Source organism: Mus musculus, chromosome Y, assembly GCF_000001635.26.
Source record: "Mus musculus strain C57BL/6J chromosome Y, GRCm38.p6 C57BL/6J".
NCBI classification, from domain to species: domain Eukaryota; kingdom Metazoa; phylum Chordata; class Mammalia; order Rodentia; family Muridae; genus Mus; species Mus musculus.
Genome location: NC_000087.7, coordinates 29,627,700 through 29,699,788, shown reverse-complemented (window position 1 = coordinate 29,699,788; position 72,089 = coordinate 29,627,700). Strand labels below are relative to the sequence as shown.

Sequence of the window (72,089 nt, the reverse complement as noted above, 5' to 3'; positions counted from 1 at the left end):
TTCCCCAGATTATAATCGGATCTGGACCCTTCCATTCCTTAGTTAGTGGGTCTTTTCATTTTATCAATGCATATGAATTAGTAGTAACTGGATGCCAGTGGTGATCTACTGCAGACTGACCTTTAATATCAGTTTGCAAAAAAAATTAGTTCAAATAAAGTAAAGGCAAGATGTGCCTTTGGTGACCTTGGGCGATATAACTGCCACTGTTTTGTCATAAAAGGCCAATTCTTTAAGGTGTGATGAGCACATTGAACTATTTCGTTTGCCATGGGCTTATAAGGAATTCAAGTTTTATATTTGATTCCAAATTCCTTACAGAATGAAATAAAATTTTTACTAGAATAGGATGGCCCATTATCTGTTTTGATATGTTTAGGCAATCCTATTGCATTAAATGCTTGTGGGCAATGATCAATTACATTTTTAGAAACCTCTCCTTTATGCAGAGAAGCAGAAAAAAGCAAAAAGAAATCCTGAACAAGTATCGATACAAACATGTTCATATTTTAGTTTTCCAAATTCTGCATAATGGGTTATATCCATTTGCCAAATATGTTTAGACATAAGGCCTCTAGAATTGACTTATAAATTTGGCACTGGAGATAATGAAATACATTTAGGACATTGCTTTACAATCATTTCGCTTGTTCCTTAGTGATCTTATGTCTTGTGTGTGTGTGTGTGTGTGTGTGTGTGTGTGTGTGTGTGTGTGTTTGTGGGTATGTTATTAAAATAAAAGTTTAAAAAAGCTTTGAAATTTTGTAAGAAGAAAAGCTGAGAAAACTGTGCTGAGAAAGCAATCCAATAAGCAGCCTTTCTCCATGTACCCTGCCTATACTCCTACATGTGTCCTGTCTTGATTTCACTCAGTGATGGAGTGCAATGTAGAAATATAAGACAAACTAAGCCTTTTTTTAAAGGGAAGGGAGGAGATGGTTGGTGGGATAGGGATTTGTTGAATGGAAAATGGGAAGGGAACTATCATTTAAAATGTAAATAAATCCCAAAATTAATGAAAGAAAATATAAGTCCTGTGCAGAAATCCAAAGTGACAACATGAAACTGCTCACCTACAATCTCCTAAGCTCAAATGTGTAGGGCTTGGGCATGCATGACTTCCATCTGTGCCTGCAGGCCACTGAAATCTGCATCAACTATGTGGAGATCTACCCTGACTTCCTGGCACAGATGCTCCCCAAAATGAAGTGGGAAGTGATTGTGCTGGGAGCAGACTCCTCAATATTGGCTGAGGTACTTAAAGATCCAACTGAAAGCTATTAACAGGATGAAACGTTTTTGAGGAAGATGTACCCACATGTGGCTTGAGAATTGGATGGTACCCTGCAATGCTCAGAATCTGGACATCTCTTCCCTATAAGCTGCAGGATACCCATTATGGTGTTGAATGATGAGGATACAGAGATATAAACTTGTTAGCCACCACACTGTGAGGTGGGAGTGGGTGCACAGGTGAAGGAACACCCTGGTGAAAGAAGGGGGACAGGGGATGTGATAGGGGGTTTCTGGAGGAGTGGGAAACTGGGAAAGAATACAACATTTGAAATGTAAGTTAAAATATATGTAATTAAAAAAAAAGACCAACCATATAATTCAAAGTGAGGGGCTCATCGCTGCCACCGAATATGGAGCAAATGATGGCCTAGTTGGACACAGTGAGAAGAGGGGATCCTGGTTCTGAGAGACTCTATACCCCAGTGTAAGGGAATGGCAGAACAGGGAAGCAGGAGTGCTTAGGTTGGTCAGTAGGGGGAGGAGGGGCATGTTAATGGGTTTTTAGAGGGGAAAACATGAAATGGGATAACATTTAAAATGTAAATATAGAAAATATCTAATAAAATAAAATAATAAAATAAACAACCTTGGGAACAATAAGTTAATAGCAGAATAAAAAAAATCAAAGAAGCTGGGTGTGGTGTTGCAAGCCTTTATTCCCTTGACTTGGTAGGCAGAGGCAGGCAAATTTATGAGTTCAAGGCCAACCAGGTCTTCAGAATGAGTTCTATAACAGCCAGGCCTACACAGAGAAAACCTGCCTCGAAAAAATAAAAAAATTAAAGAGAAAGAAAGAAAGAAAGAAAGAAAGAAAGAAAGAAAGAAAGAAAGAAAGAAAGAAAGAAAGAAAGAAAGAAAGAAAGAAAGAAACTAAGAAAGAAAGAAAGAAAGAAAGAAAGAAAGAAACTAAGAAAGAAAGAAAGAAAGAAAGAAAGAAAGAAAGAGCAAAGCACCAAAGCACTCATGTGCATGCAGAATAGCACTGGTTCCAAAGACAGCCCTGTCCAAATGATACAACAGCACATGTTTTCACAAAATGGATTCTGAACATGTCCTCAGATTGGTCCTTTGACTATACTATCTAGGTTATTCCCCTCATGGTCACAAGAAACAAAAGGAAGTAACATAATAGTCTGAAGCAGATATCAGACTGATGCCAAGACGAGCCTATGACTCCATCATGTTTTCTGTTTTCAAGCATCCAGAGAGTGGTTCTCAACCTTTCTAATGCTACAGTTCCTTCATATATATTCTTCCTCATGCTTGGTGAGCCCCTACATAAAATTATTTTTTCCTACTTCATAACTGTAATTTCCTAGTGTTATAAATCCTAACATACATACCTGACATAAAGATAATCTTAGACAACTCCCATGAAAGTGTCACAAGGACTTACAACTTGTAGGTTGCCATTCACAGTGCCAGGCAATACTAGTAAGACTAGCCAGCTCCTTGATATTTACATTTTCTGCCTTCCAGAACTGTACTAAGATAGATGTGGTCTATTTAAGTTGTTTAATCATGTGAACATCTGTAAAACTACTTGGAAACACATACCCAAATGGATGATGGAGTCTATTTTTCCTGTCTTGGAATCTTGGCAGGGATGAGTCAGCTCTAATGAAATAGATGAGAAAGGTTACTGGATGAATTCCTACTCAAACTCATTGGAAACTACAGCAAATCTGTTTTGTCTGCATGAAGAATGGATGAGGATTTGTGCTCCATTATAAAGGTCAATAAATTGACTAATTTGATTCCTGCCTGTATATTTGTGTGTGCTTTGTACTTTTTTCTGCTTTGTGTTGTGTTCTGTGTTCTTGATTATTAACTCTAGGGTCCTTACCATACTTGCAAAATGAAACTTTTCTCAGTTGGAAAAGCTTTCATTTTTGTCCTCTGTATACAATACGATTCTTTAAAAAAATCAGTTTTTGAACCTTTGTACTAATAGTAAGATCAAAATTTCTGGGAAGAGACTTTTCATTGAAAATACAGCTTTTCATTCAATAGATTCAGATTACTGTCCCCCCAAATCCTTCTACAATCTCTCCACTTCTTGACCCACCCAAATTCACACTTTTTCTTTCTCCCTTTATTAAAATACAAACATGCATCTAAATAATAATGATACTATTAATGATACTAATAACAATAATAATGAAGATTAAGATACAAAATAAACAAATGAACCAGAACAGAACAAAGCAAACATAATAAAAAAAGAGGCAAAGAAAAAACACAAGAAATATACATGTAGACACAGAGACATATACGTTCACAAACACTCAGAAATCTCATAAAAACAAAAAAAACTGCAAATCATAATATATAAACAAAGGACCCTTAAGGTATTCTTTAAAGAACCCTGCCAATACCTTATTATATAAAGGACCTCCAAGATTATTATCCAGTTTGATTTTCATTTGCCAGGCAATGCTGAACTAGAGACTTAGATTTAAGCATGGTTTGCATACCCAGTGATACCCTAGTGGAAATTTGAATGTTTTCCTTTCCAAGCTACAAACTAGAAATAACTTCTGAGATAAAGATAGTGGCATGCATGCCCTTCCCTCTCATTGCTTGGGCTCTTTCTATCTCAGACCTTGCAGGCGCTGTGCATGCAGATACTGCTACAGACACTTTTAGTTCAATGCAACTGATATTAGAAGGCCTTGGGTGAGAGTTTTAACCACTTCGACCTATGGGAGTGATAGGATGATAAGAAATATCAATGGCTCATTTAAACTTTGATTGCTTCATTTTCTATACTCATGCTGGTTTGCAGCATGACCACCTTCATAGTCTCTGTGAGTTTTGACATGATGAATGAACAGGCATTCTTCAGAGGATGTAAAGAATTAAAGCTCAAGAAATGTATGAGGTGGCCCACTAGCCACTCAAGTAAGGTTACTAGCCACTCAAGACCGCATGCCTGAACTTCATCTCTGAAATAATATACATGGTAGAAGAAGAGGATTGGCTCTTCCACACTGTCCTGCAATCTCTACACATGTGCAGTGGTTTGTGCAAAGTTACACACATCTGTACTTAAGCAAACAATTGTACCCATAATGTAAGTACATTAAAATGTATAAAATCATATAAAAACAAGCAGACCTCCTACTGGAAGTTTCAGAGAGACTACATTTATAGGATTTGGAGCTTGTTTGTTTCCTACAAACCTCCCATGCAGATGGGAGGTTTTACATCTACTTTCCCACGAGTAAGTCTTCGCTTGAAGCACTTGCCTGGGATTCCTGTAGAGTTGTTTTTCTCACCACATATGAAGAAACCTCTGTGTATTCTGAGTGCCCTAGATGTTGCTGAATTGAAAAATGTACATGTAACACAGACTTCCCATAATTGCTGAAGGCAGGCCCTCCTTTCTTTCTTTTACTGTAGAAGTATCTTTTCCATTTTGTAAACAACAGACAGTAGTAGTTTCCTTCCTAATACAAATGTCTCTGGTTTAGTTAAATAGATTTACTAGCTTCAAATCAGACAATACCATGAAAGTTCATTTTCAGGAGGGTTAAGTGGAATTGAATTTGTGTTGTGTATTACTAACTGAGAGGCCAATTTATAACCACAGAGCACTTTGAGGTGAGTGGGAAAAAAATTTACAATTATAAAATGCATAAAATTCCTTACCAAATTTTTATCAAACTTGCTTTATACGTAAGATCAACCAAAAATTAACAGACAACTACCAAACAGTTAAAGCATAACAATGCCAATAAATTAAAAGAAAATGCTTATTTAGAAGTGGGAAAAGATAAGCTTTTATCGAATCTGCTTAATTGTATAAGAAAGAGAAACATCACTTTTCTTCACATGCTCAGAATTTAAGAGGGGGAAACGATTCCACGCGATAATCCAGTTCTATGTACACAAAATTAAGCAAGATCCTCATAATTAATGTGTGAGTACACAATGTCTGACTCAAATTCTATCAAAGACGCTAAAGTCCTGTTAATGCAGGCTCATCAGTCTCACTGTATTTATTATTATTATTATTATTATTATTATTATTATTATTATTATTATTATTATTATTATAATTATTATTATTATTATTTATTAATTGCTGTTGTTGGTTTTTTGTTGTAATTAAATAATTTAAATTTAAAGTTTATTAAATTTCAGTAGGTGATATTCAAGAAATGTATAAAACTTTTCATATTGACCAGGGACAAATGACTCTGCACTAAAAAACTAGATCTCATTACCCATATTATTATCTGGTAACTGTGTGCACAAGCAGACCTGAGACCTAACAAAGTTGTCCTTTAGTTCCTCATTTTGCTCACATCAGCATATGTAAACCATTGCCAAGTTCAGAGGCTAAGAATCTGCATAGTATATTTCACAGACCAAGTCCTCATCGATGACAGAAACTGTGGCTATGTACTCTGTTTATACTTTATTCCTCACGATGAAGGAACAGGAGAAAGCAAGAAACTGATGCTCTAAAGGGCTTACCAAGAAACTTCCCTGGACAATATTGGTATGAATTAGTAGAATTTGACTAAAAGAACACTTTGTCCACCAGGCTTGGAAGATGTAGAAAATGTAAAACTATTAAAGAGAAAAATGTAAAGCTGTACTTGTAATATAGTTAACAAAACACCCATGGAAGGAGTTACAGAGACAAAATTTGGAGCTGTGACGAAAAGATGGAGCATCTAGTGATTGCCATATCCAGGGATACATCCCATAATCAGCTTCCAAACGCTGACACTACTGCATACACTAGCAAGATTTTGCTGAAAGGACACAGATATAGCTGTCTCTTGTGAGACTATGCCGAGGCCTAGCAAACACAGAAGTGGATGCTCACAGTTACCTATTGGAATGGGTCACACGGCCCCCAATGCAGGAGCTAGAGAAAGTACCCAAGGAGCTAAAGGGAACTGCAACCCTGTAGGTGGAACAACAATATGAACTAACCAGTACCCCGGAGCTCTTGACTCTAGCTGCATATGTATCAAAAGATGGCCTAGTCAGCCATCACTGGAAAGAGAGGCCCTTTGGACTTGCAAACTTTATATGCTCCAGTACAGGGAAACGCCAGGGCCAAAAAGGGGGAGTGGGTGGGTAGGGGATTGGGGGGATGGGTATGGGCGACTTTTGGGATAGCATTGGAAATGTAAACGAGGAAAATACCTAATTAAAAAAAAAAGAGAGATAAAAAAGAGTTTATGGTTAATGAGGGTACATTTTTGTTAAGATTGGTTCACATAGCCTGTCTTCCACTTAGCTCCATTTCCATAGCCAATGGGATGAAATTCTGCCAGGCCTGTCTATCATCAATATGAGTGGATGTGCAACTACAATAGCCAAAACTAGGAGTTATCATGGAAGATCTCTTTTCTGAAGAAAAATTGAGGAAGAGTGGATTGGGGTAGCAAGAGTGGAGGAGAAGTCAGGAAGCAGAGAAGAGAAGGAATACTGGTTTTGGGATGTTGATTGATTAAATAATTTAAAAAATCAGCTCCAGGACAGATTATTTTCTGGTGTTAGAGAAAACTCATCTCAACAATTATTATTAAGGAGAATTTTATTCTCTGTGATCCTAGAGTGAATTCGTATTGGTGTGTGTGTCTGTGTCGGTGTGTCTCGGTGTGTGAACCTACCATGTTGCTTAAAGTATCTAGCACAATATAATTTGTCTTTCATGAACTCACAAGCCAGGATTCACTTCTCTGACTACATGGCCATCTTAAGAAGAATCCTCCTGGCCAAGCAGTTGTTATTTCAACATAAACCTGGGATTCAATCTACCTTGCTTCTAATTGGGACCAAAAGTATAAGCCACATGTGTTTCTCTGCCAGACTACTAGTGGATGAGACCCTCGAGTATCCCAGATGCATACCATGTTGGAGAGGGTACATAAGCTCCCATGCACTGACCTTATCAATAAATTAAATGCTCAAACGTTTCTATAGAGAAAACTGCTATACTCATTTAAAATTAAGAAATCACAAATTGTACAACCCTTTAGGCACAGGAGTAGTATTCAATCATTTAAAAAGTCCAGTGTGTGTAATAAAAGCCAAAATAATCAAAGTCACTTTACTGCTCTCTTTTACTTCCAGAGAGATGGATAACTAGTATGGACAGTGAGATCTGTAAGTGGACTTCAAATGCTTACAAGTTTCTAAGGTTTGTGTTGGCTTTCAGGTCTTCTTGTGTTCCCCAAGCTTCCTTGAAAATAGACAATGTCAAGGGAGAAACTGAGGTGACAACTACCTTGCTTACACTGAAGGAAGACACAATCTTATCATGTTGTTCATAAATTTACCTGAATCTTTGTTTTGGTATTCTATGGCGGTGAACATTATAGCCACTGAAACTATGCCATGAATATTAATTCTTTCTGACTTCAAGAGCCCTAATAGCATTTTACATCTCTTCTGAGATAAGTGAAGATTTAAATCATAGTCCATGGTACCTGAAACCAGAGTATAGTGTCTAAGAAAACATTGCTGTGAACACAGATGTCAAACAAAAACATAGGTATGGATACAAATGTCAAAGAAATACTCATTTCTTTTATTACTAATACAAAAAAAAGTGTGTGGATAACACAGATAATGAAAGACAGTGGGAAGCAACGTAGAATTCTATTGTATCTTTTTTTATGATATGAAACATAACTCTCCCAAATTTTCTAGATTTTAAACCTTCTTTACATTCTGTCCCTGCAATATGCTAATTTTCCTTAGCTTGGCAATTCTGTCTGAGTTTTCTGACACGTTCTGGTGTCTGAGAAGCCTTGATCGTCTGTTAAACATTTTCTCACACAGGTTACATGTATAGGGATGGTCAGCAATGTGGGTCAGCTGGTGCTTAATGAGGTGAAATATTTGAAGGAATGGTCTCTCACATTCAATACAGTTAAACAGGATTCTCTCCTGTATAAAATCATTGATGTTCAACTAAATTTGTATTATGATTAAAGGTTTTCTGGCACCAGGGACACTGATGTAGTTTTATTTCTTAGTGAGTCAGATAATGTATTTTAAAATCTGAACGGTGTTTTTCTGCGTGTGAGGGTGCATGTGTGTGTGTGTGTGTGTGTGTGTGTGTGTGTGTGTGTGTGTGTGTGTGTGTGTGTGTGTCTGATATGTATTCAGGGTCCAAAGAGACCAGAAGACTTAGAGACACAAGTAGGTTTTTATTCTTGGTTTTTTTGTTCTTTTGTTTTGTTTTGTTTTGTTTTCTAGACAAAGTTTGTTTGTTTACCCCTGGCTTTCCAAAAACTCACTCTGTAGACCAAGGTGGCCTCAAACTCAGAAATTCGCCTGCCTATGCCCCCAGCCCACAAATGATGGGATTGAAGATCTTTTCCCACACTACCTGACATTAGACAGTTTTTTTGTTAAACTATATTTGGTGTTATAAACAGAACGGGAAGTTTAACATGTACTGTTTAAGAATTGAGCCATCTCTTTCTTCACAATGCAAAAAATAACAAGAATGAATAAAGTAGAAAAATATTGTGTAATAGATATGAGGGCTTATTTATAATTGTTTAAGAGTTAAATAATAACAACAAAAAGTCAAAAAGCTCAGTCTGGACATATGTATACAAATTGCCAAGTAACTTTTAACAAAACACACAAGCAATTCAATGAAGGAAGGCTATAAATGTCAATAAATGATGGGGAGCCAATTGGACAATGTGATGAGTGTTCTTGGGTTTGAACTTTACTGCATCAAAAATTAACTAAAATCCAACTGACTGGGCAAGACGTTAATGGATTTTTTCTTAATAATTTGAAATGGCAAGATCCATTTTGAATCTGAATCTTTCAAGTGGGAAAAGTCACCTTAAACCTGGCACACACTTATATAAATATTCTGCAAACTATATGAAAGACGTGGAAGAAGAGAGTTTGTTTTCTTTGCCTGTTTGCCCTCATTGGGAAGCCCATTCCTTCACTGTCAATACAGGTCATTTTCAGTATTCCATAATACACTGGAGACTACCTGAGACAATCCACCTCATTGACTGAATAACTATTAGGTTCTTAGAATATCAGTTGGTAGACAGCTATTGTTAGATCACACCCTGTAATTCACTTTAAAGTATATTTAAAGTATATTTAAAGTATATTATATAACAAAATATTATAAGTGATAAAATATATTACATATAAAATAAATTATATATAATACATACACCATAGTTTTATAAAATTATGCATATATATAATTTGTGCTGTATGTTTTGTTTCACCTGAGAGCAGTGACACATAATAGGTAAAAGAGTCAGCCTCAAACTCAATCTCAACTTCATACTGTATGTAAAATAATTCACAAGGGCATGTAAGAACAAAATAAAAGATTTAGGAAAATTGGAGTATATGTATGATTAAGAGAGTTAAGAGTTCTAGATTTCATGGAAGAAATATTCATTCTAAGAGAAATAATTGATCCTCACTAAAATTAAGAACTTTCACGCTGAGCTGGATGGTGGTGGTGCATGTTTTAAACCCAGAACTTGGGAGGCAAAGGCAGGTGAGTTTGTGGTAAAACTGTTGTACAAATTGATCTTGAGGACAGCCAGGGTTATGCAGAGAAATTGTATCTTAAAAAAACAAAGAAAACAAACAACCCCAAAACAAAAAATAACATAGAAAATATTTTTTTTCTGTAGCCATTCCTGATTCAACAGTGAAGAAGCAATCTAAATCAATTATAACCCAAAAGGTAATATCTCCCAGAGTGTATTTTTCACCGTTACAGTCCAGGTTACACAATGTATACACAAAGGAAAGGAGTTATAGTTAACCAGTTAACCTAGAGAGGTGGTTAGCTTGTAGATGACCAGCATTACAACACTGTAGAGTGTCTTCTTCAATGGGTTAGCATAGCCCATTCTTCCTCAGATAAATGCATTTGTATATCGTCAAATATTAACATTCCTGAAGAAGAGAAAGGACTTGAATTTAATACTGAGGCAGAAGCAGTTGTTGTACCTGTCTGTGAATCATGGCAGGCTGCATGATGAGGAAATTATCATTAACGAATTTAGGTGGAGAAACTGGGATAACCAGAGGTAGGCAAGTGGACCAGATAATTGGTTGTAAAATATCCAGTTTCCACTCTGATCCTGACAAGTCTAGTCGCCTGGAGATCAGTAAGGTTGAATGTACCAAAGAACACTAGTGGTCTTAGCAGCAGGAAAAATCTAAAATGAGACTGCCTGAATTCAAAAGGGAAATGTTAAAATAAAATAAAACAATAACAAAAAGCAATCTGACTTTCTCCAGCCCCTCTATGGTCCAGTAGCCTCCATGGCTATTTAACACCAACAAACCACTAGTAAACACTAGTGTTGGGCAGATTTGTGTGTTGCTATAAAGCTGCCTTGATCATTTGCTTTCTTGGGTGTTATCCTTCATGAAGTTATTTCTCTCTTTTCCTTCTCTGTAAAATATATAAGACTAAACTTAAAAGCATTTTCTGAAGTGATACATGAGTCCCACCCTCTCCATATAAGATCTGGTTACCATGAGTCAGCCAAAATAAACTCTGCCTGACATTCTTAGGTTGGATTCTGAAAGAGGTGGTTTCTGTTGTCACTGGAGTGTCACTTAGTTCCCCATTCACTAGCAGCACCTAGAACATGGCACTAGGGTACAAAGGCCAGTGGAAGTCCTCCTCTCTCAACTCATGGATGTATTTTCATAAAAAAGATATTAATCTCAGCATCTATTCCACCTCTAGAGAACATGAATGCCAGCCTAGGCTCCTATACCTAACAAAACTCTCAATCACCATAGACGGAGAAAACAATATATACAACGACAAAGCCAATTTTACACATAATATTTCCTTAAATCCAGCCCTACAAAGAATAATAGGTGGAAAACAACAACACAAGGAGTGAAACTACACCATAGAAGAAACAAGAAAGTAATCTTACAACAAATCCACAAAAACATGCTTCCACCTCTAAGAATAAAACTAATAGAAAGTAACAATCACTTTACCTTAATATCTATTAATATGAAAATTAATATTACGATCATAACCTAATTGAATGAAATTCAAAAATATGAGGAATTAGAAATTGTCCGTTTTTCATTATGTTGTTCCTAATTTGGTAAATAGGATTAATAAGTCCAATATTGTATAATCCATATAGTCTTTCTTCTTGTTTGTACATAACACTGTATTGCTGTGTGCCACATAATGGTCTTGAAAACATGCTTCCCCTATCTCAGCGTCTGTATTAGTAGGATTGTTTATTTGATATTTTTACACTATCCTATGGTTTTCAAAACAGCTTAAATTTTTCAAAACTCTTTATAAACCAAAATAAATGTAGACAATTAATTTGGGAGGTGGCTTATAAGAGAACAGCAAAGAGTGAGACTAAAGGGTTTGCTTGATATTTATTATTATTGTATAAATTCTGAAGAGGACTTTATAAGTTACTATTATTCTGAGATGAATGCTTTTGAAAAAAAAATCACATCCAATGAAACTATCATCAACTAACTTCTGTGACACTCTCCAAGCAGAACAATTCTTCATTGAAACAGTTGATCAATGACTTCATGGATAGACCATCTTAATAAACACCCATTCCTTAAGTGAATGTACCTTGTTACCTGTGGCCTGAGAATGACAACAATCACGCAAATCAAATAGCTTTGAACATAGCAGGAAATTAGTATCCAAAAATCATGCCTATAGTTCATTCCTTGCCACAGCAGATATGTCAACTCTACCCTTAGTACTATGAAGGTAAAATACTTTGGTGATGTGAGGGACATTCAAGTACAGCCTTATTACAATGAAATCCAGTGTCCATAAACTGTTCTTCTTTTTTTCTTTTTTTTTTTTTGTATCACAGTAAGCCAAGATTTTTTTTTAATTTTACAATTATTATATACTTTCTTTGTTTACATTCCAAAAGTCCCCTCCCGCCTCCCCCCTTACCTCTCCTTGATCCCCAACATACCTATTCCCACCTCCAGGCCCTAGCAGTACCCTGAGCTGAGGCATATAACCTTCACAAAACCATAGGCCTCTCCCCCCACAGATGGCCTACCAGGCCATCCCCTGCTACACATTCAACTAGAGACATGAGCTCTGGAGGTATGGGTTAGTTAATATTGTTGTTCTTATTTAGGGTTTCAAACCATCTCAGTTCTTAGGGAACTTTCTCTAGCTCCTCCATTGGGAGTCCTGTGTTCCATCCAATAGATGATTGTGAGCATCCACTTCTGTATTTGCCAGTCACTGGACTATCCTCACACAAGACAACTTCAGGGTCCTGTTAGCATAATCTGTAAGTCAAGAATTTTAAGATCTACTAAAAACAAAACAAAACAAACAAACAAACAAACAACAAACAAACCTAAAGACTATTTATGTTCACCAAAAAAACTAATAGTGATATATTATTTTAATATATCATACAGTTAATATATTTGGAGTTATTTAAAATTTATGAGAAAAAAAGTATTTTCAGTATTGCTGCAGACAAATATATAAATGAGACTATTCAATTGATTGTTGTTTTCTATCAAACAACATTTTTAATATTCATTTTTATTGTTACAATATTTTATAAATATTAAGGAACATGATAAAAAATGGAAGGTTTGATAGGTTTTGAGTGGGCATCAGCTGGAGGAGTTGGGGTACAAAATAAAAAGAAGAATGTAATGTAAGTCTGTTTACTCAAAATATGTTTTTAGATGTTAACAAATTCAGATAAATTGAAATTATGTACATTTTCTTATCATAATGCAATAAAAATTAAATCAAAACATATTTCTAGAACTGGTGGGATTGCTCAGCAGTTATGAGAACGGGCTATTATTTTACAGTTCCTGAGTTCAATTCCCAGCAACAACATGGTGGCTTACTACCATATATAAAGTGATCTGATGTCCCCTTCTTTCATGAAGGTGAACCCATAAAAAGAGGACTCATACATTTTAAAAATGATAGACTTAAACACATTAAAATGGTTCTATAATTATTATTATTAATTATTATTATTATTATTATTATTATTAAAGTGTCTAACTACTTCCTTTCATTTCTTTCCACCAAACCAGCCTTAAAAATCTAATGCATAAGTAGGAAAACACTGGAAGTAAATGGGCGGAATGCTCTTGGATACATGAAATACACACTAGACTAGTTGAAAAAATGGAAAAACTAGCTGTTAAGGGCAACTGTTGGTTGGGCATTGGTGGTTCATGCCTTCAATCACAGCACTTGGGAGGCAGAAGACAAGGATTTTTGAGTTCAAAGTCAGCCTGGTGTAAGTTACAGGACAGACAGTGCTACACTGAGAAACTCTGTCTTGAAATTTAATAATAATAATAATAATAATAATAATAATAATAATAATAATAATAATAATAATAATAATAATAAAAAGAAAAGAAAAGCACCTATTCTATGCAGAGGACCCGGCACAAAGCACCCACATTGTGGCTCATAACATATGCACAATCACAGTTTCAGAGAAACAGTGCTCTCTTGCGGCCTCTGTAGGCAACAGAGGCATAAGTGAGAGAGAGGGGCTGCTCAGCCTAGCACATAAGTGAGAGAGGGGACCTGGGCAGCCTAGCATATAAGTGAGAGAGAGGCCCTGCCCAGCCTAGCACATAAGTGAGAAAGAGGGCCTGCAAGGACTAACATCTAAGTGAGAGAGAGGTCCTGGGAAGCCTAGCACATAAGAGAGAGAGAGAGAGGACATGTGAAGCCTAGCACCTAAGAGAGAGAGAGAGAGAGAGAGAGAGAGAGAGAGAGAGAGAGAGAGAGAGAGGAGAGAGAGAGAGAGAGAGAGGGAGGGAGAAATGGAGGGAGGGAGGGAGGGAGGGAGGGAGGGAGGGAGAGAGAGAGAGAGAGAGAGAGAGAGAGAGAGAGAGAGAGAGAGAGAGAGAGAGAGAGGGAGGGAGGGAGGGAGAAACGGAGGGAGGGAGGGAGGGAGAGAGAGAGAGAGAGAGAGAGAGAGAGAGAGGGAGGGAGGGAGAAACGGAGGGAGGGAGGGAGGGAGAGAGAGAGAGAGAGAGAGAGAGAGAGGACCTGCCCAGCCTAACGCCTAAGTGAGAGAGAGGGCCTGAGCGGCCAAGCACATAGGTGAGAGTGAGAGGGCCTGCACTGCCTAGCACACTCTTCTATCAAGCTGAGATCTAGGAAAGTAGAGACAGGAGAGTACCAGGGGTTGAAGGAAATGTGTATGCTCCCTTCTAAACTCTTAGGGGCAGCATAGACTCTTCTGCTGTGCATGGGTACATGCAGAAGTCCACATTATTAAATGTTTATGCACATAAATAAATAAAAAACCAAAAATGCTTACAAGAGCCTCTACAGCTGAAATTAAGTAAAGCCATTTGCTTATTTCATATGTTACATATTTGTTCTGGATTTTCAAGTCTGTAAGCACTTGTCAACCAACAAACTGGAAATCATTTGTCTTAAAGCCAGTAGATTATTCCCACCTTCTAAAATCTCCCTTCAAAGGACTTGGTATTCCGTGAACGCATGCGCAGGGTGTATTCAGCCAATCAGCACAGTCCTTTGGTGAGACCGGTTTGCTCCAGCTGGCATCACAAAGGATCCTCTGAGGCTTCTGTCCGGGTCTGGCCTCTGACAACGTTTTTTTTTTTTTTTTTTTTTTTTTTTTTTGCCATTGAGGAGCTAAGCACAGAAGGGTGCGGTTGGGAAGGTGTTCTCCTCTTAGATGAGCTGTAAGTGATAGTCTGCCCTGATCAGGGTTGTTGGACAGTTAATCGAGGTGTGACAGGGTGGGGAATCTCAGGCCCAGGAGGCCACTATGTGAGGAAAAGCCTCCTGATCGCCATTTTCTGTGGAATCTGAGGGTGAATGGAAGGTGGAGGACCGTATTCATGGAAGAGGATCGAACAGGTCAGGGCCATAGAGAATTGGGAACCCTTGGAAGAGAAAAGCTTGGGGCCTGGGGATAGGATCAGAGAACCAGCTGCAGGACTGTGGGTCAGGGAACAGGGAGCCATTGGTGAGATGCCTTGGCGATTGTCCTGTGTGATGTTCAGGATCCCTTAGAAACACACTGAGGATTCCTCCCTCCTCATTGTCTTCTCTATGGTGTGTTCCTTTGGTATAGACTGTATGAACATTGCAGACAGTAGAATGGCATAGGAAGATGAATGAAAAGAAGAAGAGGAGATATTGTAAGAGATTCATAAGTCATTGGGGATGGATTCTGACCACAGATCTTTCTGTCTCAGTCTCCCATGTATTGGGATTAAAGACTTGCACCACCAATTTCAGCTTTTTCTCTCAGTTTAGGTTCTGTAGGATGGGATCTATCTTTGTAGTTTCAGCTGGCCCGGCTTGGCCTGGCCTTGAACTTAGAATCTTCAGATGTTTGAAATCCTCGGCTTCTCCAAATCACTAATTTCTCCAATATAAGGTCTTTCTGTGTGGGTGGTGGTGGTAGTTCATGTTTTTTTGTAGACTTAGTGGTGGATCTTTTTGATATGAATATACAGTTACCATGTTCTTTATCTTTCTGGATAGAACTGTGAGTTTACCTTAGACTGAGATAAACTGTTAAACAGAATTGCTGATGTTTTGTTTAAAAATATTCTGTGGGAGATAGGACCAAAATTCAGATGCCTCAACGGTTAAAGGATGTTGCTCATCATTTTTTTGGGAGGAGGGGAGGACTCATATGTTGAAGGTTGGCCAGTTTTTGTCTCTTTTTTAAACTGAGAAATGGCAGATTGATAACTTAGGTTCTAAAGGAGGTTTTTAAAGAAGTGAGTTAAAGAAGTTTTTAAAACAAGTTGTGAGGGAGAGGGACATGATAAATGGGATACACGGAGGAAATGGTACGGGTAAGTGTATATATATATGCATCACCATATTGAATATGTACACAGAACTCTCTCAAAGGCAATTGATTAAAAATATACATGTTAAGTAAAAAAGAAATGATCTTTCATTGAGCTAAAATAATTTTTTGATTTTTTGTTATTTTTAATTATTTAAATGATAATTTTTAATCAGGTAACTAAGTTCTTTTTTTTTCTTTTTATTTTTATTGTTTTTTTTTTTTAACTAAGAAGACTACTGAGTTCTTATGAGAAAAATGGCTCTTAAGAAATTGAAGGTGATACCAAAGGAAAGTTACTTATTACTTTTGGACTTTGATGATGAGGACGATGATATAAAAGTTTCAGAGGAGGCTCTTTCGGAAGGTATAGCATTTCCAGTATTAATTGTGTCCTGCAGTTCATTAGACTTTACCTAGTCACCTGAAATGGAAGAAGTCTTTGTTAAGAGTTTACATATACTTCATTTCTAATTTTACCTATATCTCTCTATTCCTATATACAAGGTTTTGCAGCACATAAACCTACTCTTGGAACTATATCAGCATATGTTGAGAGAGAAGAACTTTCTTGATTTTGCCTCAAGAAAAGATGTGAACATTGTTCGCATAATATGTTTGCCAAACATGAATTTATTTCATAAAACCTGCAAATAAATTATTTCCATTTTTTTCTATTATATATTTTCCTTATTTACATTTCAAATATTATCCCCGTTTCTAGTTTCCACTCCAAAAAATCTCCTGTCCTCTCCCCTCTCCCCCATCTCCCCAACACACCATCTACCAATTCCTAACCCAGGTATTCCCCCATACTGGGGCATAGGATCTTTACAGGAACAAGTGTCTCTCCTCCCATTGATGCCTGACTAGTCCATCCTCTGCTACATATGAAGCTGGAGTCATATGTCCCATTATTTGTTTTCATTGATTGGTGGTTTAATCCCATGGAATTGTGGGGTACTTGTTAGTTCATGTTGGTTTTTCTTCTAGGGGCCTGCAAACTCCTTAAGCTCCTTAGGTACTTTCTCCAGATCCATAATTGGGGACCCTGTGCTAAGTCCAAAGGATGTCTGTGAACATCCACTTTTTTATTTGTCAGGCATTAGCAGATCCTCTCAGGAGACAACTATATCATTCTCCTGCACCCAAGCCCTTGTTGGCATCTTCAGTAGTGTCTGGATTTGGTGGTTTTTTATGGGATGGATCCCCAAGTGAGGCAGTCTCTGTATTCTTTTATTCTCAGCTCCAATCTTTGTCTCTATAACTCCTTCCATGATTATTTTGTTCCCCATTCTAAGAAGGAACGGCATATCCACACTTTGGTCTTCCTTCTTCAGTTTCATGGGTTTTTCACATTTTACCTTGGTTATTCTGAGCTTCAGGGATAATATCCACTCATCAATGTGGGAATATCATGTGTGTTTTTTGTGATTGGGTTAACTCTCTTAGGAAGATATCATCCAGATCCATCCATTTCTTTAAAAATTTCATGAATTCATTGTTTTTAATAGCTGAGTAGTAATTCATTAAGTAAATGTACCATATTTTCTATATACATTCCTCTAAAGAGAGTCATCTGTGTTCATTTCAGCTTCTTGTTATTATACATAAGGCTGCTATGGACAAAGTGAAGCATGTTTCCTTATTACGTTTGAACTTCTAGGTATAACCTTATCAATTTTATGAGGTCCCATTTGTCCATTTTTAATCTTATAGCACAAGACATTGGTGGTATTTTTTTTAAGAATATTCCCCCTTTGCCCATGTATTCCAGGCTATTCCCCACTTTCTCCTCTATAAGTTTCAGTGTCTCTGGTTTTATGTGCAGTCCCTTGATCGACTTAGACTTGAGCATTGCACAGGGGATGAGAATAGATCAATTTACATTCTACTACATGCTAACTGCCAATTGAACCAACACCATTTGTTGAAAATGCTGTCTCCTTTCCACTAGATGGTTTTAGCTCCTTTGTCAAAGATCAAGTGACTATATGTGTGTGGGTTTATTTCTCTGACTTCAGTTCTATTTCATTTATCTACCTGTCTACCACTATACCTGTACCATGTAGTTTTTATCACAATTGTTTTGTAGTGCAGCTTGAGGTCAGGCATGGTGATTCCACAAGAGGTTCTTTTATTGTTGGGAATAGTTGTTCCTATACTAGGTTTTTTGTTGTTGTTGTTGTTGTTCTTGTTGTTGTTGATTTTCTTTTTTTGTTTGTTTGTTTGTTTGTTTGTTTTCAAATTTCAGGAGAATTTGTAAATTGCCCTTTCTAACTCAGAAAAGAATTGAGTTGGAATTTTGATGGGGATTGTATTGAATCTATAAACTACTTTTGGCAGAACAACCATTCTTACTATATTAATCCTTCCAATCCATGAGCATGGGAGTTCTTTCCATGTTCTGAGATCTTGTTTCATTTCTTTCTTCAGAGACATGAAGTTTTTATCATATATATCTTTCACTTTCTAAGTTAGAGTCACACCAAGCTATTTTATATTATTTGTGAGTATTGTGAAGGGTGATTTTTCCCTAATTTCTTTCTCATCCTCTTTTTCCTTTGAGTAGAGAAAGGCCACTGATATGTTTGAGTTAATTTTATATTCACCTACTGCACTGAAGTCATATATAAGGTTTATGATTTCTCTGGTGCATTTTTGGGTCACTGATACATGCTATCATATATTCTGGAAATAGTGATATTTTGACTTCTTCCTTTCCAATTTGTATTCATTTGTTTTCCTTTTGTTGTCTAATTGCTCTGGTTAGGACTTCAACTACTATATTGAATAGGTATAAAGAAAGAGGGCAGTCTTGTCTCGTCCCTGACTTTAATGGGATTGTTTCATTTAGTTTAATGTTTCCTACTGGTTTGCTATTTTTTTTTTTATATTTAGGTATGGGCCTTGAATTCCTGATTTATCCTGGACTTTTATTATGAATGGGTGTTGTAGTTTGTCAAATGCTTTCTCAGCATCTAATGAGGTGATCATGTTGTTTTCGTCTTTGAGTTTGTTTCTATAGTGGATTAAGTTGACAGATTTCCATATATTAAACCATCCCTGCATCACAGGGATGAAGCCTACTTGACCATGATGGATGATCGTTTTGATGTATTCTTTTATTTGGTTTGCAGTGATTTTATTGAGTATTTTTGCTTCGATATTCATAAGGGAAAATGGTCTGAAGTTTCCTTTCTTCATTGAGTTTTTGTATGATTTGAATATAATTGTAATCTGGCTTCATAGAACAAATTCAATAGTGTTCCTTCTCTTTTGATTTTGCATAATAGTTTGAAGAGTTTTGGTATTAGGTCTCCATGTGTAAGACCCCGAAGATGGACCTCCTCTCAAGTGCAGTAAAGTCCCGGGATGAGGTGGCCAGCACCCCAATGACTTGAGAGAAATCCACACCTGATGCAAACTGCAAGAGGTTTTATTATCAGCTAGCTAAGGACAAACTCCTTCCACTGTGCAGGGCAGGGGCGTATGACTCTGAGATGTGACAGAAGAGGGTTTTTATTAACTAGCTGAGGAATTGGGATGATTTGGGAGGAGAGTTTGGAGGAGTTTGGAAGAGTTGGGAGGAGTGTTCTTCTCTGCCCGGATGTCCTTGGCAAAACTCCAATTTTTGAATCTCTAGCTGTATGGCTCAGAAAACAAAAGGCTTTTTGGTGGCTGTAGAGAACATGGAGTCTCTTTCTGGCTGTATTTTTATAAATCAGGGAAAACGATCTTGGAGAATGTTCAGGTGCTTTACCTTCCAGGGAGAAACACTCTGAGTTGGGGTCTCAACAGTTCCCACTCCTTCTAGTACATAGTTCTGATCTTATAAGTTAGAAAATTAAACCTCTGGCCCAGCTGCCAAACAAAGCCAACATGAGGTCACAGCTTTAGGATATGTAAGATTGAGAACCTCAGAAGCCCCTTGAATGAGACAAAAGAGCCTCTTGCCAGTGGGAGGAGGGAGGGAGGGAGGTTCCTGTGCAGTGCCCACTGTGTGTGAGCAGTGCCAGGCCAGAGGGCCATGGCAGGCTGGATGCCAGAACTGGGCATATGCTGGAGGTGTGGCAGCAGGGCTTGTGAGAAGCATCAGGGAGAGTCCTTTTGATCTGAGTTCAAGTTTGCCAGAATGGTGGGTCCAGACCAGGACAGGTACTCCTGTTTGAAATTTATGTGGCACCAAGATGGTTTCTGGTTCGTATGTTTTTTGTTTTTGTATTTTTGTTTTAGTTTTTTATTGTGTTTCAACATTTCCAAGGCATCTTTTCTGACCAGTTGTAGGTCCTTCAAGTGAGCTAGTGGGAGTTCTGAAAAAGAAACATGAGGGTCAAACATTCCACCTGCTTCTGTTAAAGGGGGGGTCCCCAGTTGAGGAGTTCGAATGGTGTAAGTTTAAATTTCCCTGTGGTGTTCCATACTCAGAACAAGGTGAAGGGAAAAAGAGCTGCATAATCTTTTCTGCAGGTCTCTAAAACCAATTTAGTCAAGGTTTCTTTTAATGCTCTATTCATCCACTCTACCTGTCCTGAAGTCTGGCATATATAAGAACAATGTATCTTCCAATGGATCCCCCATTGTCTGGCTAACCCTTGTCTTACCTGGGCAATGAAGGAGGGGCCATTGGCTGACGAAAGTACCTTAGGGATGCCAAATCTTAGGAAATTTTCCTCTAATATCTTCTTTGCCATGGCAAAGGTGTTCTTGTTCTTAGTGGGGAAGGCTTCTACCAAGCCTGAAAAGGTGTTTACAAAAAACAAATAGATGTTTATTACTGTACTTGGCTGGTTTAACTTCAGTAAAATCTACTTTTCTGTATGCTCTTGGTCAGTCAACTCTTATCCACTTTCTGGGGGGTGTTCTTGTGGTGCCCAGCAATGGTGAGGGCACATGCTTGGCATTCATTAACAATCTCATGGGCAACATCTGGCAATCTTATAATATAGCAATTTGAGCTCTTAACATTTTTTTGACCTTCTGATTTTCCAAGGGCATGAGGTGTTGTAGATTGATGCTGTAGATTACCTTTCTCTTGTGGGCAGGACAGAGCAACCATCTTGGGTCTTAGCGACTCCCTGGGTAGTATGCACACATATATCAGGTATTTTGCCTGTTAATTCCTGATCTTCTGGAGTATAATCAAAGCCTGCATCTTTGAGATTATAATGGTCTTGACATTCTTTATTTTTTTCTCTTAGGGCAGCCAGGTCAGGCATCAGATTTCCCTTCACTAGGGCCTCATGGACTTTGTGGTGACTATTGCAATGTATGATGACAAGTTTTTTTGCAAAGTGTATGGCTTCTAACAGTCTCTTGGTTTCTTTTTTATTTTTAATATCTTCCCCAGTAGATGTGAGTAGCACCTTTTTTCTAAAGATAAAAAGATAAAGATAAAGATAAAGATAAAGATAAAGATAAAGATAAAGATAAAGATAAAGATAAAGATAAAGATAAAGATAAAGATAAAAGATGCATGTGAGTGGTGGCAAAGGCATACCTGCTGTCTGTTTAGATATTGATGTTCTATTCTATTGCCAGCTGCAAGGCTTGGATGAGTGTGATTAGCTCTTCTCTCTGGACAGTCATTCCTTCAGAAAAGCTGCTGGCACGGATGGTTTCTTTTCCGTTGACCACTGCTGGCACCACTTTTCTTTTACTTTCAATCAAAAAGCTGATACTATCTGTGTACCAATTGGGGCAGCCTGGCCATGGCTGGTCAGTGACTTCTTTCTTAGTTTTGATTTCTTCTGCCAGGATGTCTATACTCCTTCACTGGTAGGGAGTTGCCAGCTTCAGGCAGCAAGGTGGAAGGATTAGGGATAGCAGGGGTGAAAACTACACTCTCTCTACACTCTCTCAGTCAGTAAGAGACTCTGATAATGGGTCCCATGAGCATTAGTCATCCAGCAATCTGACAGCTGTCTAACAATGCTTTCTAAGGCATGGGGGCAGAGGGGGTTTACTACTATAGTTCCTTGACCTAGAGTCAGTTTGTCAGCATCTTTGAGAAGTACTGGCACAGCAGTGGTAGCTTTTAAGCAAGAATGCATCCACTGGCCACTTGGTCTTTTTTTTTTTTTTTTTTTTTTTTTTTTACAAGTCGACTACAAGTCTTGTCTATGTCCCCAGAGCTTAGGTCAGGACCTATCTCACTATTTCTGCTCTTTTATCTAAATAGAGAGTGAATGGCCATGTCACATCTGTCAGGACTAGGGCTGAGGCACTAAGCACGATTTTTTAATCTTTTTAAAGGCCTCCCCATATATGGGGTCCATGAGAAAGTCCCAGTCTCTTTAGTAAGAAGGGATTATTAGTGAGTGCCAGGTGGCAAAGCCTTGCTTTTTAACTGGTAGCAACAGAGTATTCCAGGAAGACTGACAAAGGACCAAACACGCCTAGTTCTAAGAGCCTTTGAAGGTGAGGTCTGATGCCCTCTCCGGCCTCTTTGCTCATGGTGTATTGTTGTACCCCGAAAGGAATCACACCAGTTCTCAATCTCACAATGATGGGGGGCACCATTTTTGCCTCAATTATACCCCCAGTCTTTGCCCAGGCTGTTGGATATCTCTCTAACTAGGTCCATTCTAGTACTTTTCTTGATGGGGCTTGAGGCTCATGTAATCTATATACTTCTTCCAATTTTGATGTTAAATTTATAGAGACAGAGGCTTGCCAAGGGATTGAAGTTCCTTGCAAAGAGCAGCTTATTTGGAATTTTAAATATGCTAGTATGTCTCTCCACAATAATGGGGTGGGGCTTGAGGAATGATGAGGGAGGAATGAGTTACTTGGCTTATTCATAGATTAACTTTCTTATCAGTGGTCCAAGAGTATGGTTTCTGACCAGTAGCCCCGAATACTAAGGATTGCTGGTTCCTCAATTTCTCCAGTGGCTCTGTCAGGACTGAAAACTCTGCTCTGATATCATGAAGGGAAGCCATGGGGGTCTCTTCCACAGTTAGGGTTACCCTAGTCTCACGTAGGGTGTCTGTTCCCCATATCCACTAGTCATCATCCTCTGGGATAAGGACTTAGGTGGTCTGGTATCTGTCTCTTTCTTGGGGCAGTCTCTTGCCCAGTGTCCCTTTTCTTTACAGTACCCACATTGGTCCTTATCTACAGGTGGTGTGAAGGTCCTATGGAGTTCTGAGGTCTTTTTGGCCCTGTGTTGCCCAGTTACCCTGTCTGCCTATTCCCTCCATCTTTTCTATAAACTTCGTTATCAACTGCTAATGTATCCAAAATCCTAATTAAATTTCTATCCTGCCTTCCATCTGGTCTACTTTCTCTTGACTCAGCTACTCTCTCTTCTCTTTCTCCTTTTTCTTTTTTAGTCTCTCTCTTATGGTACACTTTCTCTGCCTCCTTAAACAGATCTTGAAAAGATAATGTTTGCAGACTCTCTAGATGCTGTAACCTTCGCCTAATGTCAGAAGCAGAATGCCCAAATGAAAGCCATGGCCACTGCTGCCTGCTGGCTCTCTGACATAGTGTCAAAGGGAGCGTAATGCTTGTATGATTCTAAGAGGCATTCTAAAATCACTGCTGGGGGCTCCTTTTCCCCTTTAGGATCCCTCTTACCTTGACCAAATTGCTTGGGTGCCTGTTAGCTCCTCCCTTTCCTGCTACCCTACCCCTGTGTAAATGTGTCAACTGCTTGCTACCTTCAGGCCTGTTAGGGTCACAGTCAGGACCATTCAGAGGGAAGCCTGCATCTATTTCATTTGGAAGTTGTGTCAGCCATCCATTGGCTCCCAGCACATATTTCTTGTCTCAAGCAGAATCCTTTCCTTCTCCTCTGTGGTAAAATTAAACTGCAATAGCTATTGACAGTCATCCCAAGTGGACTGATAAGAGAACATGAGATATTCCATTAGATTAGTAAGGCTAGAGGTGTTTTCAGAGAAGGGGGCATGTTTTGCCTTCCAATTGTAGAGATCAGAGGAGGAAAAAGGCCAATACTGAAGGAGCTGCATTTCCATGGTCTGCTGGAGTAGGGCCATAAGTACTTAAAGCCAGCGCGATTGTTGAGTCTGGTCTCAATAGGCTCTGAGCTCATTAGTCTTGGTTTCCAGAAGCTGGTCACGCCCCCATGTTTCCAGCAGTACCCTTTTGAGATATCTGGGAAGGGACCGGTTGGGGATATGAGGGTGGAGTATCACGCCATTCTGGAGGTTATTACATCTCTGGAAATATCTCAAGAGGAGCCAAGGGTTGCATTCCTCCCTTCCCCCCGCCATTTACATCTTCGTTTTGTTTTGTTTTTTTTTTCCACTTAGTGGCAGAAAGCTAGGACTAGGGAGCCCAGCTTGTTCTTCTGTACTCAAGGTTTCAACCAGGTGCTCTCTGGTGGTCAACTAACATCAACAGGTGGCAATTTTGTAGAGCAGAAAGTTCTCCAAAATCTCTTTTTGACATCTACAAAGAGATTGTGAGTCCTAGTCATAATTTCAGTTTGATGCTCATGAGTCAATCCAAGGGGAGTGCTAATAGTCTATCCAAACTGCATAGTCACATACAGGGAGACAAACAATATATACAGTAACGGAAACACATGGCCGAGTTAGCAAACTCTCACTTGGCACCCAGTAACAGAAACAGTAAACACACTCTCACTTGGTACCCAGGAACATTAAAAGATGGCCAATTGAGCACACACTTACTTGGCACCCTGATGGGAGATGTCCAGGCATCCCTGGAGCTCCCTCAGACCTCCAGGGATGTCTCCCAGTATAGTGTGCGATTACTCCTGACATGCCTGTCAGTAACCCTCCCCTCCATACAGAATAGAAAGATTGTAAACCATGAATTCTGAATTCAAACACTGCCGGCAGACAAAAACATAGACAAAGACAGGATCCTACCGGCAAGTGGCATCTCTGAGAAATGGGATAGGCCACAAATCCAGGCAAACGAGCCCCCATATGTAAGAACCCCAAAGTTTGGCCTCCACTCAAGTCCCTGGATGAACTGTCCAGGACACCAATAACTCCAGAGAAAACCACACTTGATGCAAACTGCAAGAGGATTTATTATCAGCTAACTGAGGACATTTTTAACACTGTGCAGGGTAAGGGATTTTGACCCTGAATGGTGACAGTGGGGGGCTTTTAACAGCTAGCTGAGGAACTGAGATGAGTTGGGAGGAGAGATGGGAGAAGTTGGGAAGAGTTGGGAGGGTTTAGGAGGGTTGGGAGGAGATTTGGGAAGGTATGGGAAGAGTTGAGAGGAGTGTTATTTTCTGCTGGATGTCCTTGGTAAAATTACAATTACCATATCTCTGGCTGTAAGGATAAGAAATGAAAAGTCTGTTTGCTCACTATAGACAACAAAGAAATTCTTTCTGGCTGCATTTTTAGAGATCAGGGAAAACAAGCTTGGGGAATGTCCAGGGGCTTTACCTTCAAGTGAGAAACAATCTAAGTCAGGGTCTATCACATGAAGATCTTATTAAACTCTGATGGTTCATCAGATCCTGGGCTTTTTTTGGTTGGGAGATTATTAATGACTGCTTCTATTTCTTTAGGAGTTATGGAAGTAATACAGAATTTCTCTGATCCTGATTTAAATTTGGTACCTGATATCTGTCTAGATACGTGTCCATTTGTTTTCCTCATTTTCCATTTTTGTTGAGTATAGACTTGTTTAGTAGGATCTGATTATTCTTTGACTTTCCTAAGTTTCTGTTGTTATGTCTCCCTTTTCAATTCTGGTTTTGTTAATTTAAATACTGTCCCTGTGCCCTGTACTTAGTCTGTCTAATGGTTTATAATTCTTGTTGATTTTCTCAAAGAACCAGCTCCTAGCTTGTTTGATTTTTTTATGTAATTCCTTTGTTTGCACTTGGTTGATTTCAACCATGAGATTGATATTTGTCCTGCCTTAAAGACATCTTGAGTGAATTTGCTCCCTTTTGTTCTAGAGTTTTTAGGTGTGCTGTCAACCTACTCCAGTATCCTCTTTCCAATTTCGATTCAGAGGCATTCAGAGGTATGAGTTTCCCTCTTAGAACTGCTTCCATTGTGTCCCATAACTTTTGATATGTTGTAGCTTCATTTTCATTAAAATCTAAAAAGTCTTAAATTTATCTCTATTTCTTCCTTGTCTGAGTTATCACTGACTATATTTTTGTTCACCTTCTGTGTTTATGTGTGTTTTTAATTACTTATATTTCTATTTCAGATCAGCCTTAGTCCTTAGTGATCTCATAGGATGCATAGGATTATTTCGATATTTTTATATCTGTTGAGACAAGTTTTGTGACTGATTATATGGTCAATTTTGGAGAACGCATCATGAGGGGCTGAGAAAAAGGGATATCCTTTTCTATTCGAATAAATTTTTTATAGATATTAACTCATGTATTTGTTTCATAACTGCTGTTATTTTAACTGTGTCTCTTTTTAATTTTTGTTCCCAGGGACTTTCCATTGATGAGGGAGGGGTGTTGAGCTAATATTGTTTGGGGTGCAATGTGTGTTTTTGAGTTTACTAAAGTTTCTTTTATGAGTGTGGATGACATTGCATTTGGCGTATAAATGTTCAGAATTGGGAATTCATCTTGGAAAATTTTAACATTGATGAATATGAAGTGTCCCTCCTCTTTTTTTTTTTTTTGATAACTTTGGGTTGAAAGTCGAATTTATTTGATATTAGAATGGCTACTCCAACTTGTTTCTTTGGAACATTTGCTTGGATAATTGTTTTCCAGCCTTTTACTCTAAGGTAATATCTGTATTTGTCCCTGAGATTTGTTTCTAGTATGCTTGGTCTTGCTTACACATCCTGTCTGTTATTCTATGTCTTTTTATTGGTGAATTGTGTCCGCTGATATTATGAGATATTAAGGAAAAGTAGTTGTTCCTTCCTGTTATTTTTGTTGTTAGAGTTGGAATGTGATTCATGTAGCTTTCTTCTTTTAGGTTTGCTTCAAGATCAATTTCTTGGTTTTTCTAGAGTGTAATTTCCCTCCTTATATTGGAGTTTTCCCATTATTACCCCCTTGATGGGCTTGATTTGTTCGAGCATATTGTGTAGATATCGTTTTTTTCACAGAATACCTTGTTTTCTCAATCTATTGTAAAATTTTTTGATGCGTCTAGTAGCCTTGTCTGGCATTTCTTTTCCCTTAGGGTCTGTATGACATCTGCCCTGGATATTATGGCTTTCATAATCTCTAGGGATAAGTTAGGTATAGTTTTGATAGGATTTCCTTTATAAGTCACTTGACCATTTTCCCTTAGAGCTTTTAATATTCTTCTTTTTCTTTTCTTCCTTTCTTTCTTTCTTTCTTTCTTTCTTTCTTTCTTTCTTTCTTTCTTTCTTTCTTTCTTTCTTTCTTTTTATGCATTTGGAGTTTTGATTTCTATATGATGGAAGAAATTTCTCTTGTGGTCCAAACTATTTGGAGTTTTGTACGCTACTTGTATATTCATAGGCAACTCTTTCTATAGGTTAGGGAAGTTTTCTTCTATAATTTTGTTGAATATATTCACTGTCCCTAAATTTGAAAAACTTACTTGTCATTGATACCTATTATCCTTAAGTTTTGTCATCTCCTTGTGTCCTGGATTTTCTTGGTGTAAATATTTCCTTTCTAAAATCTTTTCCAAAAATTCACATGGAGAGTTTTTCCAGAGAAATTCAAATCGATAGTACTTTATTAACTATTACTTATATAGAATCCTTTCAAATGTTACTGTTTTCTATTGTTAATACAGTAAAGAGCCCAGCATTTGATAAAAATGAGAATATATCGCCTCAAGCAGAAGCAGATGAAGATATGGGGTAACATTTTCAATATTTTTGCCAGCTCAATAGATTACTTCATAAGTAGTGTTTGTATTCCCTTCACTGGAGAAGTAGATTCAGTAAGATAGCAATACAAATCTGACACTGCTATATGTTGAGTTCAAGCCCAGCTTGAGGTCCTTCAGACCTTGTGATAACAAACACATAGCAACTAGTACAATATGACCACCTGCCTGAGATCTTCCAAGATATACACACAAAGAAAAGGAGAAAAATCATGAAAATAAGAGGGGGACCAACTGGAAAGAAGAAGGGTCTCAGCAAGAGTGGGAAAGTAATGAATAAACTACTGTGGGTGTTAATGTATGAATTGGTAAAAGTAAAGGATACAAGATCACTTTGATACTCCACCATGTATTATAAATATATATATATATATATTACATTTGTCCCTAACCAAACATTATATATTTATTATAAATAATTAAAAGAAGGTTCTTTTTAAAGTTTTGTGTGGGTAAGAAAAATGTCCTACCAGTCCACTATATTTCTTGCATTAATTTTTTATTTTCCTTTCTTCACAGAGATGAAGTAGACAGTATGTTGGATAAATCTGAAGGTATGTGTTTTTGGAGGTATTTGCCTGTTTTTTAAAGAGGTCAGAAGAGGGCATCAGATTTCTAGACTGTATAGCAAAAGGGGACAATTTTAGGGTTCACAGTAATTGTAGTTTCCTTTAAAACACATATGAGATAACTTCTCAGCAAACATTCAGAATGCAAGATTAGCTGAAGATGTAGCTCAGTGGTAAATCACCATTTAAATGTGATGAGTTTCATCTTCAGTGGCAAAAATAAACAAACAAAAACAAACAAAGAAACAAAACAAAACAATAACAACAAAACCCCAAACAAACCAACAAATGCACCAAATTTAAAAAAATCCTACCAAACAAACAAAACACAGTTATAAGTCTTGCAAATGAAATGTTAGGTTGTCCAGTTTGCCAAATTAACTGCAAATTGTAAAATGAGCAAGAAACCGAGTTTGCTCTTGTAAGGAAACAAGCAAAACCAGCAATAAGCATTTTAGGAGCCTAAACTTAGGCATGATTAGAGAAGAAAAAAAAATACAGTGGCTACCACAAGAGAACAAACCTCTCAGAGGGGCTAGAGAGATGGCTGTTTTGGTAATGTGCTTTCCTTGAAAGTATATAAATTAAGGAGGGGGTCTTAAATCAGCTTTAAAAATGCAGGCTGCAACCCAGTGAAAAGTAGGTGAAGACAGCTTGCTGGCTAGCCAGGCTAGTGGCATTGGTGAGCTGCACAATCAGACAGAACCTGTCTCAAGATTTAAGTTTGGGCAGTCAGAGGTGGTTCATGCCTTATTCCCAGCAGTTGGTAACCAGGGTGAGGTCCAGGACTACAACCCTGCCTTGAAAAAAAAAAAAAAAAGGAAGTTGGAATGTGATTGAGAATGCAGCAAATGTCTATTTGCCGCCTTCTTATGCATACTTATACTGAAATGTATATGCATCAGGTTTTTACAATACTCTTTATGTGATTTACACAATCCATTAAAATGATGGTTTTTGTCTTTTTGTTTTTTCTCTTTGAGGAAATTGTCAATATTAAGAAAGTGTTATAATTTTGTAATCTCCACTGTATAGTACAAATAAACATGTTTCAAGAAAAATGATCAGCACACCTTAAAAGACACAAAGGACAGGTATGGAAAGATGGCTTAGAAATTAAGAACACTTGTTGTTCTTGGACAGAACCAAGTTTTAGTTCCTAGGACCCACACAATGGCTCAAAACCATTTTTAATTCTATATCCATGGGTTTTGGAATTCTCTTCTAGTTTCTATGTGCACCACACATGCATGTTTATAAATACAAACATGCAAAAACAAATTACTTAAATAAATAAAACAATTGAAAATTACAAACAACAGCACCTTCATCTGAAACAAAGTAGGAGAGTCTTGTTTGGGGTCCGTTTTATTTTAGCTTTCAAGTTAGTATTGTAAACTTGGAAAATGGAAAGCCTCTGGGTAGTAGTGGCAGCTAAAATACTACCTCCTTTTTGCTCTTCAATGACAGACGACTGATTGAGCCTTTCTCACCCTTAGTACACATGTGCAAACACTGCCAATCAGCAAGGACCTTGGCTGAGATTGTTTTCCCGCTATCCAAACCCTGTTACCCAGTATGCTTTGTGGTAGTCATCAAGCCGAGTTCTTGTGGAAGCAAGGTTCTTGAGGAAGCGTGGTAGGGAGAAGTCTCAGTAGAGGTAGTCAATTGTCTGTTGAAAGATGATTAATCCTGTTTGAGCTGGGGGCCTGTGTGGGGAAGAAGGTGGAGGGGTGGAGGTGTTACTTTAGGAGTAAGGAGAGGAGGTGACCCTCACTGGACTCAGGAAGGTACTGCTTCCAGGCTCACAATCAACTTTTCCCACTTAGGTCTCTGCTGAGAAAAACAGAGAACTTCGCTAAGGGCAGGAGTTTGAACAGAATTATCTCCTAACAGAAAGTAGGAAGGCCAGGGAATTGGAGACCCTGGAAGTCTTCTTGGGGCTTGGGGATGTGAGGAGTGATTAAATTGGAAGTCAGTTAGTGGAGCCAACAGATTAAAACCTTCTTTTAGCTGCTGCTGACTGCCAGGAATTCATTAAAAACGAACTGAAAACCAGTCTTCATTTACCTCTACCTGTTGTTAAAATGGCAGATTCCCGAAATTTCTATGTATAGGCTCCAATTGCCTCAAAATACAGAGGCTCCTCTCAGCCTCAGAAGTGCTGGGACTTCAGATATAATTCAGGTCAGGTTGTTGTTATTTATTTGTTGTTTTGGTTTAGGAAAGTAAGCTCTAACTGAATATCTCAGGATTGTCTGAAACCTCACCTGCAGCTTTGACTGGCCTTGAAACTGAAGTCCCCAGCCTTACAAATGTACCTGGGCCTGAGGAAATATGTGTTCTTTATTTTTTATATTTAAAATTTGTTTGTTTGTTTGTTCGTTTGTTTGTTTTTTCTTCCTTTTTTCCTTGTTGAAGATTGAAACCAGAGCTTCTTGCTGTAGCAGTAAAATATTTGTCCAGCCAGAAAAAACTTTATATTTTAGATCTGCTTTAGATTTGTATTATGATGAAAAAAATTGAGGAGTTTGGTTATGATAAAAGCAACCATGATTTCATTTGGAGATTGAGATGCAAACACATTTACTCTAATTTATCAAAACCCTAGCAACAATGGGACCAAAATTTAGATCATCCTGTGATTGCATATAAACCCACTTGAAGTCACAGTTAAAGCCATCATATTCGGTGTGTGTGTATGTGTGTGTGTGTGTGTGTGTGTGTGTGTGTGTGTGTGTGTATTTACATTTCAAATATTAGTCATTTCCTGGTTTCACCCCAGAAATTCCCTTTACCATTCCACCCTCCCTCTGCTTCTATGAGCATGTTCCCCCACCCACCAACTCCCATGTCCCTGCTCTAGTATTTGCCTACACTAGGGCACCAACCTTCACATGACCAAGGACCTCTCCTCTCACTGATGTTTGACAAGGACATCCTCTGCTATGTATTTAGCTGGAGCCATGGTTCCCCCTCTTTGTTTGCTGGCTTAGTCCCTGAGTGCTCTGTGGGGGGGGGGCGGTCTGCTTGGTTCATATTATTGTTCTTCTTGTAAGGTTACAAACCCCTTCAGCTCCTTCAGTCCTTCCTCTAACTCCTCCATTGTGGACCCCATTATCAGTCTGATTGTTGGCTGTGAGCATGAGCCTCTGTTTTTGCCAACCTCTGGCAGAGCCCCTAAGGACACAGCCGTATTAGGCTCCTTTCAGCAATTATTTGTTGGTATCCACAATAGTGACAGGGTCTGGTGTTTATATACGGGATGGATCCACAGGTGGGGCAGATTCTGAATGGTTGTTCCTTCAGTCTCTGCCCTGCACTTTGTCTCCATATTTCCTCCCAGTAGTATTTTGTTCCCCATTCTGAGAAGGACGGAAACATGCACACTTTTTTCTTCCTTCTTAAGATTTATGTGGTCTGTGAATTACATTTTGGGTATTCTGAACTTTTAGGATAATATCCACTTATTATGAGTGCATACCATATTTTTTCCTTTGGGATTGTGTTACCTCATACAGGATGATATACTTTAGACCTATCTGTTTGCGTGTGAACTTCCTGAAGTCATTGTTTCTTTATGGTCACTATACATTTTTATCACTATTTCTCTATAATACAGCTTGAGGTCAGGGATGATTCCCTCTGAAGTTCTTTTATTGTTGTGAATAGTTTTTCAATATCCTGGATTTTCGTTATTCCAAATGATTTTGCATATTGCTCTTTCTATCTTTATAAAGAATTGAGTTTGAATATTGATGGAGAGGGCATGGAATCAGAGCTTACTTTTGGCAAGAAAGCCATTTTTACTAAATTATTTGGGACACCAAAATATGGCCATGGGAGATATTTCCATCTTCTGAGAATTTCAATTTCTTTCTTCAGAGACTTGAAGTTCTTGTCCTACAGAACTTTGACTTGCTTTTTTCGTGTCACACCAAGGTATTAAAATATGAGACTATTGTGAAGCGTGTTGCTTCCATAACTTCCTTTTCAGCCGGTTTATCCTTTTAGTAGAGGAAAGCTACTGATCTATTTGAGTTAATTGTATATCCAATCACTTTGCTAAAGTTGTTTCTCAGGCTTAAGGGTTCTTTGGTGGATATTTTGGGGTCACTAAATATACTATCTTATTACCTGTTAATAGTGATATTTTCATTTGTTCTATTCCAATTTTTAACTTTTTGACCTCTTTTTGTTTTCTATTTAATCTGGCTAGAACTTCTAGTACTATAGTGAATAGGTAGGGAGAGAGTGGGAAGCCTTGTCATATATTAGTGGGACTGCATCATGTTTCTCTCCATTTATTTTGATGTTGGATCCTGGTTTGCTACTATGTTTATTTATGGGCCTTGCTTTCTGAATCTATCCAAGACTTTCATCATGAAGGCGTGTTGATTTTTTTTTAAACGATTCCTCGGCGTCTAATGAGATAATACTGTGTTTTTTCCTTGAGATTCTTTACATATTGGATTACATTGATGGATTCCCATATATTGAACCATTCCTGTATCCCTGGGATGAAGCCTCTTGATCATGAAGGATGATCATTTTGATGTGTTATTGGATTGTGTTTAACAGAATGTTATTGAGAATTTTTGCATCAATATTTATAAGTTAAATTGGTCTGAAGTATCCTTTCTTCATTGGGTTTTTGTATGGTTTGGGTATAAGAGTAAATGTGGCTTCATAGAACAAATTAAGTAGTGTTCATTTTCTTTTGTTTTTGCATAATAGATTGAAGATTGTTGGTATTGGTGTTTCATTGAAAGTCTGATAGAAATCTGTACTAAACCCATCAGATACTGGGCTTTTTTTTTTTTTTTTGGAGGGGGGGCTCTTAATGACTGCTTCTATTTCTTTGGGGGTTATGGGAGAGTTTACAGGGTTTATCTCAACCTGATTGAAATTTAGTACCTGACATCTGTCTAGATAATTGTCCAATTCATCCAGATTTTCCACTTTTGCTAAGTTACAGGCTTGTGTAGTAGGATCTGATGATTTTTTTGGATTTACTAAGTATCTGTTGTTATGTCTCCCTTTTCATTACTGGTTTTGTTAATGTTGATACTTTCCCTGTGCCCTGTAATTAGTCTGGCTAATGTTTTATCTATCTTGTTGACTTTCTCAAAGGTCCAGCCCCTAGTTTGTTTGATTTTATGTTATAGTTCCTTTGTTTCCACTTGTTTGATTTCAGCCCTGAGTTTGATTAGTTCCTGCCTTCAACTCCTCTTGGGTGAATTTCCTTCCTGTTATTCAAGGGGTTTTAGGTGTGCTGTCAACCTACTACTGTATCTTCTCTACAGTTTCTATTTAGAGGCATTCAGAGCTATTAGATTCCCTTTAACACTGCTTTAGTTGTGTTCCACAACTTTCGGTATGTAGTAACATCATTTTTTTTTAAACTCTAAAAAGTCTTATATTTATTATTATTTTTTTTATTTCTTCCCTACCTGAATTATCACTGACTGGATTTTTGTTCACCTTCTACGTGTACATGGGTTTTCAATTATTTAAATTATTATTTCAGATCAGCCTTAGCCCTTGGTGATTAGATAGGATGTATGAGATTATTTGGATATTTTTATATCTGTTGAGGCATGTTTTGTGACTGATTATATTGTTAATTTTGGAGAAGGCGTCATGAGGTGCTTAGCAGAATTGTCAATTTTTGTTCTAGAATAAAATGTTCTATAGATATCAACTAATGTATTTGTTTCATAACTTCTGTTAGTTTAACTGTGTCTTTTTTTAATTTTTCTTTCAAGGATCTTTCCATTGATGAGTGAGGGTTGTTGAAGTCTTCTACTATTATTGTGTGTGGTGCAATGTGCATTTTGAGCTGTACTAAAATTTCTTATATGAATATGGATGCCATTGCATTTGGACTATAAATGTTTAGAATTGAAAATTCATCTGGGTAAATTTTAACTTTGATGAATATGAAGTGTCACTCCTTGTCTTTTTAGATAACATTGGGTTGAAAGTCAAACTTATTTGATATGAGAATGGCTACTCCAAATTTGTTTCTTTGGAACATTTGCTTAGAAAACTGTTTTCCAGCCTTTTACTGTGAGGTAATGTCTGTCTTTGTCCCTGAGGTTTGTTTCTGGTATGCTGGGTCTTGCTTACACATCCAGGCGGTTAGTCTATTCCTTTCTAATTGGTGAATAAATATGGTGATATTAAGAGATACTAAGACAAAGTCTTTCTTTCTTCCTGTTATTTTTGTTGGAATTTTGTTCATGTAGCTATCTTCTTTTAGGTTTATTTCAAGATTAATATCTTGCTTTTGCTAGCATGTGATTTCCCTCCTTATATTGGAGTTTTCCCTTTATTATCCCTTGAAGGGTTTGATTTGTTCAAAGATATTGTGTAAATATTGTTTTTTCACGGAATACCTTGTTTTCTCAATCTATGGTAAAATAGTTTTGCTGCATATTATAGCTTTGGCTCTTATTTCTGCTCTCTTAGTGTCTGTATGATATCTACCCGGGATCTTATGGCTTTCATAGTCTCTGGGGAGAAGTTAGGTGTAATTCTGATAGGAATTCCTGTATATGTTACTTGACCATTTTACCTTACTGCTTTTAATATTCTTTCTTTGTTTCGTGCATTTGGTGCTTTGATTAATATATGATGGCAGGGATTTTTGTTTTTGTTGTTGTTTTTCTGGTCCAAACTATTTGGAGTTCTGCATGCTTCTTGTATGTTCATGGACATCTCTTTCATTAGGTTAGGAAAGGTTTCTTTTATAGTTTTGTTGAAGATATTCACTGGCCCTATAATTTGGAAATCTTACTTCTCATCTATACCTGTTATCCTTATGATTTTTCTTCTCCTTGTGTCCTAGATTTCCTAGATGTAATTACTTAATTTTTAAAATCTGTTTCAAAAACTCAAAATGGGCAGTTTTTCCAAAGAAATTCAAATTGATAGTACTTTATTAACTATTACTAATATTGCATACTTTCAAATGTTTACATTTTCTATTGTCAATACAGTAAACAACCCAGCAATTGGTAAAGATGAAAATATATCGCCTCAAGTAAAAGGACATGAAGACAGGGGGTAATATATTCAATTCTTTTTCTTTTTTTCTTTTTTTTTTTTTTTGCCAGTTCAATAGAGTACTTCAAAAGTAGTGTTTGTGTTACCTTCACTGGAAAAGTAGATTCAGGAAGATCAGCATTTCAAGGTCAGATGCTGCTATATGTTAAGTTCAAGCCCAGCTTGGGATCCTTTAGACTTTGTGATCACAAACACATAGGAACTCATACAATAGGACCACCTGCATGTGATCTTTGACACACTCAAAGCAAAGGAGAAACATCATAAAAATAAGTAGGGGACTATCTGGGGAAAAAAAGTGTCTCGGCAAGTGTGGGAGAGTTATGAATAAACTCCTTGTGGGGTGTAAACGTATGAATTGTTAAAAGTAAATAATCCAAGTTCAAGTTGGTAGTCCACCATATATTTTATATGCATATGACATTTGTTCCAAACCAAACATTATATATTTATTATAAAAAATTAAAGAAGGTTCTGTGTAAAGTTTTGTGTGTGGTAAAAAAATGGCCTACCAGTCTCCTATATTTCTTGCTTTAATTTTTTATTGTTCTGTCTTCACAGACATGAAATAGGCAGTATGTTGGATAAATCTGGAGGTATGTGTTTTAGAAATATTTCCCTGTTTCTTGAAGAGGCCAAATGAGGGAAACAGATCTCTATAGAACCTATAGCATAGGGGGATAATTGTAGGCTTCACAGAAATTATAGTTTTCTTTAAAAAAATACATACAGATGACTTCTCATCCAACATTCAAAACTAAAGATTAACTAAAGATGTAGCTCAGTGGTAAAGCACCATTAAAAGTTATGAATTTCATCTTCAGTGGTGAAAACAAAAACAAAAAACCAGCAAAAAACAACAAACCCAGCAAATTAACAAAAAAAAAAAAAAAAAAAAAAGAACCAAAGAAACAAAACACAGCAATAAGCCTATGTCAAAATTAACTGCAAATTGTAAAGTGAGCAAGAAAACCAATTTGCTGTTGTAAGGAAACAAGCAAAACCACCACTAAGCATTTTAGGAGCCTAAACTTAGGCATGATTAGAGAAATAGAAAAAGAAAACAAACAAACAAAAGACAAACAAACAAAAAATTGCAGTGTCTATAGCAACAGAACAAACCTTGAAGAGAGGCTAGAGAGATGGCTGTTTTAGTAAAATGTTTTCCTTGAAAATAAAAGTGGGGGCCTAGAATCCACTTCTAAAATGCAGGCTGCCAACCAGTGCTGAGTAGGTGGAGACAGCTTGCTGGCTAGCTGAGGTAGTGGCATTGGTGAGCTGCATATTCAGAGAGAACCTATCTCAAGTTTTAAGTTGGGTCAGTCACTGGTGGCACATGCCTTAATCCCAGACGTTGGGAGGCAGAGGCAGGGAGATTTTTGATTTTGACGCCACCCTGGTATACAGGGTGAATTCCAGGTTAACCAGAGCTATACAGATAAACCCTGACTTGAAAAAAAAAAGAGAAAATGAAAAAGAAATTTGGAATATAATTGAGAATAAAACAGATGTCTATATCTGGCCTCCTTATGCACCCATATACTGAAATGTATACACTCCATTTTTATCCTGAAACTTTATATGATTTACACAATCCATTAAAATTATGTTTTTTTGTTGCTCTTTTGTTTGTTTGTTTGTTTGTTTCTGTTTCTGGAAATAGACAACATTAACAAAGTCATTTTTTATACTCTCCATTATATAGTAAAATTAAACATCTATCATGAGAAATGGTCCAGCACACCTTAAAACACACACAGGATAGGAATGGAAAGATGGCTTAGAAATTAAGAACACTTGTTTCTCTTGGACAGAACCAAGGTTTAGTTCCTAGAACCCTCATAATACTCAAAACCATTTTTAATTCTAGATGCAGGGATTTTGGCATCCTATTCTAGTTTCTAGGGGAACTAGTCATACATGTTATATAAATACAAACATGCAAAAACACTTTAGTTTAAAAAAAAACAAAAACAAACAAAAAAAAAACCAAAAAAAAAAACAAACAAACAAACAAACAAAAAAACAATTTAGAGTTACACAGAACAGCCCCTTCATCTGAAACGAAGTAGGAGAGTCCTCTTTGGAGTTCATTTTATTTTAACTTTCGAGTTAGTATTGCAAACTTAGAAAATGGAAAGCCTCTGGGTAGTAGTGGAAGTTAAAATACTACCCGCTTTTTGAAGCTTTAATCACAGATGACTGAAAGAGCCTCTCTCACCCTTAGTATTCATGTGCAAACACAGCCAATCAGCAATGGGCTTGGCTGAGATTGATTTCCCGCTGTTCAAACCCTGTTACCCAGTATGGTGGCTACAAAGAGTTCTTGAGGAAGCAAAATTCTTGAGGAATCATGATAGGATGAAGTCTCAGTGGGGGTAGTCAATTGTCTGTTGGTTAATCCTGGTTCAGCTAGGGGTCTGGGTGGGGATAAAGGTGGAGTTTTGGAGGTGTTTCTTCAGGAGTAATGAGATTAGGTGACCCTCACTGGACTCAGGAAGTTGCTAATTCTAGGTTCACAATCTATCTTTCCCACTTAGGTCTCTGCTAAGAAAAACTGAGAACTTCACTGTAAGTGCAAGAGTTTGAACAGACTGGCTCCTAGCAGAAATCAGGAAGGCCAAGGAAATGGAGACCCTGAAAGTATTCTTGGGGCCTGGGGATGTGAGGTGTGAGTAAACTGGACTTCACTTAGTGGATGAAACAGACAAGAACCTCTTCTGTGCAACTGCTTCCCACCAGGAATTTATTAAAAAGAAACTGAAGACCAGTCTACATTTTAACGTGTTGTGAAAATGCCACATTGCCGAAATTTCTATATATAGGTTCCAAACTGCCTCAAATTCTAGAGGCTTCTCTCAGCCTCAGAAGTGCTGGGAATTCAGACATAATTCAGACCAGGCTGTCTTTATTTATTTGTTGTTTTGTTTTAGGAAATTAAGCTCTAGCTCTATATCTCAGGATTGTCTGAAACCTCAATTGCAGCCTGGACTGGCCTTGTAACTGCAGTCCTCAGCCTCAGAAATGTAATGGGGCCTGAGGAATCATGCCTTCTTTATTTTTTATATCTAAATTTTGGGGGTTTTTATTTTTCATTCCTGAAGATTGAAACCAGAGCTTCTTGCTGTAGCAGTAAAATATTTGTCCAGCCAGGAAGAATTTTATATTTAAGATTTGTCTTAGATTTGTTTTGTGATGAAAAAGTTGAGGAGCTTGGTTGTGATAAGAGCAACTATGATTTTATTTGGAGATTGAGATACAGACACATTTACTCTAATTTATCAAAAAACTAGCAGGAATGGGAAAAATTTAGATCATCCTGTGATTAGATGTAAACCCACTTGAAGTCACAGTTAAAGCCATCAGTGTGTGTGTGTGTGTGTGTTTGTGTGTGTGTATTTATTTACATTTCAAATATCAGCCATTTCCTGGTTTAACCCCAGGAAATCCCTATTCCATTTGACACTTGCTTTGTTTCTATGAGCCTGTTCCCTCACCCACATACTCCACCTCCCTACCCTGGCATTTGCCTACACTGGGGCATGGAGCTTTCACAGGACCAAAGACCTCTCCTCCCACTGATGTCTGACAATACCATCCTCTGCTCAATATGCAGCTAGAGTCATGGGTGCCCCTCTTTGTTTGGTGGCTTAGTCCCTGAGTGCTCTGGACTGTCTGCTCGGTTCATATTGTTGTTCTTCCTGTAAGGTTGCAAACCCCTTCAGCTCCTTCAGTTCTTCCTCTAACTGCTCCCCTGGGGACCCCATGATCAGTCTGATTGTTGGCTGTGAGCATCAGCCTCTGTTCTTGCCAAGCCCTGGCAGAGCCTCTCAGGAGACAGTCATATTATGCTCCTATCAGCAAGCACTTGTTGGTATCCACAATAGTGACTGTGCCTGGTTTCTGTATATGGGATGGATCCAAAGGTTGGACAGAATCTGGATGGTCATTCCTTAAGTCTCTGCCCTGATCTCCACATTTCCTACCAGGAATATTATGTTCCACATTCTAAGAAGGACTGAAACACCTACACTTTTGTCTTCCTTCTTCTTGAGCTTCATGTGGTCTGTGAATTACATTTTGGGTATTCTGAGCTTTTAGGATAATATCCACTTATCAGTGAGTGCATACCATGTTTTTTTTTCCTTTGAGATCACACAGGATGATATATTTTAGATCTCTCCATTTAATGAAGGCATTGTCTCTGTACCATTACCATACATTTTTTATCACTATTTCTGCATAATAAAGCTTAAGGTCAGGGATGATTCCCCCTGAAGTTCTTTTATTGTTGAGAATAGTTTTGGGATATTCTGGAGTTTTGATATTCCGAATGGTTTTGCATATTGCTCTTTCTGTCTCTACGAAGAATTGAGTTTCAATTTTGATGGAGAGTGCATGGAATCTGTAGATTGCTTTTGGGAAGACAGCCATTTTTACTAAATTAATCTATGACCATGGGAAACCTTTCCATCTTCTGAGATTTTCAGTTTCTTTCTTCAGAGACTTGAAGTTCTTGTCATAGAAATCTTACACCTGCTTGGTTTGAGTCACACCAAGGAACTGTAATTTGTGACTTTTGAAAGGTGTTGTTTCCATAATTGCCTTTCAGCCTGTTTATCTTTTGAGTAGAAGAAAGGTACTGTTTTGTTTGAGTTAATTGTATATCTATCCACTTTGCTGAAGTTGTTTTTCAGGTTTATGGGTTCTCTGATGGAATTTTTGTGGTCACTTAAGTATACTATTTTATTATCTGCTAATAGTGATATTTTGATTTATTCCTTTCCAATTTTTATTCCTTTGACCAATTTTTGTTTTCTAGTTGCTCTGTCTAGAACTGTAGTACTATAGTGAATTGGTAGGGAAAGAGTAAGAAGCCTTGTCTAGTCCTGTCTTGTCTTATTTTAGTGGGATTGCATCAAGTTTCTCTCCATTTAATTTGATATTGGCTTCTGGTTTGCTTCTATTTTTAGGTATGTGCTTAAAATTCTTAATCTATCCAAGACTATTATCATGAAGGTTTGTTGATTTTTTTTCAAATGATTTCTCTTCATCTAATGAGAACTGTGTGTGAATTTGCTTCAATATATGTGTGTGTGTTTGTATGTGTGTGTCTGTGTGTGTGTGACAGATACATATATATGTATCTGATGAATCCGATTGTTTCATAACTTCTAGTTAGTTTCACAGTGTCTCTTTTTCATTTCTTTTTTCCAGGACCTCTCCGTTGCTCAGAGTGGGGTGTTGAAGTCTCTCACTATTATTATGTGGGGTACAATATGTACTTTGAGTTCTAGTAAAATTTCTTTATGAATTTGGTTGCCCTTGTATTTGGAGCATAGATATTCCGAATTGTGAGTTCATCTTTGATGAATTATCCTTTGATAAGCATGAAGTAACTTTACTTACCTTAAAAAACAAAAAAAAAAGTATTTTGTGAACCTCCTCTTTTCACAGTAGGCCCTCTTGACTACTGAGGCGTTTTTGTAACAGCTTTGAAGGAATTTTAAAAGGAAAAAAAAAGATGTAAACAATTTCACAGTTCCATTTACTCATACCTAAGTGATATGTATACAAAATTCTGTACATGAAACATATTTTCATTGATCCAGTGCTAATTTTATATTAAGTCAGTTTCTTTTCTAGGAGTCTTCTGTGCTTCCTTCTTTATATGGCACAATGCAAAACTGAATTCTTTAATGTAACCCTTATAACTTATTTTTAAATTTTATGTTATGGTTATTGTTTTTTTTTTTCTCCTTTCACGTGTGTATGTGCACAACTAGTGTGTCTTGTACCTTAGGAAGCCAGATGAAAGCATTGAATCCCCTGAAACTGAAGTTATAGGTAGTGAGCCACCTTGTGGGTTTTGGTACTCCAATCTCAGAAATCTGGAAGGGAACCAGTGCTCTTAACTGCTGAATCATCTCTCCAATCCCTTCATTGTTTTGTTTGGTTTTGTTTTGTTTTGTTTTTTTATGAAACGAATTATCTAACTGTAAGTGGAAGACAACTTACTAAACAATGAGAGAATGATACTCAGATTCTAAAGAATCTGTTTTAAATTATATGTAACTGAATGCTAAGTGAGCTTTCTCAGAAGACAGTAACTTGTCTTTGAGATATGGTGTCATTATGTAGTTCAGGCTGGCCTGCATTTTCCTATTTAACCTATGCAGTCTTTACACTGGAAATCTCCTGCTTAAGCTTCTAATATTAGGATCATACACAAAAAAAACATCTTACATGGCTTACTAAACAATGCTCCTAATACCTATTTTTTGGACTTATTTATGTGTATTAGTGTTTTGCTTACAGTTATATATGTGCACCACATGTGTACCTGTTGCTCAGATATCAGTTGATTATTTCAGATACCTGGAACTGGAGTCAGATAGTTGTGAGCCACCATATGAGTGCTAGACACCAAACCTATGTCCTTTGCAAAGAACAGGAAGTACTCTTAACTGCTGAGCCATATCTCTACCCCCATGAAACAATATTATATTTTTAAAAAATAATATTTTGCTTCTTTCAAGTTACCCATTTTACCAGATTTTTTTTTCAACTGAAGGATTTGCTCTATTTGGAGGAGGCAGAATAATCATTTAATAATCTGATTTTATCTAGTACTATATATGGTGAGAATATTAAACATGTACACCATAATATAGCTTCATCCTAGTTACTGAAATCTAACTGTGCATGCTAGAAAGGTACTAAACATTTTCTCAAGCATTACAATTTTCATGAACTGCAGCAGTTACTGATCAAAAGTTCCTACCATAATTTTCTTCAAGTGTTTTTTTAAAGGATATGTTCTGAAGTATAATTAACAATTCACTTTAGAAATAATTTTATTTTGATTAAAAAACTTGGAGATCTTTGTTTTAAACATAGATTTTAACATTTTTATCTATTTTTATTTATATAGGTATTTTGCCTATAAGTATGTCTGTGAGTCATATACATATGTACCTGGTGCATGCAGAATTTAGAACAGGGCTCCAGAACTCCAGTTCCAGTATCACATCCCCTGGAACTGGAGTTGGAGATATTTGTGCACATTATGTAGGTGCTAGGAATCAGACGCAGGTTTGATTCTGACAGGGTCTCATTTGTAGCTCTGACTGTCATGGAACTCAGTATGTTGACCAGGTTAGCCTGGAACACACAAATATCTCTCTGCCTTTTCCTCTAGAATACTAGAATTAACATGGGAACCAATATGCCCGGCTGCCCTCTTATTTTAATTGAATATTTTAAACAATGGGTCTAACAGTTCCACAGTCAAGTTTGTTCTTTCAGTTGCATCATCTTTTTTAGATTTGGAAAAGAATTAGCCTTTATTAAAAGTGTTTCCCTATGAAGAATTAAGCATACTTTTGATCCTTTGTTTTGTGCATTTGTTCGTTTGAAAACTGTTCTTGAAGCTCAAAATTATTTTCCTTACAAAAATTAAAATTCAGATAAGATTAGATATTTCTTATCCAAAATACATTGACTGTTTTTTTTCTATGTTGTGGAACATTTCTGTAGACTTTACAGGTTGAACATCCTTCATCTGAACATACCAAACCCTAAGTATTCTAAAGTATGAAGCATGTTTGTGATATCTATCATTTAATTTTAAGTTTCCATAGCATTATTGAAAGAAATTTATCTATATCTATTTTACTTGTAGACATGGAATCACCTAATTTTTCTTCAAAATGACCCTTTATTTTTAATATAGATGACATTTATAAGACGCTTCACATAAAGAGAAAATGGATGGAAACTTATGTCAAAGAATCTTTCAAAGGCAGGAACCAGAAATTAGAAAGATTTTGCAAAATGAACGAACGAGAGAGGTAGAGTTGTTATATTTGTAGGGTCAAATGTGTATCATTTTAAAAATTATATGTGGCTGAAGTTTAAAAAAAATATATCATGTCTGATTCTTTAGTAAAAATGTGTGACTTTGATTTTGTCTAAACAGTTAACCCTATAACATCATGCCTTCAAGCAAACTAAATGTAATTCTTAGAAATCTATGAAAATTTTATTTTCTCCTTTAAGTCAATGTTAATGAGATTTAAATTTTAATTTACACTCATTGTGGAAATACAGAAGTCTTGCACATAGTCTTAGGAATGTAATTTATGGATTATTATGTTTAACAATATTCAAAAGGAACAACTACAATTACATATGCAGACAATTTGAATATTTTAGGTGACATATGTTTTGCACTGTCTTTACTAAGGCAATGCATGAAAAATAAATTAGAACTTATATTTGGTAGAAAATAATGAAAAAAAAACACATTGAAATATAATTAAATTTTGTACATGTATATATATATGTGTGTGTGTGTGTGTGTGTGTATGTGTGCGTTACTTGTGTGTTGTGTGTGTTTATATTTCTTTAATTTTGAAAAGCTAAAACATAAATGAAAACCTCTCTGATAATATGATAGGGGAAAAATCTATAATGATTTCCCATTAGATATTTTATACTGCTATTTTTCTTTTTATAGTATGAAATGTTCAATTGAATTTGTTTTGGGTGTTCTTTTTCATATTGGTATGAAATGTACCTGCTTTTGTTACTGTGCTTTACAGGAAGAACATCAACAACAAATTTTGTGAGCAGTATATAACTACATTTCAGAAGTCTTATATGGATGTACAGAAATTCAATGAGGAAAAAGAAAAATCAGTGGTTGGTACCATAAAAAAACTTAATATTTAACCTAGTATTACTAAGTAGGAATGGAACAACTAGCCTTGGGTTGAGCATATGAAACTAAATTAAGTTCCACTATCTATCTATCCTTGCTTCTGTTCTAGTCTTACTGAGATATAAACTATTGATTGCATACTATATCAATGTAAACGACTAGGCATTTTATGGTATACAAGATCATAAATTTTCAAGAGGCAGACATTTGCAGAAAGATCAAGAGATGATTACCAGTGACTACAAAAAAAAAAGCACAATATATCAGAGTTGAAAGGAGAAAGCTTATTTATTGGTTTCACCTGGACTGTGTTGTTTATATTAAAAAACCAACTCAATTTGGTAAATCAGTTCTTACAGTCCTAAATTTAGTAAAGATTTAGTAACAACAGAGGATGGAAACAAACAATCTCAACAGCCCTGGAAGAATTTTCCTGTGGAAGAATATCAGCAAACAATTTTAGATCACGTCTCCATTACTCTACCAGTCACTGTAGTCATCACCTGGTTTCCAAGTAAGATCTGAGGCAACGATAATCATATTAACTATTTTTTTTTATTTGACTGTTTAATAGTTTGGAAAGTACTCAATTTGAAAGGAACAGCAAATTCATTCTTGCCTCAGAAGGTATTGAGGAAGCTGCCATTATGAGTCAGTTCCGGAAAGAGATAGGAACTAAAGATAAATAATAAATACTCCAATTGAAGGCAATTTTTAAACATTGGACTCTGGATGACATTTCAAGGGAAAGTGATCATCCCTATAAATAAGGAGTCTAAAGACAGAACAGCAGGGTACTTCAAGATTTGTAATTCTGCATATAGCAGCTGGTGAGAGGGAGCCAGTAAAGGAAGAGAACCACTGGTAGAAAGAAAACTACCATGAGTGAAGGAAAGTTTTAAAGAAGAAAAGATCCCTAAATGTGTCATATGCTGCATGTGGGCCCAATAAGAATGATTTACAGGGCTGGAATATGATTTAGTTGGTAATCTTTCTCCCGTGTAGGCATGGAGACCCCAGCTTATATTCCCTGCATTGGGATGAATGCCCACACCACCACCAACAACAACAAAATAAACAACAACACACTAGCAAAACTAAAAACAAACCACCACCACAACAACAAAAAACAGTTGGTGTAGTGGTGAGCATTTAAAAAAAAAAAAACAATCTCAGATTTAGTTCAGAGATAAGAAGATCTCCAGATCTTTGTAGCCACCAGGTGTAGCATAAATGATGAGCTCTAGGTTTAGTGAGATTCTGTCTCTGAAACAGTACTGTGAAATCAAAGATGACACCCAGTATTAACCCTTTGTCTCCAAATGTATGCAGTTGCACTTTTTTTAAAGATAAGCATTGCAAATTAGAGGTAATTTTACTTAATTATGATGATTTGAGTGCAAATGTGAGGTAAAAAATTGATCAGTGTGAATAAAGGGCAAAACAGGATTGTAGTAGCCCAAGATGAAAATTGTAAAGGGCTTGTCTTAATTTTTTTTAAATGCAAATTATCATGGTTGTGTGCAACCCTAAAGAATACAATGAGAACTTTATGTTACTACTTCTATATGTTGCTTGAGATTGGAATCTAGAGAAAACCAATCTAAGCTTCCAAGACTAGGATTTTACCGAGTTCATGTATACATGGTGCATGCCTATAAACATAAGAACTTGGGAGGCTAAGGCCAGTCTGTGCATTATGAAAAACTCTTTCACATTAAAAAAAATTCCTACCCCACAATTGGTAGCATAATTTTATTTCATGTTATTGTAAAAATATACACATATTTAGTCAAAATAGTTGTTAAAATTTTAAATCAGTTGGAAAACTATTCCTTTTAACTTTCATATAGAATTATTTTTGCTCACATAAATGTTTTAGTATTAGATATACATTTAGTGTTTTATTGTTAGACTACCATGCATGTTGCATGGCAGTATCAACAAAAATAAACAGAATTGTTATACTAATGTTTTCCTTTTACATTTGTAGAATAGTTGTCAAAAAGAACAACAAGCATTGAAACTGTCCAAATGTAGTCAGAACCAGACCCTGGAAGCAGGTAAAGAAATGCATGAGAAGTCCATGGAGGTATGTTGCACATGGTCCATAAAATGACCTTAGGAATCTAAATATGTTTTAATAATCATAAAGTTTAACTACTTATTATTTTGAATTATTTCTGACTGAAGTGACTGCTATTATCCATAAAATCCTAATGGCTTTGTAGGAATTATTAAAGTTATGAAATAATAAAATGGGAATTTGACCTCAGATGTACCTCATACATTAATAACACTATAATTATCCTGCTTTATTAAACATAACCCTAATACTAACCCTAATCCTAATCCTGACCTTAACCCTTACCTTATACATCATCTGCACAGAATCTTTCATATTTGTATCCTTGGGAGTTTATTTAATAAGAGGTACTTTTCTGTTTTAGGTTTTGATGAACTTGGGGACCAAGAACTAAGATATGCTTTTTGGTGTAGATGGTGAACTGAGAAAAAAAAATGTCTATGTTTAAAAGAGCCAACATGGAGAATAATCTGAAGTACTCGTTTACTTTCCCATCTTCAGAAAAATGAAGCATGAAAAATTTTCACTTGCTAGTTATATATATATATATAAAACAAAGAAAAAAATATCTACCTTTTTTTGTCTCCTATGAAACAGAGTTTTAAAGTTTCTTTAATCCTTTTTATTCTGATGATTCTGAGAAGGAAGTTAATCCCAGTGATGTGATTACAAAGTTAACTAGCAGTTATACCTTAAGAGTCAAAAGAGAACTTCTTTATTTTTTTTCCATTTTTTATTAGGTATTTCGCTCATTTACATTTGCAATGCTATACCAAAAGTCCCCCATAGCCACCCACCCCCTCTCCCCTAACCACCCACTCCCCTTTTATGGCCCTGGCGTTCCCCTGTACTGGGGCATATAAAGTTTGCGTGTCCAATGGGCCTCTCTTTCCAGTGATGGCCGACTAGGCCATCTTTTGATACATATGCAGCTAGAGTCAAGAGCTCCGGGGTACTGGTTAGTTCATAATGTTGTTCCACCTATAGGGTTGCAGATCCCTTTAGCTTCTTTGGTACTTTCTCTAGCTCCTTCATTGGGGGCCATGTGATCCATCCAATAGCCGACTGTGAGCATCCACTTCTATGTTTGCTAGGCCCAGGCATACTCTGACAAGAGACAGCTATATCAGGGTCCTTTCAACATTATCTTGCTAGTGTATGCAATGGTGTCAGCATTTGGAAGCTGATTATGGGATGGATCCCCGGATATGGTAGTGTCTACATGGTCCATCCTTTTATCTCAGCTCCAAACTTTGTCTCTGTAACTCCTTCCAAGGGTGTTTTGTTCCCACTTCTAAGGAGGGGCATAGTGTTCACACTTCAGTCTTCATTTTTCTTGAGTTTCATGTGTTTAGGAAATTGTATCTTATATCTTGGGTATCTTAGGTTTTGGGCTAATATCCACTTATCAGTGAGTACATATTGTGTGAGTTCCTTTGTGAATGTGTTACCTCACTCAGGATGATGCCCTCCAGGTCCATCCATTTGGCCAGGAATTTCATAAATTCATTCTTTTTAATAGCTGAGTAGTACTCCATTGTGTAGATGTACCACATTTTCTGTATCCATTCCTCTGTTGAGGGGCATCTGTGTTCCTTCCAGCTTCTGGCTATTATAAATAAGGCTGCTATGAACATAGTGGAGCATGTGTCCTTCTTACCAGTTGGGGCATCTTCTGGATATATGCCCAGGAGAGGTATTGCTGGATCCTCCGGTAGTACTATATCCAGTTTTCTGAGGAACCGCCAGACTGATCTCCAGAGTGGTTGTACAAGCCTGCAATCCCACCAACAATGGAGGAGTGTTCCTCTTTCTCCACATCCACGCCAGCATCTGCTGTCACCTGAATTTTTGATCTTAGCCATTCTGACTGGTGTGAGGTGGAATCTCAGGGTTGTTTTGATTTGCATTTCCCTGATGATTAAGGATGTTGAGCATTTTTTCAGGTGCTTCTCTGCCATTCGGTATTCCTCAGGTGAGAATTCTTTGTTCAGTTCTGAGCCCCATTTTTTAATGGGGTTATTTGATTTTCTGAAGTCCACCTTCTTGAGTTCTTTATATATGTTGGATATTAGTCCCCTATCTGATTTAGGATAGGTAAAGATCCTTTCCCAATCTGTTGGTGGTCTTTTTGTCCTATTGATGGTGTCTTTTGCCTTGCAGAAACTTTGGAGTTTCATTAGGTCCCATTTGTCAATTCTCGATCTTACAGAGCAAGCCATTGCTGTTCTGTTCAGGAATCTTTCCCCTGTACCCATATCTTCAAGGCTTTTCCCCACTTTCTCCTCTATAAATTTCAGTGTCTCTGGTTTTATGTGAAGTTCCTTGATCCACTTAGATTTGACCTTAGTACAAGGAGATAAGTATGGATCGATTCGCATTCTTCTACACGATAACAACCAGTTGTGCCAGCACCAATTGTTGAAAATGCTGTCTTTCTTCCACTGGATGGTTTTAGCTCCCTTGTCGAAGATCAAGTGACCATAGGTGTGTGGGTTCATTTCTGGGTCTTCAATTCTATTCCATTGGTCTACTTGTCTGTCTCTATACCAGTACCATGCAGTTTTTATCACAATTGCCCTGTAGTAAAGCTTTAGGTCAGGCATGGTGATTCCACCAGAGGTTCTTTTATCCTTGAGAAGAGTTTTTGCTATCCTAGGTTTTTTGTTATTCCAGATGAATTTGCAAATTGCTCCTTCTAATTCGTTGAAGAATTGGGTTGGAATTTTGATGGGGATTGCATTGAATCTGTAGATTGCTTTTGGCAAGATAGCCATTTTTACAATGTTGATCCTGCCAATCCATGAGCATGGGAGATCTTTCCATCTTCTGAGATCTTCTTTAATTTCTTTCTTCAGAGACTTGAAGTTTTTATCATACAGATCTTTTACTTCCTTAGTTAGAGTCACGCCGAGATATTTTATATTATTTGTGACTATTGAGAAGGGTTTTGTTTCCCTAATTTCTTTCTCAGCCTGTTTATTCTTTGTGTAGAGAAAGGCCATTGACTTGTTTGAGTTAATTTTATATCCAGCTACTTCACCAAAGCTGTTTATCAGGTTTAGGAGTTCTCTGGTGGAATTTTTAGGGTCACTTATTTATACTATCATATCATCTGCAAAAAGTGATATTTTGACTTCCTCTTTTCCAATTTGTATCCCCTTGATCTCCTTTTGTTGTCGAATTGCTCTGGCTAATACTTCAAGTACTATGTTGAAGAGGTAGGGAGAGAGTGGGCAGCCTTGTCTAGTCCCTGATTTTAGTGGGATTGCTTCCAGCTTCTCTCCATTTACTTTGATGTTGGCTACTGGTTTGCTGTAGATTGCTTTTATTATGTTTAGGTATGGGCCTTGAATTCCTGATCTTTCCAAAACTTTTATCATGAATTGGTGTTGGATCTTGTCAAATGCTTTTTCTGCATCTAACGAGATGATCATGTGGTTTTTGTCTTTGAGTTTGTTTATATAATGGATTACATTGATGGATTTTCGTATATTAAACCATCCCTGCATCCCTGGAATAAAACCTACTTGGTCAGGATGGATGATTTCTTTAATGTGTTCTTGGATTCGGTTAGCGAGAATTTTATTAAGGATTTTTGCATCGATATTCATAAGAGAAATTGGTCTGAAGTTCTCTATCTTTGTTGGATCTTTCTGTGGTTTAGGTATCAGAGTAATAGTGGCTTCATAAAATGAGTTGGGTAGAGTACCTTCTACTTCTATCTTGTGAAATAGTTTGTGCAGAACTGGAATTAGATCTTCTTTGAAGGTCTGATAGAACTCTGCACTAAACCCGTCTGGTCCTGGGCTTTTTTTGGCTGGGAGACTATTAATAACTGCTTCTATTTCTTTAGGGGATATGGGACTGTTTAGAAGGTCAACTTGATCCTGATTCAACTTTGGTACCTGGTATCTGTCCAGAAATTTGTCCATTTCGTCCAGGTTTTCCAGTTTTGTTGAGTATAAGCTTTTGTAGAAGGATCTGATGGTGTTTTGGATTTCTTCAGGATCTGTTGTTATGTCTCCCTTTTCATTTCTGATTTTGTTGATTAGGATTTTGTCCCTTTGCCCTCTGGTGAGTCTAGCTAAGGGTTTATCTATCTTGTTGATTTTCTCAAAGAACCAACTCCTCGTTTGGTTAATTCTTTGAATAGTTCTTCTTGTTTCCACTTGGTTAATTTCACCCCTGAGTTTGATTATTTCCTGCCGTCTACTCCTCTTGGGTGAATTTGCTTCCTTTTTTTCTAGAGCTTTTAGATGTGTTGTCAAGCTGCTAGTATGTGCTCTCTCCCGTTTCTTCTTGGAGATACTCAGAGCTATGAGTTTCCCTCTTAGAAATGCTTTCATTGTGTCCCAAAGGTTTGGGTACGTTGTGGCTTCATTTTCATTAAACTCTAAAAAGTCTTTAATTTCTTTCTTTATTCCTTCCTTGACCAAGGTATCATTGAGAAGAGTGTTGTTCAGTTTCCACGTGAATGTTGGCTTTCCATTATTTATGTTGTTATTGAAGATCAGTCTTAGGCCATGGTGGTCTGATAGGATACATGGGACAATTTCAATATTTTTGTATCTGTTGAGGCTTATTTTGTGACCAATTATATGGTCAATTTTGGAGAAGGTCCCGTGAGGTGCTGAGAAGAAGTTATATCCTTTTGTTTTAGGATAAAATGTTCTGTAGATATCTGTCAGGTCCATTTGTTTCATAACTTCTGTTAGTTTCACTGTGTCCCTGTTTAGTTTCTGTTTCCACGATCTGTCCATTGATGAAAGTGGTGTGTTGAGGTCTCCCACTATTATTGTGTGAGGTGCAATGTGTGCAAAGTGTCTTTAATGAATGTGGCTGCCCTTGCATTTGGAGAGTAGATATTCAGAATTGAGAGTTCCTCTTGGAGGATTTTACCTTTGATGAGTATGAAGTGTCCCTCCTTGTCTTTTTTGATAACTTTGGGTTGGAAGTCGATTTTATCCGATATTAGAATGGCTACTCCAGCCTGTTTCTTCAGACCATTTGCTTGGAAAATTGTTTTCCAGCCTTTCACTCTGAGGTAGTGTCTGTCTTTTTCCCTGAGATGGGTTTCCTGTAAGCAGCAGAATGTTGGGTCCTGTTTGTGTAGCCAGTCTGTTAGTCTATGTCTTTTTATTGGGGAATTGAGTCCATTGATATTAAGAGATATTAAGGAAAGGTAATTGTTGCTTCCTGTTATTTTTGTTGTTAAAGTTGGCATTCTGTTCTTGTGGTTGTCTTCTTTTAGGTTTGTTGAGGGATTATCTTCTTGTTTTTTCTAGGGCGTGGTTCCCGTCCTTGTATTGGTTTTTTTCTGTTATTATCCTTTGAAGGGCTGGATTCGTGGAGAGATAATGGGTGAATTTAGTTTTGTCGTGGAATACTTTGGTTTCTCCATCTATGGTAATTGAGAGTTTGGCTGGGTATAGTAGCCTGGGCTGGCATTTGTGTTCTCTTAGTGTCTGTATAACATCTGTCCAGGCTCTTCTGGCTTTCATAGTCTCTGGTGAAAAATCTGGTGTAGTTCTGATAGGCTTGCCTTTATATGTTACTTGACCTTTTTCCCTTACTGCTTTTAGTATTCTATCTTTATTTAGTGCATTTGGTGTTCTGATTATTATGTGTCGGGAGGAATTTCTTTTCTGGTCCAGTCTATTTGGAGTTCTGTAGGCTTCTTTAATGTTCATGGGCATCTCTTTCTTTAGATTTGGGAAGTTTTCTTCAATAATTTTGTTGAAGATGTTTGCTGGTCCTTTGAGTTGAAAATCTTCATTCTCATCCACTCCTATTATCCGTAGGTTTGGTCTTCTCATTGTGTCCTGGATTTCCTGGATGTTTTGAGTTAGGATCTTTTTGCATTTTCCATTTTCTTTGATTGTTGTGCCGATGTTCTCTATGGAGTCTTCTGCACCTGATATTCTCTCTTCCATCTCTTGTATTCTGTTGCTGATGCTGGCATCTATGGTTCCAGATTTCTTTCCTAGGGTTTCTATCTCCAGCGTCGCCTCACTTTGGGTTTTCTTTATTGTGTCTACTTCCCTTTTTAGGTCTAGTATGGTTTTGTTCATTTCCATCACCTGTTTGGATGTGTTTTCCTGTTTTTCTATAAGGACTTCTACCTGTTTGGTTGTGTTTTCCTGTTTTTCTTTAAGGACTTGTAACTCTTTAGCAGTGTTTTCCTGTTTTTCTTTAAGGACTTGTAACTCTTTAGCAGTGTTCTCCTGTATTTCTTTAAGTGAGTTATTGAATTCCTTCTTTATGTCCTCTACCATCATCATGAGATATGCTTTTAAATCCAGGTCTACCTTTTCAGGTGTGTTAGGGTGTCCTGGATTGGGCGAAGTGGGCGTTCTGGGTTCTGATGATGGTGAGTGGTCCTGGCTTCTGTTAGTAGGATTCTTACGTTTACCTTTCGCCATCTGGCAATCTCTGGAGTTAGTTGTTATAGTTGTCTTTGTTAAGAGATTGTTCCTCTGTTGATTTTGTTACCCTCTATCAGCAGGCGTGGGAGACAAGCTCTCTTCTCTGAGTTTCAGTGGTCAGAGCAGTCTCTGTAGGCAAGCTCTCCTCTCTCAGGGAAGGTGTACAGTTATCTGGTGTTTGGACCTCCTCCTGGCTGAAGGTGAAGGCCCAAAACAGGATCTTTCCCAGAAGCTGTGTTGCTTTGGCCAGGAAGGTGGCCAGTTGTCTGGAGTCGAAGATGTCGCCGCCTTAGAAGCTCTGTGGCTCTTGTCCGGAAGGAGGCCGGCCGTCTGGATCTGAGGTTGGCGCTGCCTCAGAAGCTCTGTGGCTCTTGCCGGGAAGGTGGCTGGTTGTCTGGAGCTGAAGATGGCGCCGCCCAAGAATCTCTGCGACACTCTCGCCCGTCCCAGAAATGGCTGGCACTCTGTATTCCACACGGTCACCCGTGCAGCCTGCCCTCCGCGGAGTCCCGGAGCCAAGAAGGCTCCCGCCGGCGCCTGTGCCACAAACCTCTCAGGCCGGGCAGACCCCCGTGCTCTCACCAGGAAGGTGGCCGGCTGTCTGGAGCTGAAGATGGCGCCGCCCAGAAGCTCTGCGACTCTCGCCCGTCCCAGAAACGGCTGGCACTCTGTATTCCACACGGTCACCCATGCAGCCTGCCCTCCGCGGAGTCCCGGAGCCAAGAAGGCTCCCGCCGGCGCCTGTGCCACAAACCTCTCAGGCCGGGCAGACCCCCGTGCTCTCACCAGGAAGGTGGCCGGCTGTCTGGAGCTGAAGATGGCGCCGCCCAGAAGCTCTGCGACTCTCGCCCGTCCCAGAAACGGCTGGCACTCTGTATTCCACACGGTCACCCGTGCAGCCTGCCCTCCGCGGAGTCCCGGAGCCAAGAAGGCTCCCGCCGGCGCCTGTGCCACAAACCTCTCAGGCCGGGCAGACCCCCGTGCTCTCACCGGGACTTCTTTATTTTTAAATATCTTTAATCATTTTCTTGTTTAAGTGTAAGTGCATCTTTATATTAACTTCCAAAGGAAAACTAAATGAATATGTGAATGGTATATAGTCCCGTGCACTGAAATTCCACACACTAATATAGTTGAATTATTTAAAAATTATTCTTATATTTTTTTAAAGTCGAGATTTTATTCTTCTCCTAGTTCCCCCTCTTACTGTTCCACACCCCATATCTCCTGCCTATATGCCCCCATGCTCCCAGGGCCCCAAGCCCACAATCCCCATCATCAAGAGGATGTCCCCACCATCCTGCCCCCTCTCCACCAGACCTCCCTGCTCCCTGGGGCCTGAAGTCCCTTGAGGATTAGATGGACCTCATCTGACTGTCCAGATCTGGCAGTCCTTTTCTGTATATGTGTTGGTGGCTTTATATCATCTGGTGTATGAAGCCTGGTTGCTGGCTCAGTGTCTGAGACATCTGGGAGGTCCAGGTTATTTGAGATTGTTGGTCCTCCTACCGGGTTGACCTCTTCCTCAGCTTCTTCCAGCTTTTCCCCAATTCATCCACAGGGGTTCCCAGCTTCTGTCTATTGGTTGCATATAAATTTGAGCATCTGACTCTTTCACCTGCTGGCTTGGTCTTTCAGAGAGCAGTCATGATAAGCCCATTTTTTGTGAGCACAGAATAGCATCAGTAATAGTGTCAGGCCTTGATGCCTCTCCTTGAGCTTTATCACAATTTGGTCTTGTCACTGGATCTCCTTTTCTTTAGGCTTTTCTCCATGTTTTTTCCCTGCAGTTCTTTCAGACAGGAACAATTCTGGGTTAGAGCTTTTTACTGTGGGATGGTAACTCAATCTTTCCACTTGATGTCCTGTCCCTCCACTGGAGGAGGACTCTACAAGTTCCCTCTTCCCACTGTAGGGCATTTCTTCTAAGGTCCCTCCCTTTGAGTCCTTAGGGTCTCTCACCTCCCAGGTCTCTGATATAACCGAGTGTTTTCTCACCTCCTACCTCAAAAAGTTGCCTGTTTCCATTCTTTTTGCTTTTTCCTCAGCACTTCAGTCATGTTCCCCACACACACAATACCTGATCATGTTCAACTTCTTGTCCCATTTCCCACCCAGGCTCTTTCCTCCCCATCACTGTAGTGATTTTTTTAACCTTCTTAACATTTAAAATTGTTTTCATCCATACAGATAATTGAAATTTATTTATTTTTTGATTCATTATCTTATTAGTTTCCAAAGGTAAGAGATACAAATAAAGAAGGTACATTGGGTTGATTTTATTTCACTTCATTTCATTTTTGAAATAGGCACATAGTATGTTGTGTATTGTCCAAGAAGTTCTAGAATGTTTAGGTTCCAGGTGATCTCAGCATTCCATGTAGGTATTATTACAGGTATGTGACAACATACCTGGCTTATATTGTTCTTAAGAAAGTAGTCCCACAAAAATGTCCTATAAACACTTTAAAATTAACATTGCTCTCAGAGATGAAAATATTTCCTGTTAACTTACAAAATTCATTGAAAGTATATTTCTTTCTTGAAAGAAACTAAACTGCTAACTTCAAGGCAGGATAAAAGGACTGATTAGCCCCCTCTCTCTGTTCTAGGCCCAACCTCTCTGTTCCCATTGTTCTTGTTTCTATAGCTCTCTGTCTCTCTCTTTGTTTCCAGCTTCCCATCTATCTGTTCTTTGCCCCACATTTTTCTGACCTAATGTTTTTGTTTCTGTCTCTATGCCTCTATACCTCCCCCATTTCCTCACTCCTCTACCCTCTCCCAATCATTCCCTTTATACCAGGTCTGTTCCATGGTGTAATTTCTCAAGGTCACAACTTGCATGGGCCCAGCAAATGTATTCCCTTGCCATGTAATATTTCATAACACTAACACATTAAAAGCAACTGACAAAATCTATAAATATTAGTTTGAGACATGGATTCTTGTATTCCCAAAAAGGAATCAAAACAACATTTCATTTGGCTTGGCCTTAAGATAAAATCAGATAACTTAAACTTACCTAATCATTAAGAATGCTAAATTATGCACTTGTTTTTCTCCTTGCAACAATGTATGTCCATCAGTGCCCTGTGACACAAATAAATCCACAAACTTGCTCCATTGACAAGAGCATTGCTCATTTAATCCTGTGATAACAAAAGCAGGTGCAGCAGGGGCAGCATCTGCCCTAGGTCCTCTCAGGAGCTCTTTCTTTTATACACTCTCAAGAATCACTAGAATTTCAAACAAAAACTATCTGCAGCTGGGGACACACATGAGATTAAAACAAAACAAAATAAAAAAAAAACTACACATATAACATTACTGGATTTTTATAGGAAGCAAAATTCTCATACATTTTTCCTATAAGGAGGATGGAAGATCCTACAACTCAGAAGCAAATAAAACTTCCAAGTTTTAGGAAGCTCAGAAAGCTCTAGGTTTGCTGAGGCCCTCCCAAAGGCAAGAAAAGAGGAACACAATTGCTGGGGTGATGTTTCGCCTACCTCTTCCTGGTAAAGAGAATGCAACACAGTTGAATTCTTTTCAACAGCTTAAGAGCAGGAATGCCTCAATGCTACAGGAACCCCAGGAACCCAGGGAGGACTGCTTAAATACACCCCAGCACTGGGGAGGGCTATGTGTCCTGCTGGGGTTGGTCAGTCTGCAGACATGTTAATTTGCATGCACCCACTCAGGAGGGGTTGGTGCCAGATTTGGGCTAGCACCTGCTCACTGGTGTTGTTTACTGAAATGGTGTACCAGAGACCAGCACCATCTTTTAGGTGCTGGCTGCCTACAGCATGAACAGACTTTTTTTTACTACTTGCTTGGACTGATCTTCCCCTGCTTTGTGGGCCCAGCCTGCTAATTCTGTTATCTACTGTATTTGTCTAACTCAGTTGGGATAAGGATTTACTTGGACCCAGCTTCATTTGTCACATCCACTTTTCAAGTATAAAAAAAAAAAAATCACATACTCCATCTACCAACATGGGAGACATTATTTTTTGATATGCAGTTTTCCCCAACAGTGGAATGACAAGAAGACCAGAGCCATCCCTTAGGACAGGGACAAATGATCCAAAAGTTACTATTCTCTAACCTAGGACAACCAATGTCAATAATTTTATATGTCTCTGCAAACCTAGATTATGGCTGATCAACTTCATTGAGTCATTGGCAGCACTCAGAGTGGGCATACAGGCTAAATGATAACTATATATGTGAACATCCTTCAACTCTGGCCAGATGTATCCCTAAAGCCCATTTTTACATTTCCTACTGGAAGCACATCTTATGAACAACCTGGCACTACAAGTGCAAAAATGGTGCTCCTTCAAAAGGAGCCTTCTGCATCAGACTGTCAACTAGGGACCTGGAAACATTCTAATTTCAATATCACTAACTTAAGAAACCCCTGACAGAATACTGGCTGGCAGATTGGAAAGGGCACGATCACAGGGTCTGTGTTATATTTCAAGAGAGTTTCTATCATGCATTAAGTGACATCCAGATCTTCCATTCTTTTTATGAGGAAATAAAAATTAGCCCATTTCTCATTGCTCCCATAGCAAGAAATCTGTTTTTGGTCCTGTTGCCACAGAAGCTCTGGGTCCCTCTTTCTGCATGGAAAGAGTCACTAGTCCGAGATGGGCAAAGAGTCTGCGAATGACAGACAGACGAACACGTGAGATTGTGTACTATCTGAATGTCATTTGTCAAATTGAGCATCAAACTTTTTATACACAAGAAAATAGGGAAGTTAGGTGACACATTGGCAAAGTACAAATGAGGTTACTGGATGCTTAATGGCTCTTACACAAAACAGAGGAATGTAAACACAAAAACTGGCAGGAACTGGTCAATAAAACAACTGAGACAAAGTCAGCCCTATCTAAGGTCAGCTAAAGTCTTAGAAGCCAGGTGTGAGGTCTTACACTCCTAGGGCAATGGCTTTCACACTCAAGTCATATTTCTAATTAGGGAGTTTGGCTCTAGCTAACCATCTCATTACCCTAAAACCACAGCCAGATCTACTGCCTAAACCATTGTAAATTCCTGTATGTGGGAGTGATTTGGCTTTTATTCTAAGTGATAGTGTAATACCAAAGGCAATTCTGAATGTCACTGAATAGGCAACATTGAATTCCAAACCCATGGTTCAGCTCAAGGACTTTCTAGGACATTGGAACACTGGCAAAGGCTTAGCTATGTCAGAAATCAATATTAAAAGGCACTTATAATAAGATATTACTAAAAGAGAGCACATGGATCTGTACACCAAACTAACAAGGGGATAGGGTATGAATATATGGGTTATGAGAATGCCAAAGCTCCAGGAGTTGAGTTCCTTTTGAAACTCTTTGACTCATGAGTGCTTCCAGGGCTCTTGGACTGCCAAGCGGACTTCACTACAGTGTGCATGTGCGGCATCCTGGTAGACACAAGAGTCCAGTAGCTAAGGGTCTATTTTGGCCATGCATGTGAAAAAACTAACATGGAAGAACTATGGCCTGGATAGATAAAAAAAAAAAAAAAAAAAAAGAACTGAATTCCTGTAATCCTTTGTATGAGACAAGGTTCCCTGGTCCTGCTACAAATCTTGACTCACTAAAACTTCAATTATTGGGACTAGGAGTGGTAATAACACATGTGTTTAAACCTAAGCACTCCAGAGCCAGAATCCTCTATGATTTTGAGGCTAGCCTGGTTTACACAGTGTGTCCCAGGTTACTCTAAGCTACATAATGAGATCCTGGACAAAACCAAAACCAAAATTGAACTAGTACTTAAGTTTTTGGGGAAAACTGACCTACCTAATGGAAGGGTGATTTAAACTTCTGCTGGAAGCCCCACAGGCCTGGGCCAATCATTCTTTAATGCAGTCACTTAGGAAAATCAATGGTGTGGATTCCCAAACCACTTTGAACAAAACATCTATTCCTTGTCTAGTTTCTCTAATCTCTGACAGGACCGAAAAAAATGTCAATGCAGGTATCAGGTACCATGCCCTTTGTGGGCTATACTGGATATGTTGGGTACACAGCCTCGATTATACTTTTTCTCACCTAATCAGGATTGTGTGTGTTGGGGACTAACTGTACAATTTTCTTCCTGTTCCAACTTACCAGAGGGGACCATTTAGAAATCTAAAGTACTAGCCAGGTGGTGGTGGCACTCGACTTTATTCCCAGCCCTTTGGAGGCAGAGGCAGGCAGATTTTTGAGTTCGAGGCCAGGCTACTATGCAAAGTGTGTTTCAGGACAGCTGGGGGTATACACAGAAACCCTGTCACGAAAATAAAAAAATAATAATATAAAAAAAGAAAGAAAAGAAAAGAAGAAAAAAAATCTAAAGTACTGGTAGTCGCAAAGTAAATGGTGTGCCCTTGAAATTGGCAACTAAAAAGAAAATGAATGGCAATCTGAGTGTAAAAATCCATTAACATGATCCAGCTACCTGGACAGAGTCCTGAGGCTACCAAACTCCCATGTATATGTGAAACCATATTAGCAGTATAAGACACAGTTTAAATAATTATTAGTATAATATTATTTTGTGACATAAAATTATTAACTGTACAATACAAGAAACATTGAATTTATTACTACTATAACTCCAAAAGCCCTTAATATACATTTGTATAATAGTATCCTCAGAGGATTGAAACCGTCCACCCTACAGGAAGCTCCTTAAGCAGAGAGATAAACAACTCAAAAGAAATCCAGGAAGCTCTTTAAGCAGGAAGGCAAACACCTTCAAAGAGCTTCAAGGAGTCCCTCAAACTGACAAAAGTCAGTAGGCTTCTCCCTGCCAAAGAAAGGAATAAAAGCTGAGAGTCCCTCTCATATGCAGAAAGATGAGGTACAAAAGAGAAATATGAGGCCAAGACTTAGAGCATTTCTTCCTGGAAGGTAAAACCCTGGACAATCCCCAACCTTATTTTCCCTAATCTCTAAAATACATCCAGAAAGAAGCTCTTTGTTCTCTATAGCCAGCAAAAAGCCTTTTTGTTTCGGTGCCTTACAGCCAGAGATGTGATAATTGTAGGAAGACCTATAGGGATATGGAGATAGAGAGGATATGCAGACTACTCCCCACCCGTAGCCAAGATTACTCCCAACTCCTCCCAACTCTCCCCGTCTCCTCCGAACTCTCCTCCCAACTCCTCCCAATTCTTCATCTAGCTGTTAAAACCCCCTGTTCTTACTGCTCAGGGTCAAACTCCCCTGCCCTGCAAGGCAGAAGGAGTTTGTCCTCAGCTAGATTTAGTAAAAGCTCTTGAATTTGACATCGGGGGGGTTTTCTCTTGAGTCTTTGGGGTGCTGGCCAGCTCATCCTAGGACTTGAGTGGAGGCCCAGCTTTTGGTGGTCTTACATGTGGGTGCTCATTTGCTGAGATTTGTGGCATACCCCAGTTCTCAGAGATCCCCGCTGAGAGGTAAGATCCTGCCTTTGTCTATGTCATTGTCTATGTCTTTTTCTGCAGGCTTTTTTTGAATTTTGTATTCTTAGTTTACAGTAGCCTGTGCACATGAGAGCAACAAATTCCCTGTCTGGGATGGAGGGGAGGGTTACTGACAGATGTGTCAGGAGTAAATGGCTGCCAACCTGGGAGACATCCCAGGAGGTCTGAGGGAGCTCCAGGGATGCCTGGGTATTTCCCATCGGGGAGCCAATTGAGACTGTGCTCACTCACCCGTCTGTTTCTGTTACCAGGTGCTAATTGAGTGGTGCTCACTCAACCATCTGTTTCTGTTACTGTGTGCCAATTGAAAGGTGCTCACTCAGCAATCCATTTCTGTTACTGGGTGCCAAGTGAGAGTGTGCTCACTCAGTCATCTGTTTCTGTTACTGGGTGCAAAGTTAAGAGTGTGCTTACTCGGCTGTCTGATTGGGTACTGGTTGCAGTTATCGTAATTTATTGTATGTATATCTTGTTTGTTTCCCTGAATGTGACTCTGACAATGAGACAGACTATTAGCACTCCCCTGGTATGAGTCTTGTGATTTGGACTGAAATTAAGACTAGGATTCACAACCCGTCTGTAGATGTCAGAAAGAGATTTTGAAAAACTTTCTGCTCTAGGGAATGGCACGCTTTGGTGTTGGTTTAACACCAGAGGACACTCTTGATTTGATTGTGATTTCTGCCCTTTAAAATGTTGTTTAGGCAGAGGGGACCAGGGTCTCAACCAAATCAAGTGCCATAGAATCTCATCTAAAAAAATTTAGCCAAGGACCCCCCCCATCCTTGTTGAAACCTTGAGTTCAGTGGAAAAAGCCAGACTCCTGAGACCTAACTCTCAGCCACTCAGAGAAAAAAAACTGAGATAAAAATAGTGGAGTCTGAACTGCAACCCTGGCTCCCACAAAGATATATCCAGAGATAGAAGAACCTCCACAATGGCATAACACCCTACCACCATATCCCCAACTCGTCCCCTCCCAGACCTCTCAACATGTCTGAGGTGCCGCTGGGGATGTGAGGGTGGGACCAGCAGCTGGAACCTGAGGCTGTTGAGCTCGGAACCTAGAGGGAACAGACTGCACAGTGCTGCCTTTATATACTTATGGCCCTCCTCCATCAGAACCCAGACAACTGCAGTCCCTTTAGTACTGGCCATTTTCCTCTACTGATCCTATAATTTGAAGGCATATCATGCCCCCTTTTCTGAAAACCCCTCTAGCCATACTCATCTAATGTAATCTCTCATGTTCTCTCATCAGCCGACTAGGGATAACTGTCAACAGATTTTGAGCATTCTTTTCACCACAGAGGAGAAAGAAAAGATACTGCTGGAGGCAAGAAAGAACATGCAAGGGGTCAATGAATGGCTGTCACATCTTCTGAATGAAATAGATGCAGGCTTGCCTCTGACAAGTCCTGACTGGGACCCTAAAAGTCCTCACAGTAGGGGGCATTTGACAGTTTTCCTCTGGGCTCTAGTAACAGGGCTGAAAGGAGCTGGCAGGTGCCCCACTAATTTGGCCAAGGTAAGAGGGATCCTACAAGAGGAAAAGTAGCACCCAGCAGTGTTTTTTTTTTTTTTTTTGAGCGCCTCTTAGAACCATACAGGCCTTACACTCACTTTGACCCTACATCAGAGGGCCAGCAGGCAGCGATGGCCATGGCTTTCATTGGCCAGTCTGCTTCTGACATTAGAAGATTACAGTGTCTATAGAGTCTGCAAATATTATCTTTGAAAGATCTGGTTAAGGAGGCAGAGAAAGTGTACTATAAGAGAGAGACTGGAGAAGAAAAAAGAGAAAGAGAAAAGAGAGAGTCTGAAGAAAGATAAATTATACGAGATAGAAGGCTGTAAGAAATTTAACTAGGGTTTTAGATATAATTCCAGGTGATAAGGAATATTATAGAAAGGGAGGGGAAAGTAGGCAGACAGTGTACCTGGGCCATACAGCACCAAGAAGATCTCAAAACTCCAGAGGACCTTTGCAACCACCTCTAGATAAGGACCAATGTGCATACTCAAAAAAAAATGGACACTGGGCAAAAGACTGCCCCCCCCAAATAGATATCAGTCCTCCCAAGGTCCTTAACCCAGAGGACAATGACTAGGGCAGACGGGCTTTAGGCCCCCCTCCCCGAGCCTAGGGTAATCCTAACTGTGGAGGTGACCACAACATATTTCCTTGTTGATACCAGAGCAGAATTTTTAGTCCTGAAAGAGCCACTGGGGAAATTGAAGAACAAGAAAACTGTAGTAATAGTGGCTACTTGTCAGAATCCATACTCTTGGACCACTGACAATAAAGTTGATTTAAGAAGAAGCCAAGTAACTCATTACTTTCTCATCATTCCTGAATGCTCCACCCCATTGTTGGGGAGAGACTTACTATCAAAATAAAAGCCCACATAAGTTTGTTTTCAGAAGGAACTTCAGTCTCTTGGATTCCACTATCTCTATAATTTTAGCTTGAAAATCAGAAAACTAATATAGATAAAGTGAGCTCAAACCTGTTAGAGAAAAGTTCTAGAAGGGAACTGGTTAGAGAGATATCCTCAAGCCTGGTCAGAGAGTGCAGGTATAAAAATGACAAAAAGGGTGCCCCCATCGTTGTGATGCTCAAAGCTGGTGCGACTCCTATTGGGGTATGATAATACCCCATGAACAAAGAGGCCTTCAAGGGCATCAGACCTCACCTCAAAAGGCTCTTAGAACTGGGTGTTTTATTCCCTTGTCAGTCTTCCTGGAATACTCTGTTGCTAGCAGTTAAAATTCAGGCTTCACCCCGGGAAAGCAGCTAAGAGGTGACCTGCCAGGGGCATACTGGGCAATAAATTTTACTGACGTTAATCCAGCCAAGTACAGTAATAAATATTTATTAGTTTTTAAGACACTTTTTTCAGGGTGAATGGAAGCCTTCCACACTAAGAAGGAGACCACCAATGTCATGGTAAAGAAGATATTAGAGGAAATTTTCCCAATATTTGACATCCCTAAGGTAATTTCATCAGACAACATCCCCTCCTTCGTTGCCCAGATAAGACAATTGCTTATAGACCCCAGATTTCAGGACAGGTAGAGCAGATAAATAGAACATTAAAGTAAACCTTAACTATATTGGCTTTAGAGACCAGCAGAAAAGATTGGACAACACTCCTAACCTTCGCCTTGTTCCCAGGGAAATTTATACTTACACCCTTTGAACTCCTCCATGGGAGACCTCATGAAGCATGGAGAATGTTTGACCCTGGTGTTCCTTTTTCCCAACCCCTGCCAGCTCACTTGAAGGCCCTATAACTGATCAAAAAGATATCCTGGGAATTGCTGAAAAAAATCAAACACAGACACACACACACACACACACACACACACACACACACACACACACACACACAAACAAACAAACAATACATAGGTACCAGGAACCACAATGGGACCACATCAATTTCAAATAGAGCATCCTATCCTGGCCTGACACCACCTTTCTAACAACCATAAACCCAGATGAAAAGGACCCTAACTGGTGCTTGTGACAAGCTCAGCTGCTGCTCCTCCAGCCTGTGTCTGGCTCCCCATATTGGCCCCACCGAGGCCCACTGGCCCAGCCCTTCTTGCACTAACTGGGCTTGGCTCAGGAACTGAACCTCCTCCCTCCATCCCACCTCTGGTGAGAAACTCTTTAGTCTCATTAAAGGGCTTCTGGGGCTCTCAATGTAACAAATTCTAAAGATGTGACTTCATGTTGGCTTTATTTGACAGCTGGGACAGAGGTTTAATTTTCCTAGTTCTAATATTAGAACTATTTACTAGAAGGAGTGGGGTATGTGAGACCCTGTCTTATAGCATTTATCCCTGGAAGGAAGAGCCCCTGGACATTTCCCAACCTTTTTTTTTTCCCTTGATCTCTAAATAAACATCAGAAAGAAGCTCTTTGTATTCTATTGCCAGCAAAAGCCTTTTTGTTTCTGTGCCTTACAGCCAGAGATGCGATAATTGTAGGAAGACCTACAAGGATATGGATATAGAGAGGAGGTGCAGACTACTCCCCCACTACACCCCCACCTATAGCCAACTCTCCTCCCAACTTCTTCCAATTCCTCAGCTAGCTGTTAAAGTCCCGTAATGTTACTGCTCAGGGTCAAACTCCCCTGCCCTGCACGGCAGAAGGAGTTCCTCCTCAGCTACCTGATAATAAAACCTCTTGCAGTTTGCATTAGGTGTGGTTTTCTCTTGAGTCTTTGGGGTGCTGGGCAGCTCATCCTGGGACTTGAGTGGAGGCCCAGCTTTGGGGGTCCAACAGAGTCTTGGTGAAGTTGAGACTAGTTGTCTGAAAGAAGCAGAAACAAGAGGGAGCTGGAGCTACCTTGCCTGGAAGAGGTTTAGATCCACTGAGCTACATTGAAAGGATTTTCTCCAACCTGTTGAGCTGTCTGCTCTATTCTCCAGGTTCCCGTTTTTGTGGACCATAGTGGGGTGGGCTTTGGTGGTACAGCTGTCCCTGAGTCATTTCTGCTCCTGTAAGTAATCCCTCACACATATTCCTGTAAGGAATCCCAGTAAAACTCATTCATCAACCAATTTGGAATTCAGCAACATTTATAGCATAACCAGTTCTAATTCCACCACAGTTAATGCAATAGCCAACATTTGGCCTTAATTATTACAGATTGATTATTTTTGCTTGTTTATTGTGTATAAGAATAACTCAGTGAAATTCTCCCTTTCTCCCATATGGATTCAGTCCTTGAAATCCAGTTGCCAGGGAGCAAAAAAAGAAATTTGACTTGCTGAGCCTTCTTGCCAGCTCTGATTTTGCCAACTTTAATGCTTATAGCAGAAACATGGCCTAAAGTCAAAATATTTGTATTTATTTATTCAAATTCATTTGTTTATTTAATATATTTGTGTGTGCCTATTCTCAAGCCACAGTACACAGGGTTTTTGGGCATTGCGGTTTTTAGTGTCTTTTTTGGGGTTCTATTTTTTTTTAAGGTTGTTTTAGAGTTTTCGGTTTTGTTTTTTTTTTTTTTTCATTAGTTTGTTTTATATTTTGTTTCTTTGTTTCGTTTTGGCTTTTTAGTAAGACTTCTTGAGTTCTTTTTAGAATTTTAGATTTTTCTTTAGAGTTTGTAAAGTTTTAATTGAGGCTTTTAGGATTTTTTTTAAGGTTCTTTCATATAAAAAATGATTTTAGGGTTTCCTCAGTGTTTCAGGCAACTTTTTAAAGACATGTTGTTGTTGTTGTTGTTGTTGTTGTTGTTGTTTGTTTTGTTCTTCTGTTTTGTTTTTTGTTTTTTTGGTTTTTTTGCTTTTACAATTTTTAAGGTCTTTTTAGGTTTCTTGAGATTATGGGGAATTTTAGGGCATTTTAAAAGTGTTTTTAGAATTTTTTATGGTCTTTTTAGAGTTCCTGTTTTTTTTTTTTGTTGTTGTTGTTGTTTTGTTTTGTTTTTTTGTTTTGTTTTGTTTGTTTGTTTAAGTATTTTCGGGTCTCCTTTTTGTGATGTCCAATGGCTTTAATCCCAGCATATGGCAGGCAGAGGCAGGCAGATTTCTGATTTCAAGGCCAACCTTGTCTAAAAAGAGATTTCCAGGACAGGCAGAATTACACAGAGAAACACTGTCTTGAAAAACCATAAAAAGTAACTAGCTCTAGCTAGCTAGCTAGCTAGCTAGCTAGCTAGATAGATAGATAGATAGATAGATAGATAGATAGGATACATAGATAGATAAGATAGGTAGGTAGGTAGGTAGGTATGTAGGTAGGTAGTTGATAGGTAGAAAGGTAGATAGGTAGATAGATAAATATAAAGTATTTTAGGTTATTTTAAAAGCTTTTTAGGTCTCTTTTAGTGTTTGTTTAAAGATTCTAAAGTGTTTTAGGGTTTTCTTTTTTAAGATTTTAGGAGTCTTTTAGGGAGTTTTAAGTATTTTAGAGTTTTTAGGATGGGGGGCTTGAATGACAGGGATTTTATGTAGGGTTTTAGTTTTTTGTGATTTAAAAATATTTCTGGATTTTTTTGGGATTTTAGGGTTTTCTTGAGGCCTATATTTGGAGAGGGATGGATGTTTCTTGATTTCTTTTGAATTTTAAAGTATTTTAGGGTATTAGGATCTTTTAGGGCTTTTAAAGGATTTTAGGATTTTTTTTTAATTTCTATTTTTTTAAAGCTTTTGTTTTGTTTGTTTGTTTGTCATTGTTTATTTTATTTTATTTTTTAGAAATTTGGTATAGTTTTTTAGGGCTTTAGGTTCTTATTTTAGAAATATATATATATAAATATATATATATTTATATATTTATATAAATAAATATATATATAAATAAAATATATATAATATATATATTATATATAATATATATACTATATATTATATATATATATTTTATAATATATATATATATAAAATATATATATAAATAAATATATATATATATAAATATATATATATATATTTCTTTTCTTTTTTTGGTTTTCTTCATTTTTTTAAACTTTCAGTGTTTTTTGGGTCTTTTGCAATTTTTATATTTGCTTCTCACCATTTGTTTATCTCAGGTTTTTACTGGCCTTATTGTTTCTGACCCGATCCTGTTCCTCCAACGAGCTGATTGTGAACTGGTTGTGGTGGAGCTTCTGGGAATCAAAGTTGTCGATGGTTGTGGGACTGGATCTGGAGCAGCGGCTCTGGCCCAGGCCGAGTTTTCGGCCAGAAGGAAAATGTATCTCTACCAGGGCAAGACAGATATGGTTTGCCTTCACTGGGCCCCTTGAGGTCCCAGGTAGGCACAGTATTGTGGCAAGCGGTATCTAATCTGTGAGCTTGGCTATGACAGACCTCCTAGTAGTCAAGATATCTCTGTATGTGGGAGGAGTTCTGGAGCACCAGCTCTGCTGCAGGGAAGAGTTGTGGCATCATGATAAAGTCTTATCCCTCTGGAATGATAAGACAAAAAACGCTTTCCTTCTACTAGTTGCCTTGTTAATAGTGGTTGCTCACAGCAATAATACAGCAATTGCTAACTCCCCTTTATTTTTATTATGATAAGTAATATATTAGGTTTTCTTTCTTTCTGCAAGAGAATACTATCACTCAACCTCACACATGCACAAAATTATATAAAATTGGCCTCAAACCCGTATGAGAGCAAAACTATGTTAATTACCTTATTCCAAATCTGTGTTAACTCACCTAACAAAACACTCTCCTTCCATCCATTTTCCTCCAAATGCCTTGATTTCAGCTACTGCTACAAACACACCAGTAGTGACCCACCTGACTGGTCGAAAAGCCTAGACATGGTCCCGAGGCGAAAACTTCACGGAAACTCCTGTATTCATGGTAACCTGTATAATGAATGTTCCAATGTCCTTACTTTAGTCGGTAAATGGATCTGTGTGCTTTCCCTTAATATTGCTTTCTTGTAAGTGCCTCTAAGGATTGATTTTGACATATTGCTAAGTTTGATACCTCACCTAGGAATTCCTGTCCTAGGCATTCCTTGAGCAAACTATGGTCTTTGAATTCACCAAGGATGCTGCCTATTCAGTGACATTCAGATTTACCTCTAGTACTGTAAGAGAGATAATGAAAGAAATCAGGAATTACTATCTGTTCCACAGAGTTAGAATTCTCAGGGCAAACTACTACCATATGCAAGAATTTACTATTATCTAGGAATAAGAAAGGTTGTGTTATAAGAAGAAACCAGAATAGATAATTAGAACTATAGATAGTTGAGCTTCAAACATACACAGGAATTTGCAATGGCCTAGGGGCCCGGGGTACTATATGATAGACTAGAAGAGGAACTATTGCAAGGGCACAAAACCATTGCCTATGACTTCTAAGATTAAGCAAACCTTAGGGAAGGCTACTTTTGATCCCAGTTTTTAACATTGAATTTTATCCCAATTGGTCCCTGCGAGTTCTTTGTAGGCATTCCTCTATTTTGTGTAAAAGTCACTTATAAGACTATTGCTCCCTTTGAGACAAATTGCATTCAGATCCACACTCATTTGTGTCCTGTCTGTTTCTCAGCCTCTCTTCTTGGTAAATCCTTGCCCAGCTTTACTCAGAATCCAAGATATGCCCATGGAGCAAGGACCCAAGTGAGGTTTTTCTGTGGCAGGCTACCTTTCATTTGACTAAAATTATATCATATATATACACTCCAGCTCTATTCAGGTACCCCAGGAGAAGGATCTCATTAGATTATGAGATCTCATTATGGATGGTTGTGAGCCACCTCGTAGTTACTGGGATTTGAAATCTGGACCTTCAGAAAAGCAGTCAGAGCGCTCAACCACTGAGCCATCTCACCGGCCCTATATACCACATTTCATCTATTAAGGTCATAATGGAAAAGAAACGGTTCCATTTCCTAGCTATTGTGAATATTGCAATAAACATGCATTGAAAATATATCAGATGTAGGATGTGGGATCTTTAAGTATTTGTCTTGGTGTGTGACAGCTAGACTATCTCATAAGTCTAGTTTTGAAAACCAGTGTACTAATTTACACAGTGCTGCCCATGTTTACATACCACCATGGATACATATGGGAGAGAAAGTAGTCAATTGATCCCTATTTGTAGAAAATGCAATCCTGTCCTTAATAGTTTCAACAGAAAACTTATATACAAACAGTTTCAGCAAATTGGAGTGATAAAAAGTCACATTAAAAAATCAACATATTTATATATGCCATCAATGAACTTGCTGAGAAAGAAATAAAGGAAGTAAAAGCCAATTCCTAATAACATTTTTTTAAAAAATAATAGGGGCAGGGAAATAATTAAGGGGATATTGTGCTTGTCAGACAAATGTGAGGAAAAGAGTTCAGATAAACCAGTACCCAGTGTTGAGTGAGTGTTTCTGCTCACCTATACTCTGATCAGAGGAAGACTGGAAATCTTGGGTCAAGCTGCCTTGCTAGACAACCCAAACCCTGCTAAGTAAACAGAGTGAAAGTCATCAAATTACACAGCTTTAACATGTGGTCTGTACATGCACATGCACACACATGAACATATCCTCTTACATATGTACAGCTTCATACATGAAAAAACATTATACATACATGCCATTAAGATCCACCTCCATTCTCCCTCATCCACTCTACAAACACACAAACACACACACACACACACACACACACACACACACACACACACAGAGAGAGAGAGAGAGAAAGAGAGAGAGAGAGAGAGAGACAGGGAAGAGACAGAGACAGAGACAGAGAGACAGAGAAAGATAGACAGAGACAGAAAAACAGAAAGACAGAGACTGAGAGAAAGAGAGAAGGGATGAGGAGGAGTCATAAGAAGATAAATTGTAAGAAAACATTAAGACAGGACAAACAAGACAGTGTCTTACTGTTCCCACAAAACTCTGCTAGGAGAAATAGCATAAAAGCACAATGGTGTCATCAAGACAGCTCCAGTCATGAAAAAGAAAGTACACCAAGGCCCTATTAAACGTCCAAACCAATATTTTGTTTGACTGACTTCCAGTGTCAAGCTTTTAACATGCCAAATGTCAAAAGATATTAATTTAGTTTACAAAAAGACTTGGTCTTATGTCTTTCCTGGTCATTCAGTTGTTTGTTCATGTAAGAGAATAAACTTAAGAAAAGGAATATATTTTAAAACCTTTATTAAAGAATATTAATTACTGTGTTAAATGCTACAAACCTATTCAGTTATTTTCATTATTACATTTACAATGAATAAAAGTCATTTTATTTGAAGAACATTATAATGCTGTTATTTATAATGATATGTTTAAAAAACATATCCAATATTTAGAAAAATTCACAAAAAACTTTTCAAAACATAAGTCAAGTAATCACCTTCATAGATTTAATTTCAAAGTGAAAAATTGAAATTTTTTTTCAATATCACCATGCTTAAATCAAGCATTTCTCCATTTATAAACCACTACTCATTTTGCCTTTATAGATTATCTGAAAGAAACATAGGTACAGTAACTTAAATCCAGAAAGCTATTTTGTTCTGACATTAAGATTGCACAGCTAATTCTCAAAAGGTGTATATTATCTGAATCGATACATATAATTTCCTACCCATTTTACCATGCAGCAAGTTCTTCATGCCTAGCATGATTGTTCTGTTACTTAAATTCAATGTTTTCAGAGATGGCAAAAGACCAACTAGAAATTCAGATAAGCACAGTTAATACAGAATTAGCCAGGAATACAAGTTACCCCAGATTGTAGGAGAAGAGTGGATATTCTGACAGCAAATAGCTTTTAAATATAAACTCCTGAGATAAGTTGGAGTTAAAAAAAAAAAGAGAGGGGGTGGAAAAGCATTCAGGAATTCCAAGAAGAAAGAACTTATGGCATAGCAATGAGGCAATGGCACAAGGAAATAACTGGTTGATAGAAAGTGTCCCTGAGTTTCTGAATGATGCAAGCCTTTATTGCTGCATAGCCAAAGGGAAACAGAAATCCTTCACAAAACTCAAAGAGAGGAGCCAAATAAACACCTTTCATCCAGCAAGATCAAAAACTGCTCATAGAAAACTGGCAAAGTGTACAAAACAGGCAAAACAAGTTTCTGTGTCAGTAAAGTAGGATCTTCACTTATAGCCTCAATTTTACACTTTCTCAGTGTACCAATTTCTATAAAACATGATCTCTCAAATAATCAGCTTGACTAAGTATTTAATAAATAATCCTGTGCAACTATATTCCAGCTGCATCATTGGACTCAAACTGAATGGTCCATGTGTTGCCACTGATGTGAGCCATTATCCTGTTGTGCTTCAGGAGAATTATATGACCTTCAACAAGCAATCCAAATATGACAATGAATAAGAACCCAACTTGCTAACTGTGACAGACAAAACAATTCTTTAAGGCCACTAGTGCTACATTCAGGAGTGCAACTTTGTCTGTGTTCTGAATCTAGTCAAAAACAGTTAAAATATTGGAAATAAAACTTGCATCTGTACTATAAATAGATTAGTTTTGCCCTTATTCTCTGAACAATAACATGTTAATTGCACAGTAATATTTCAGTAAGTATTAGTCATTCAGAGATGTCTTTCAGCATCCAGTTAGACTCACAGTTGTCACAAATTTATCTAGGAGAGGTCGTTTTTAAAATACAGAATAATATCTGTGATATCAATTCCATGCATTCTTTGCTCTATTCAAATACTATCACCTGTTCTTTCCCTAGCAAGTATGCCAGTGTTTGTCTATCCCCATAGCCTCTGAGGAGGAATTGTATGGATAAAACTTACCCATTCAGTTATGAGATGGAAACTGACATCACTGAAAATCTCACTGAATACCTCAGGTTATAGGGATCTATCCTGGTGTAAAATGGACTTGAGATCACAGTCTCCTAAGAACAACATGTCCATTATTTCATATCATGCTCTGACTTCAACAATTCCTTGTCATGACACCTTAGAGTGGGCACCAGACCAGGTAGCACTCTGAACCCTAAAGAAGAGGGTCCTCGGGTGTTGCGGCCGCCAGCAGCTCGCAACATGAATGGTTCAACTGAGAAGGCCACTCGAGCTGTAAGAGAGGAATCTAGACCGGGCGAAAGAAGAAATGGAGCTAAGACAAATTCATTCTGATCAAAGCTCAAATATTATTGTTGCGACACTAGTTATAAAGGAAGGGGGAGGGGACCCGACTCCCGCCGAATAATCTCTGGTCCAGTAGAAAGGTGCACGTGTGTGGCTCTGCAGGTTCTAGCAGTGGGTGTGGCAGA

The 72,089-nt window shown here is 38.1% G+C and overlaps 1 long non-coding RNA gene across 1 annotated transcript; it reads left to right on the top strand.

Moving 5' to 3' along the window:
- Positions 1–15,179: 15,179 nt before the first annotated feature.
- Gm21679 (predicted gene, 21679) lies at positions 15,180–71,111 on the top strand. The gene is made up of 11 exons (NR_164188.1): positions 15,180–15,211; positions 27,884–27,950; positions 28,499–28,533; positions 35,553–35,619; positions 36,181–36,215; positions 38,160–38,290; positions 43,355–43,472; positions 44,226–44,325; positions 46,338–46,407; positions 67,576–67,673; positions 71,056–71,111. It is a non-coding gene; the product is annotated as a predicted gene, 21679 (long non-coding RNA).
- The last annotated feature ends 978 nt before the right edge of the window (positions 71,112–72,089 follow it).